This window comes from Natrix helvetica, assembly GCF_964273705.1.
Source record: "Natrix helvetica genome assembly, chromosome: 12".
Taxonomy (NCBI): Eukaryota; Metazoa; Chordata; class Lepidosauria; order Squamata; family Natricidae; genus Natrix; species Natrix helvetica.
Window position 1 is genome coordinate 16,438,045 of NC_138556.1, and position 60,948 is coordinate 16,498,992.

The 60,948-nt window shown below is 47.9% G+C and overlaps 4 protein-coding genes across 8 annotated transcripts in view; 1 reads left to right on the forward strand and 3 right to left on the reverse strand.

Moving 5' to 3' along the window:
* Window positions 1–6,821, forward strand: part of DUOXA2 (dual oxidase maturation factor 2) — a gene marked incomplete at both ends in the record, with an annotated part of 7,166 nt that extends 345 nt beyond the window's left edge. The window contains 5 exons of the mRNA XM_081964711.1: window positions 1,341–1,398; window positions 2,659–2,793; window positions 4,081–4,294; window positions 5,289–5,500; window positions 6,619–6,821. Coding sequence (XP_081820837.1) covers window positions 1,341–1,398; window positions 2,659–2,793; window positions 4,081–4,294; window positions 5,289–5,500; window positions 6,619–6,821 — 822 coding nt within the window. The remainder of the gene's footprint in view (window positions 1–1,340; window positions 1,399–2,658; window positions 2,794–4,080; window positions 4,295–5,288; window positions 5,501–6,618) is intronic.
* Window positions 6,822–7,344: 523 nt separating this feature from the next.
* NMB (neuromedin B) lies at window positions 7,345–13,828 on the reverse strand. 2 transcript variants are annotated; one of them, XM_081964891.1, is made up of 4 exons: window positions 13,595–13,828; window positions 11,505–11,722; window positions 9,516–9,596; window positions 7,345–7,478 (listed from the first exon to the last, which is right to left on the reverse strand). In XM_081964891.1, the coding sequence occupies exons 1-3, from the start codon at window positions 13,740–13,742 to the stop codon at window positions 9,555–9,557; spliced, it is 408 nt and encodes a 135-aa protein (XP_081821017.1). In that variant the 5' UTR covers window positions 13,743–13,828; the 3' UTR covers window positions 7,345–7,478; window positions 9,516–9,554. The 2 variants fall into 2 exon arrangements, with proteins under 2 accessions (XP_081821017.1, XP_081821018.1); XM_081964892.1 differs by lacking the exon at window positions 9,516–9,596.
* A 4,703-nt stretch (window positions 13,829–18,531) lies between these two features.
* Window positions 18,532–26,312, reverse strand: SEC11A (SEC11 homolog A, signal peptidase complex subunit). 2 transcript variants are annotated; one of them, XM_081964687.1, is made up of 6 exons: window positions 26,153–26,312; window positions 24,363–24,472; window positions 21,791–21,940; window positions 20,324–20,443; window positions 19,180–19,237; window positions 18,532–18,816 (listed from the first exon to the last, which is right to left on the reverse strand). In XM_081964687.1, exons 1-6 carry the CDS (start codon window positions 26,201–26,203, stop codon window positions 18,766–18,768), a joined length of 540 nt encoding a protein of 179 aa, XP_081820813.1. In that variant the 5' UTR covers window positions 26,204–26,312; the 3' UTR covers window positions 18,532–18,765. The 2 variants fall into 2 exon arrangements, with proteins under 2 accessions (XP_081820813.1, XP_081820814.1); XM_081964688.1 differs by lacking the exon at window positions 26,153–26,312 and adding an exon at window positions 25,249–25,497.
* Window positions 26,313–29,053: 2,741 nt separating this feature from the next.
* On the reverse strand, window positions 29,054–58,654 carry ZNF592 (zinc finger protein 592). 3 transcript variants are annotated; one of them, XM_081964610.1, is made up of 9 exons: window positions 58,515–58,654; window positions 47,636–50,004; window positions 40,443–40,621; window positions 38,782–38,958; window positions 37,736–37,895; window positions 36,436–36,705; window positions 34,833–34,945; window positions 32,777–32,894; window positions 29,054–31,318 (listed from the first exon to the last, which is right to left on the reverse strand). In XM_081964610.1, exons 2-9 carry the CDS (start codon window positions 49,994–49,996, stop codon window positions 30,806–30,808), a joined length of 3,891 nt encoding a protein of 1,296 aa, XP_081820736.1. In that variant the 5' UTR covers window positions 49,997–50,004; window positions 58,515–58,654; the 3' UTR covers window positions 29,054–30,805. The 3 variants fall into 3 exon arrangements, with proteins under 3 accessions (XP_081820736.1, XP_081820738.1, XP_081820737.1); XM_081964612.1 differs by lacking the exon at window positions 58,515–58,654 and adding an exon at window positions 56,438–56,563; XM_081964611.1 differs by lacking the exon at window positions 58,515–58,654 and adding an exon at window positions 55,640–55,831.
* Window positions 58,655–60,948: the final 2,294 nt, after the last annotated feature.

Genomic DNA, 60,948 nt, shown 5'->3' on the forward strand with positions numbered 1-60,948 from the left:
GATTAAACGGAGCATTGTCAATGTGTGTGTTTGAGTGGGTGGGATTGCACCCCATTGCAAATGTGGGTTTTTATTTGCAAATGTCCGGGTGTGTGTGTTGCAGAGAGGAACTTTGAGGGGGACAGACAGTTTCTAAATTCGATAAATAAATTAAATAAAACAAGTGCTAACTCTGGGAAACTTGACTGGCCAGGAGGAATTTGCTTTCCTTAGAATAATCTGTAACATAATTTAAAAGGGGTGTGTGTGTGTGTGTGTGTGTGTGTGTGAATGGATGTGTTTCTCCAGCAAGAATTTGTATTTTATTTTTTTAGAGAGCCATTTTTTTTTTGGCTCAGTGGCTAAGACGCTGAGCTTGTCGATCAGAAAGGTCGGCGGTTCGAATCCCTAGCGCCGCATAACGGAGTGAGCTCCCGTTACTTGTCCCAGCTTCTGCTCAAACTAGCAATTTGAAAGCACATAAAAATGCAAGTAGAAAAATAGGAGCCACCTTTGGTGGGAAGGGAACAGCATTCCGTGCGGCTTTGGCATTGAGTCATGCCGGCCACAGGACCACGGAGACGTCTTCGGACAGCGCTGGCTCTTCGGCTTTGAAACGGAGATGAGCACCGCCCCCTAGAGTCAGGAATGACTAGCACATATGTGCGAGGGGAACCTTTAACTTTGTATTTATTTCTTCTTGTGGGGTAGATTCCTCTTAAAAAGCCAGTTCATTGCTTGCTTTCACATCAAATGTAGAAATCTTCCAAGTTTTTCCTGCCCCCATGAAGTGGTTTTTAAGGCAGCAGATTAAAAACCACAAACAGTTATAATTGGCAGGATTGGGGTGGGAAAAATACAGAGGAAACTCTATGAAAAGAGAGTTAAATAGGGATTAGGGCTCTAGATGGGGCAAGGGAAAGCTTTTGCAAACAAAAATGATGCCTTAGCGTGAAGCATCCAAAGTAGGACTTCCCCCCCGCCGCTTTTAGAGAATTGGAGGGCTGGGGGGGGGGGAATGGGGGGGGGGGGGAAAAGCTGTTGTTACATGTTGATAGAGAAACCAGGATCTGTTCCAGTCAACTCCTAAATGGAATCCTGGGAAATCAAACATAGATTGAGATTGCCTTTGATGTGCCCCGGCATTTCAAAAACGGGATTTCTTGAATTTTTATCCCACTTATCATTGGAGTGCTCAGAAATGTGTATGCTCTCCTCTCACGCTGCCCCGCCTCCCAAAACGACAGCCCTGTGAGGTAGGTTGGGACTGGGAGAGAGTGACTGGCCTCAACTCCCCCATGAGCGAGTAGGTTTTGTGCTTTGCGAGCCGTTTGACTGATCCCTCTTCTCTTGGTCAACAGAGGCTGTTTTGGCTTCTTCGGGTCATCTCAAGCCTCTTCATTGGCGGAGTCATTGTCGGTAAGTCCTGGTTTCCTTCTTTTTTAAAACCTCTGTCTGAATTCTGATCTTAATTTGGTCACCGTGCTACAAAAAAGACGTTGAGGCCAGTGGTGAAATTCAATTTTTCTTACTACCGGTTCTGTGGGCGTGGCTTGGTGGGCGTGGCGTGGCTTGGTGGGCGTGGCAGGGGAAGGATACTGCCAAATCCCCATTCCCTCCGCACTCCAGGGGAAAGATACTGCCAGATCTCTATTTCCTCTCCACTCTGAGGCCAACTAGAAGTGGCATTTGCCGGTTCTCCAAACTCCTCAAATTTTCTGCTACCGGTTCTCCAGAACCTGTCAGAAACTGCTGAATTTCACCCCTGGTTGAGACCCCCTAGAAAGAGTGCCGAGAAGAGCAACAAAGATGATTAGGGGAGCAGAGGCTAAAACATACGAAGAACGGTTGCAGGAACTGGGTATGTCAAGTTTAATGGAAACAAGGAATAGGTTTGATATGGTAGCAGCCTTCCAGTACTTGAGGGGCTGCCCTAAAGAAGGGTGGGGGTCAAGCTGTTCTCCAAAGCACCTGAGGGCAGGACAAGAAGCAATGGGTGCAAACTCATCAAGGAGAGAAGCAACTTAGAGCTAAGGAGGAATTTCCTGCCAGTTAGAAAAATGAATCAGTAGAAGGACTTGTTACTAGAAATTGTTTAAGAGTTGTGGACTTCCAGAATTCCCCAGCCAGCATGATGTAGAGTAGATCCTGATGTAGGGTCTCCTGCTTGAGCGGGGGGGGGGGGGGGGTTGGACTAGAAGACCCCTTCCAACCTTGTTATTCTGTTCTATTCCCCAAAGCACCTTTGTGTGCAGGACAAGAATTAATAAATGGAAACTAACCAAGGAGAGAAGCAACCTAGAACTAAGGAGAAATTTCCTGACAGTGAGAACAATTAATCAGTGGAACAGAAGTTGCCTCCAGAAGTTGTGAATGCTCCAACACTGGAAGCTTTTAAGAAGATGTTGGATAACCATTTGTCTGAAGTAGTGTAGGGTATCTTGCTTAACCAGGGGGTTGGACTAGAAGGCCTCCAAGATCCCTTCCAACTCTGTCATTCTGGATTCTGGATTACTCTTCTGGGTGCCCTTTCCCCTGGTGCTCAGTAGCCCCAAGCGTTTGCTTCCTACAGCAGAATTCTCAGGAGGTGAGAAGATGGACTAAGGATGGGCCTCAAAACCCTGCCCTCCTCAGCTACTCCCTTCCTGAGATTCATGGAGAGGTTTCTGTCTTTTGCAGCTGTCCACTTCTCCTCGGACTGGGAGAGTGGGACCGTGGCAGCCAACACCACCTACAAATCCTTCAGCTCCGCCATGGTCTACGCAGACGTCGGGCTGCACGTTGGCTTGTCGGGAGTCAACATCACCCTGGTTGGTGAGTTGGCAGGGCTGCCAAGAGAAGGAGCTGAGTAGACCAGCCAGGGTTAGAGGTGGGGAGGGGGAGTTGGATGCCGTGATGATGGCCAGGGGCAATCACCTCGGGAGACAGGAGGGAGAGCCACAGGTGGGGCAACCAGGGGGGGAAAAGCCCACAGAAGGAGGGAGAGGGCACGGGAGGGGTGCCTGAAGAGACCCTCTCTAGTTTTCTGGAGAGGAAAGAGGAAAGGGGGGGAGGGGGGAGGATTACTTGCAGACTTGCAAAAGCGATGGTAGCCCTTGTAGTGCTTCTAGTCCAGATAATCTGGCAGGGAGGACAGATGCCCGACTCTGCTCATTGCAAGGGCAAGCAAGAACGGGGGGGGGGGGGAGGGTTGGGGTTGGGGTGATGCTTTTCTTGTGGGAAATCTGTGGGATGCTGAAGTCGAAGAAAGGAGAAGAGCTAAAGCATGCAGTGGTTACAGAGAGGGAAGAAGAGGCTGAACTTCCTTCCTTCCTCCCTCCCACCTCTGTCCCTTCTTTCTTTCTTTGCTTCTTTCTCTCCTTCTTTTTTTACCTTCCCTCCCTCCTCTCTCCTTTCTTTCTTTCCTTCCTTCCTTCTTTCTTTTTCCTCCCTCCATCCTTCCCTCCCCCTCCCTTCTCTCTCCTTTCTTTCTTTTTCTTTCTTTCTTTCTTTCTTTCTTTCTTTCTTTCTTTCCTTCCTTCCTTCCTTCCTTCCTTCTTTTTCCTTCCCTCCCTCCTCTCTCCCCTTTCTTTCTTTCCTTCTTTTTTCTTCCTTCCTTCCTTCCCTCCCTCTCTCCCTCCCTCCTCCCTCCTTTCCTTTTTCTTTCCCTCCTTCCTTTCCCTCTCTTTTGTCCATCCTTCCTTCCTTCCTTCCTTCCTTCCTTCCTTCCTTCCTTCCTTCCTTCCTTCCTTCCTTCCCTCTTTCTCTTCTTTCCAAAGGCCTGATTCACTTGCTTAGCAGGGCCTTCAGAGATTTTGTCCAAGAGCTCCTGAAATTGAGTAGAAGGGGATGGAGTGGAAGCTGTCAGAGGCCCATCCTCTTCCTGGTCCCAGGGAGGTCAGGATCTGCAAGCTCTCCAGTGCTGGAGGACGCCGCCCTGGTGGGAGATTAGAGAAATAACAGCTTGGGCAATGATGGGAGCCTGAGAACCGTAGCCCAGGGATGGAGATAAGCCACCCTGAAGCTCCGATGGGAAGAAAGCCCACCCGTGGGGCCTCTGGGGTCTTCCCAGTTCTCAGTCCTCTTCCTCTTTAGTGGCTCACCAACGTTGCCTTTTTGCAGGAAAACCCGTGGAGCAGCTCAACGAAACCATCAATTACAACGAAGAATTCTCCTGGCGGTTCGGGGCCGACTACGACAAAGAGTTCGAACAGGGGCTGCAACGGGGGTTGCCCAGCCCCATCCTGTACGTGGCGGAGAAGTTCACCGACCACAGCCCCTGTGGCATGAGCAATGTCTACCGCATAGCGGGCCACTATGCGTCTGCGACCCTCTGGTAAGGGGACTTGGGGTCTCTCAAAGGTGGATTCATCCAGGCAGATGGGCTTTGGGCTCAGGGCTAATGTGGGGGCAGCGGGGGAGGGCAAAACAGAGCTCCCCAAGGAAACAATCAACTCGCTGGCGTTTTCAACACACCTTGATGATGCTGGGGGGATTTGAAAACCAGTGGACCGGGAATCAGGTGGGCAAATACCGTATTTTTTGGAGTATAAGATGCATCTTCCCTCCCCCCAAAAAGAGGGTGAAAATTTGGGTGCGTTTTATACACTGAATGTAGCCCCACCCACCCAGCGGCCCCAACCCTTTGGCCTCTTGCCTCCCAGAAATTTACCTCTTTGCAGCAAACGGGGGCTTGCAGAAGCTGCAATAGGATTTAATAATCCCTGCAGCCTGAAACAGCTGACGATCGGGAGAAATTGAAAGTGAAACTTGCTGTTTGCTCCAGGAGGCAAATTGCTGGGAGGCAGAGGCAGATTTTTTTTTCTTGTGCTAATCAGGCTGTTTGCTGCAAGGAGATAAGTCAACAACTATAAATGCCTATAGAAGGTTCAAATTATTAGGCTTATTTTTTGAAGACTGCTTTATTATTGTTCTAGACAACTTTAACAAAATGAAGAAGCTTTTTAAAATAAACGCTTGATCTGAAGAGGCCCAGTGCTATTGTATCTTCTTTTAAATAGCAGATAACAACTATACTTCCAGAAAGCACATCAATTTTAACAGCATCTGTACAAGTATAGTCTGACAGTGTATAATATCTGAAGTGTTTGCTGTTTGTTGCAAGGAGGCAAATTGCTGGGAGGCAGAGACAGATTTCCCACCCATTGTTTTCCTCCCCAAAAGCTAGCTGCGACTTATATTTCGGAGCGTCTTATACTCCAAAAAATATGATAATTCTACGCAAGCCTATTTCCATCAGAAGTCCACCTGAACCCCAGACCTCCTCTCCCCGCTAACTCTCCTTGTGTCTTCCTCTTTTGCAACTGCAGGGTGGCCTTTTGTGCGTGGCTCATCTCCAACATGCTCTTCTCCATGCCGGTCCCAGTTTATGGCGGCTTCATGCTTCTTGTCACGGGAGCCTTCCTCATCTTCGCCCTCCTGTCCTTCTCCACGGGGAGGGACGCCTGGTGTGCCATCCAGTTCGGCTTGGCATCCCTGAAGCTGGCCTACGGGGCATCGTTCTGGCTCACTCTGGCCACAGGTGAGTGTCCCAAAGGGGTTTGCGAAGACATTTCAATCCTGGCCATGCCTCTCCATGCAATTATGTCGTCCATGGAACTCACACAGCCATATGCGGTTTCTTGAGGTTGGCCTTGTGAATTAGGCTGAGTAGACCATCGGGGACGCAGTGGCTCAGTGGCTAAGACGCTGAGCTTGTCAATCAGAAAGGTCGGGAGGTTGGCAGGTCGAATCCCTAGTGCCGCCTAACGGAGTGAGCTCCTGTGACTTGTCCCAGCTTCTGCCAACCTAGCAGTTCGAAAGCACGTAACAAATGCAAGTAGAAAAATAGGGACCACCTTTGGTGGGAAGGTAACAGCATTCCATGCACCATGAGCATGGAGACATCTTCAGACAGCGCTGCCTCTTCGGCTTTGAAATGGAGATGAGCACCGCCCCCTAGAGTCTGGAACGACTAGCACATATGTGCAAGGGGATCCTTTACCTTTAGACAATCTGTCTTCTTTGGGACAGTCTCCTTTGGGTGGGGGGCTTATCTACCTGGAGCAGGGGTCTCTCTACAGGCTGTGGCCAAGAATGTCAAAGGGCCAGCCAAGAGGGTGTGATCCAAGCACTGCTAATTTTTTACGTCCATCACAACAGGCTGGGTACGCACAACTCCCAAAGCAAGCCAACCTCATAACTCTTAAGCAAGGTTTAATTTAACCAGAGTCAGCAAGTGATGCAAATAGACTGGTTAATCTTTTACCCTGGACTGTATCGAGTGTCGGCAAAAGCACATGTATTTATTTATTTAGTTTATCACTCATGTACAAGATAACAGGAATAAGAAAGAACGTGAATAAGAACACAGGAAATGGGAGCAAATAAATGGGGCCAATAGGACAGGGACGGGAGGCACGCTGGTGCGCTTATGCACGCCCCCTTTACGGACCTCTTAGGAATGGGGTGAGGTCAACAGTAGACAGTTTAAGGTTAAAGTTTTGTGAGTTTGAGGATGTAACAATGGAGTCAGGGAGAGCATTCCAGGCATTGACCACTCTGTTGCTGGACTCATATTTTCTGCAGAGGAGGGAAGCAAAGCTGAGTGATGTTTTTGGGGTGCCCCTGTTTAATGTTGCCGGTCTCCCTCTCTTCCAGGGCTCTTCTGCTTCCTCGTTGGCCTAGTGGTGATCGCCCTGCACTTTATCCAGCCCAACCTTCTGAAAGCATTCTTTGACTTGGCTGAGGATGAAGAGGACGACGAAGTCCTGCTGGGCGAGGTGTATGTCAACCGCTACTTCCACCAGACCCAGACACTTCCTTCTCAGCCCGATTTCAAACTGACCATCAAGAATAGCTAAAGCCAACATTGACCTGGGACTTGCTTGGAAAGGGGGTCGTTCCAAAGGGACATGGACCCTGCGATGTCCTGGCCAGGCCACCGAGAAGTAACACTGCACTCTTGCGAACTGACGCCAACCATGGCCTCTTGGCGCCATCGTAAGCTTTGCTAGGTCAACCTCATGAAACGCATCGGTTGGGTCTGAAGAACAATCATGAAACCCTCAAAGGATCTGGCGCCGATGCCAACCACCCCAGGAAAGGAGTGGTGCCAGTAAGACAGACGGTCCTAACGTTGGCAGGAGGGGGGCACGCTCAGCAGATCCCATTGGGATGGGGGTGGTACCCTGTTTGGTAGGGTTCCCCTTGGCTGCCCCTCAGGGCCTCTCCTATCATTAGACAGAGGGAGGCAAATGCTTTGAGCGGCACATAACGAAAGAGGAAAGAAAATATGGATGTCATGTATGGCGTGACATCCATACAACAAGGCTCCCCAAACACAGGACACAGGGAGGCCAGAGTCACCCAGAAAGTGAGCAGACATGTTTAATGGAAGGTAGCTATTTCATCTTTACAAAGTTGTCACCAGCCAAAGGTTCTTGGTCAATCGGCTTCATGTTGGTTGAAGGCACCAGAGATGTAGAAAAGAAAGAGACTGTGACTTGATCTCATCATGCCTAACAAAACAAAACAAAACCCCAGTCACACTTGTACATCTGCAGATCCCCCTAGTCTAGGTTTTAGGTTTTGTCTCTTCAGTATCTGGCTTAGCAGATGGCATGGAGGCAACATGTATGTTGGAGGGAAGTCCTCTCCCTCTTCCTTAGGGGCTCAGCACTCCAGCCACAAATAGATCTGAAGTTCGGGGCTGGGTTAAATATTCATCGCGAAGCATTAGCAACCTGTACCTTTGGAGCAGTGGTGAGATTCAAAATTTTTTTACTACTGGTTCTGTAGGTGCGGCTTGTTGGGCGTGGCATGGCTTGTTGGGCATGGCTTAGTGGGCGTGGCAGGGTAAGGATACTGCAAAATCTCCATTCCCTCTTCACTCCAGGGAAAAGTTACTGCAAAATCTCCATTCCCTCTTCACTCCAGAGGAAGGATACTGCAAAATCTCCATTCCCTCCTCACTCCAGGGGAAGGATACTGCAAAATCTCCATTCCCTCCTCACTCCAGGGGAAGGATACTGCAAAATCTCCATTCCCTCCCCACTCCAGGGGAAGGATACTGCAAAATCCCCATTCCCTCCCCACTCCAGGGGAAGGATACTGCAAAATCTCCATCCCCTCCCCACTCCTGGAGGAAGGATACTGAAAAATCCCCATTCCCTCCCCACTCCAGGGGAAGGATACTGCAAAATCCCCATTCCCTCCCCACTCCAGGGGAAGGATACTGCAAAATCTCCATTCCCTCCTCACTCCAGGGGAAGGATACTGCAAAATCTCCATCCCCTCCCCACTCCTGGAGGAAGGATACTGAAAAATCCCCATTCCCTCCCCACTCCAGGGGAAGGATACTGCAAAATCTCCATTCCCTCCTCACTCCAGGGGAAGGATACTGCAAAATCTCCATTCCCTCCTCACTCCAGGGGAAGGATACTGCAAAATCTCCATTCCCTCCTCACTCCAGGGGAAGGATACTGCAAAATCTCCATCCCCTCCCCACTCCAGGGGAAGGAGACTGCAAAATCTCTATTCCCTCCCAATCAGTTGGGACTTGGAAGGCAGAGAATAGATGGGGGTGGGGCCAGTCAGAGGTGGTATTTGCTGGTTCTCCGAACTACTCAAAATTTCCACTACCTGTTCTCCAGAACGGGTCAGAACCTGCTGAATACCCCCTCTGCTTTGAAGGCATATCATGCTTGACCAGGGTCCCTGTTTCATTCTGTTAAAAGTCCTTAGAGGCGCCTCCAACAGAATGGCCTTGCTCCCAGTCAGAGGTGGACTTCTCAAGCTACTTATGGGGTAACTACATACCACCCTGGCTGTTGTAGCTAATCTTGTGTATTTCTGTGCTCAGCAAAGCTCTCCTAGGGAGCCCTTAGGAAGCAGTCATGGTGCCTTAGCCAATTTCTTCAGTGACCTGATTGTAGCACTTGTTGCATTTTGCCAACAGCATTGTACTGTAGATGTATTATTTATTAATAAAATTCTGGAAATGATCAATGTCTTTGAAGGCTTGTGGATTTAAGGAACGAAGGCTGCTATCTTTACTGACTTATCTTTGACTCATCTCTTGGTTAGAGATAAGGGTTAGAGCCAGGATTGCTTGGTGGGTTGCATTTACCAAAAGGAGCAAAGAATCTGGCGTCTCAGCTAACAGAGGAACGAGGAGAACTGGTTCTTAGTCACCTCTTCTTTTAGTTTCTGCAGCAAACCACAAATCTTGTTTCTTTGACCTCACACCAAAGACTTGGAAAAGCTAACAAGTACAGCATGGCCCATCTTTTGAATTCTTCAGCATCTCTCTGAAGTGATGCTGGAGTGTTGATGCTTATTAGAGGAAGCTCCTGCACAGTGTCTACCTTGGTTTCCATTGTGTAAAGATGGGCCTTTACGCACAATGCCTCTCCCCCTCTTCCCCTCCCCTTCACAGCAACCATTGCACATGGAGACAGTAGGCGTTTTCCGTATTTTCCACATAGAACACCCCCCCCCCGTTTTAAATTTTTTTTAACATCCGACTGAAAAAAGGTCTCCAGGAACACTTCTACCTTCCTTCCCCAGTTCACGTCTTCCTGGGTTCTTTGCCATTAAACGTATTTCGAAAGCAACTTCATTAATGTTGTCATTTCCTGCAATGGCAAACGAGAATAAAAAGGTAAAGATTCCCCTCGCACATATGTGCTAGTCGTTCTTGACTCTAGGGGGCGGTGCTCATCTCCGTTTCAAAGCTGAAGAGCCAATGCTGTTCGAAGACATCTCCGTGGTTATGTGGCCGGCATGACTGAACACTGAAGGTGCACAAAATGCTGTTCCCTTCCCACCAAAGGTGGTTCCTGTTTTTTTCTACTTGCATTTTTTACGTGCTTTCAAACTGCTAGGTTGGCAGAAGCTGGGACAAGTCACGGGAGCTCACTTTTTTATGCGGCGCTAGGGATTCGAACCGGCAACCTTTCTGATCAACAAGCTCAGCGTCTTAGCCACTGAGCCACCGCGTCCCCCAAATGAGAATAGAAGGGAGCAAATTAGTGACATAGGTAGCACATTAGCTACCTCTGCCCCTCTCTATCCTGCTGGAGGAAAGGAAGTGGGCTTTCCAATTTGGCTGTTTGTGGCCTCCCTCCAAATCAGGATCCCTTCAGGTCAAAGAAATAAGGGGCATGGTGGCTCAGTGGCTAAGACACTGAGCTTGTCAATCAGAAAGGTTGGCAGTTTGTCAGTTCGAATCCCTAGCGTCGCGTAACAGAGTGAGCTCCTGTGACTTGTCCCAGCTTCTGCCAACCTAGCGGTTTGAAAGCACATAAAAAATGCAAGTAGAAAAATAGAAACCACCTTTGGTGGGAAAGTAACAGGGTTTCGTGTGCCTTCGGTGTTTCGTCATGCCGGCCACATGACCACAGAGGCATCTTCGGACAGCGCTGGGCTCTTCGGCTTAGAAATATCAGGTCACAGAAATCCCGGGAGGGTTTTATACAGCACACAGACCCCGCCTCCATTGTTTATCCTGTAGGACAATAGTGGTAAACAAAGAAAGAAATCCCTAATAGTGGATCAATGTGAGATAAAGCAGTAGGTGATTTACCATCTTAAGAGCATGAAGATCAGTGATGGGATTCAAAATTTTACTACCAGTTCCCTGGGCGTGGCGTGGCTTGGTGGGCTTGGCAGGGGAAGGATACTGCGAAATCCCCTTTCCCTCCCGATCAGCTGGGACTCGGGAGGCAGAGAATAGATGGGGGGCGGGGCCAGTCAGAGGTGGTATTTACCGGTTCTCCGAACTACTCAAAATTTATGCTACTGGTTCTCCAGAACTGGTCAGAACCTGGTGAATATCACCTCTGATGAAGATGCGTGATCTAGGACTAAAATATAAGAGGAAGACATGGGTTATGTTTTGCTCTGCACCAAGCTCTTGGTTCAACTCCCATCTTTCGAAAGAATGAGTAAAATGGTGGGCTGGAAATAATGAAATGTCTCATTCAGTATTTCATTCAGGATCATGGTGAGTAGAAACTCCACCTTATTTGGGGGGGAATGAGCAACCCTCAACCTCTTCCAAATTTCCTGCAAAGCTCCCCGCGTGTTCCTTTTCAGCCAGTTCCACTAGGAACAAGCTCCAGCATGAAGCTTAAGGAAAACAAAAGATACACTTAAGAGATTTGGATTGGTCTCATATCTGGGCAATTCTTTGCTTATGAAGAGTTGAGGGAGGGGAAGAAGGCAGGGGGTAGGAGGAAGAGGAGAAGGAGAAGAAGAAGAAAAAAAGGGAAAGGAAGAAGAGGAGGAGGAGGCAGAGGAGGAGGAGGAGGAGAAGAAAAGGAAGAAGAGAAGGAGGAGGAGAAGAACAAAAAGAAGAAAAGGAAAAAGAAAAAGAGGAGGAGGAGGAGGAGAAGAAGAAAAGGAAAAGGAGGAGGAGGAGAAGAAGAGGAGGAGGAAGAAGAAATAAAAATATAAATATAAAAAACAGTCTAGGTGTTGTAGCAATAAGGACACAACTAGAGGTAGCTGGTCAAGGACCAGGTCTCCAGCAGGAATCTCACCTGCTCTTGGGGATCCTGCTTGCCTTGGTTCTCCTCCAGAAGCTTCTGCTGCAAAAGGATTTCGAGAAGTTCTCTGGTCAGTAGGTCCTTCATACTGTCTATGATGCTTGTGACTGCTGGACTGAAGGCTCTGGGGCTCTGGTTGACCTCTGCCCTTTCCAAGGACGATGAGCGGAGAGGGATGGGGCTCAGGGGACTCTTCTTCCCCATGAAATGCCCTGGAATCACACACACACACAACCACACAAAATTTTAAATTAAATAAATCAAAAGGCTGGTTCACCAGGTTAACCTCTTGTTGCTGTTATGAATACCCTTTTATTTGTGTTGGCATTTTGGAGTCAATCAATATAGTTGTTCTACAGCTAAAGAGAATTTCTCCTTCCTTCTTTCCTTCCTTCCTTCCTTCCTAAGCTAAAGAGAATTTCTCCTCCATTTTTCTTTCTTCCCTTCCTTCTTCCCTTCCTTCCTTCCTTTCAAAGCTAAAGAGAATTTCTTCTCTATCTTTCCTTCTATCCTTCCTTTGGAAGCTAAAGAGAATTTCTACTCCTTCCTTCCTTCCCTCCCTCCCTTCCTTCTATCCTTCCTTCCTTCATTCCTAAGCTAAAGCGAATTTCTACTCCTTCCTTCCTTCCCTCCCTCTCTTCCTTCCTTCCTTTCAAAGCTAAAGAGAATTTCTCCTCCATCTTTCTTTCCTTCCCTCCTTCCGAAGCTAAAGATAATTTCTCCTCCATCTTTCCTTCCTTCCTTCCTTCCTTCCTTCCCTCCCTCCCTCCCTCCCTCCCTCCGTCACTGTTTTGCTCTTTCCTTCTCTTTAATCCTTTCCTTCTCTACCTCCGTCCACCCAAAGAGGATCGCTGCTTAGATCATTATGAATCAGAGATCTGAAGAAACACCATTTAACTACTACACGAAAGGACTGAAAGTATCGCTTTCATCACTCAGCCACTTTCAAATCTGGAGCTACTAAGGAAGAAACCGTCTATTCACTCCCTATTGGCATTGATTTGAAAGGAGGTTGCATATTCACGAATAAAATGAGGAGCGTGTCCGTGTTACAAAGAACAGAGATTGCCCCCCCCCACACACACACGGGGCTCACAGTTGCTCATGAAAAATACGCTCTGCTTTCCTACCTTAAAGGAAGCCGGTTGGCCAATTCTGAGGACTCCCTGGGGGTCTCTGGGGTCTGAAGGGGGACCTATCCTTCCACTCAGGCTGGAGTCGAAGCAATGCCAAATTTTAGCCGCTCCTCTACCCACCCAATATTTCTCCGCCACAAATCATAGGCAATCCATTAATTTGGGGTGTCCCCCCCTTATTTCAAAGAATCAGGCTCGTTTGCGGAGCTGTCCCCCCTTCCGGGTGCTGAATTTCCTCCCCCGCACGTTGTAGCAGCTTCTAACCACGCCGCCCTACACGCCAAAGGTGTAGTAAGTAAACCAAGCGGGCATTAAACGGAGCGCCGTTTCCCGTCGCTTTTAAGAAAGCTCCGAAATAAGAGTTAAAAAAAGCACCTTGGCCACCCAGCGAGACGCTCCAGCCTCAAGGGAGGCTGAGACGGAGCTCAACCAATTTCGTTTGAGTGACAAGGACAATGGAGGCTGTACTAGAACTTCGTGCGAGCTTCCCCTTTGGCCGCCCCCTCCCCCAGCCCTCCGAGTTAGGCGGGGATCCGAAAGGTCCGTTAGGAAGTCCTCGTCCTCCTGCTTCTCCGGGGGTATTCTCTGTGATTTAGGGGTGCCCCGTTGATCTCCAGAAGCCCCCCCCACTACCTCCCACCCTCGCGACTGGAACCACAATTGTTCAGTGCGTTGGAGGGCGGGGGGGGGCTGTTGGGGCTGCCCCTCTCGCCTCACAATCAGGGGGTGTGTGAGTTCGATCCGAGGTAGAGGCAGGTGTAGGTTCTCCTGCTTGGGGAGGGGGTTGGACTAGATGACCTGCAAGGTCCCTTTCGACTCTGTTCGTCTGTTAATGCCCCCTCCCACCCCTCGCGTCAAGCAAAGAGCTGCGCTGTTCTTGGAAGGTGCCCAGGATGCTGATGGAGCTTTCAGGGCGCCCCTCGGGAGGACGGGCGGAGGACCCCCTACCTGTGGCCCAGAGGTTCTCCCTGAGCCGGATGGGCCCATTCCTCTTCTCGGCGGGCGAGGGCGAGGCGGAGAGGGCGGAGAAGAGGATCAGGAAAGCCACGCCGCCCACCCGCAGGCTGCGGCTCTTGCCTTGTCCGCCTCGGGCCATGGCTCGACGGAGGAGGGACGCCCTGCTGGGTCTCGTTTTGCCGCCGGGGTGGGAGTCGCCTCTCTGCCCTGCTTTTCCCAGCCCGTCTCGGGTCGTCGCCGTCCCGTCCCCGCTTTAAGTAGCTGGGCAGCAGAGGCGGGGACTGGAGCGCTGGCCCCGCCACGTCGTTGAGTGGACGGCTGAGACCGTCTGCAACGGTCGATGGAGCTTCAAAAGGAGCCTGGGAGGGAGGGAGGAAAGAGGGAGAAGGGAAGGAAGGAAGGAGAGAGAAGGGAAGGAAAGGAGGAAGGAAGAAGGGAGGAGGGAGAGAGAAAGGAAGGGAACTAAGAAGGAAGGAGAGAAAAGGGAAGGAAGGAAGGAGAAAGGAATGGAAGAAGGGAGGAAGGAGAGAAAAAGGAAGGGAAGGGAGGGAGGGAGGGAGGAAAGAGAGAGAAAGGAAGGAGGGAAGAAGGAGAGAAAAAGGGAAGGAAAGGAGAGAAAAGGGGAGGAGAGAGAAAGGCAGGGAAGGTGAGAGAATAAGGAAGGAGGGAAGGAGATAGGAAGGAATGGAAGGGAGGAAGGAGAGAGAAAGGAAGGAGGGAAGGAGGGAGGAAGGAAGCAGAAAGAAAGGAAGGAAGGGAAGAGATGGAGGGAGGGAGGAAGAGAAAGAAAGGAAAGGAAGGGATGGAGGGAGGGAGGAAAGAGAGAGAAAAGAAGGAGGGAAGAAGAAATGAGAGAAAAGGGAAGGAGAGAGAAAGGCAGGGAAGGAAAGGAAGGAAGGAGAAAGGAAGAGGAGGAGGGAAGAAAATAGGAAGGAAGGAGAAAAGGAAGGGAAGAAGAGAGGAAGGAGAGAAAAAGGAAGGGAAGGAGGGAGGGAGGAAAGAGAGAGAAAGGAAGGAGGGAGGGAGGAAGGAAGGAAGGAGAGAGAAAGCCTGCTTTCTAACTGCTAGGTGGGCAGAAGCTGGGACAAGTCACAGGAGCTCACTCCTTTACAGTGCTAGGGATTCGAACCACCAAACTGCCAACCTTTCTGATGGACAAGCTCAGCGTCACTGAGCCACCACGTCGCTCATTCCAGACAATTTAAATTCCATGTTAAAGAGTTCAGACAGAGGCGACGCCCCGGGGCAAACTATTGTCTTTAAAGAACGAGCTGCGACTTCGCTCTGAATTGAAAAAGCTGCCAAACTGCACCGAGATCTAAGGACGCAAGAGGGCATCATGGATCCTTCAAATTCGGGATTAGGCTGTGCGTGGGTTTACAGGGGGCAGGAGAGGATTAAATGCCTCTTTTGTGGGTGTGGGTGGGTTTGTGGAGAGGTTTAACCCTCGGAAGCGGCTTAGGTAGCATCAAAGAGCACTCCCCCCCCTCCCGAGGATTAGAGAGAGGAGGTGAAGGAAGCGGGATGAAGGGACCCCAGTTTTGGCAGCCAAAGCAAAACCCACACCTGGATTGCGGCCCGTCATCCGTGGAAACATTTGGGAGGCTGAAGGATGCAGAAATGCAGACAGTCCTTCGTTCAGAACCGTTCATTTGACAGTGATGTCCGTCCATTGCGTTCAAAGAGGACATCTCACAGGTGTCCACATGGGCACGGAATATTCTGCCACATGTCGGGCAGAGGTGTGTGGGCACCGTTGTTGCAGCATTGCCAGCTCTGGCTTTGCGGAGGGCTCGCTTCTCTCCTGCTACGGTTGTCCATCTGTCCTCAGAGGTCCGGCAGCCTCGGTGGATCAGCGGGTGCCATGTCGGTCGGTCGCTCGGTCTTGTGCCAGGGTTTCCCAGGAGGTGGCGTCGATATCCAGGGACTTGATAATACCCAGGGGCAGTTCGTTTAGTGACCGTTCAAGGTTACGACGGCACTGGAAAAAGTGACTTTCAGTACGGCCGTTTTTTTACACTTACTACCTTTGGAGCAGCCCTGTGATCACGAGATGCTTGGCAACTGGCATGTATTTGTGGCTGTTGCAGTGTCCCGGGGGATCACATGATCCCCTTTTGTGACTTCTGACAAGCCAGGTCAAGGGGGGGGGGGGAAACCAGATTCACTTAACAACTAGGTTCCTGGCCCATCAGCTGCGGTGATTCACTTAACAGCTGTGGCAAGAAAGGTCTTAAAATGGGGCAAAACCAGGAGTGAAATCCAGCAGATTCTGACAGGTTCTGGAGAGCGGAAATTTTGAGTAGTTTGGAGAACCGGCAAATGCCACCTCTGGCTGGCCCCAGAGTGCGGAGGGAATGGAGATTTTGCAGTATCCTTCCCCTGGAGTGGGGAGAGAGATTTCGCAGTATCCTTCCCTGGAGTGAGGTGGGAATGGGGATTTTGCAGTATCCTTCTCCTGGAGTGGGGAGAGAGATTTCGCAGTATCCTTCCCTGGAGTGAGGTGGGAATGGGGATTTTGCAGTATCCTTCTCCTGGAGTGGGGAGAGAGATTTCGCAGTATCCTTCCCTGGAGTGCGGAGGGAATGGAGATTTTGCAGTATCCTTCTCCTGGAGTGGGGAGAGAGATTTCACAGTATCCTTCCCTGGAGTGAGGTGGGAATGGGGATTTCACAGTATCCTTCCCTGGAGTGGGGAGAGAGATTTCGCAATATCCTTCCCTGGAGTGGGGAGGGAATGGAAATTTTGCAGTATCCTTCCCTGGAGTGGGGAGGGAGTGGAGATTTTGCAGTATCCTTTCCCTGCCACGCCCACCAAGCCACACCATGCCCACAGAACCGGTCGTAAAAAGAAATTTGAATTTCACCACTGGGCAAAACTCACTCAACAAATGTCTCACTGAACAACATGTTAGGCTCAGTTGTGGTCGTAAGTGCAGAACCACCTGTACATCTCCCCAGAAGACTTTGTGGTGGGTAGAAAACGTCCCTTTTGCTCTTTTTTACATCTTAGAAGTGAAATGGGTGTGGAGAGATGTGCGGGGGGGGGGGGAAACAGGACACATGTGTTTTAATGCTTTTTAAAAAAATCCATTAGTATTCAGCCATTTTTGAGGGGCAACACCTCGCTTCACAGCAATTAGCTCTGCCTTCTGCATAAAAAACGAGAGCTGCGTTTCCATTTAATGCTGCAAAGGTGTTGATTGGCAACATTTGCATTCGAACCAAGAAAAAAAAAAAACAGACACAAAAGAAACTCAGCAGCTCTGGAATTTAGAAGAGGGAAAAAAACACAACCGATCAATGTTAACGTAGGCCACAACTCAGCCATTGTCCTCTAACCAGCTGACCCCAAGAGGATGTTGGAAGAATAAAATCCAGATAGTCCAGAGAGCACATTTCTTGATGGGTCTTCAGGTCAGCTATGAGGAGTGGTGGGGCCAGGTATAGACTAGCAGAGTTGGAAGGGACCTTGAAGGTCTTCTAGTCCAACCCCCTGCTCAGGCAGGAAACCCTACACCACACAATAGGAAGGATGAGAAGGATAATAGTAATACAGTAAATAGTTTGACAGTGTTGTGGGAATTAGTGGTTTAGCAGTGTGATGGCATTTGGGGGGAAAAGTTATAATATACGGTAGAATACAATACAATAGCAGAGTTGGAAGGGACCTTGGAGGTCTTCTAGTCCAACCCCCTGCCTAGACAGGAAACCTTATACCATTTCAGACAAATGGTTATCCAACATCTTCTTAAAGACTTCCAGTGTTGGAGCATTCACAATTTCTGGAGTTGTTCCATTAATTAAATGTTCTGTCAGGAAATTTCTCCTCAGTTCTAAGTTGCTTCTCTCCTTGATTAGTTTCCACCCATTGCTTCTTGTTCTACCCTCAGGTGCCTTGGAGAATAGTTTGACTCCCTCTTCTTTGTGGCAACCCCTGGGATATTGGAACACTGCTATCATGTCTCCCCTAGTCCTTCTTTCTCTTAAGCTAAACATACCCAGTTCCTGCAACCGTTCTTCATATGTTTTAGCCTCCAGTCCCCTAATCCTCTTGGTTGCTCTTCTCTGCAGTCTTTCTAGAGTCTCCACATCTTTTTTTACATCGTGGCGACCAAAACTGAATGCAGTATTCCAAGTGTGGCCTTACCAAGGCATTATAAAGTGGTATTAACCCTTCATGTGATCTTGATTCTATCCTTCTGTTAATGCAGCCTGGAACTGTGTTGGCTTTTTTGGCAGCTGCTGCCCACGGCTGGCTCCTATTTAAATGGTCGTCTACTAGGACTCCAAGATCCCTCTCACAGTTACTACTACTGAGCAAGGTATCGCCTATACTGTACCTGTGCATTTCGTTTTCCTTGCCTAACTGTAGAACCTTACTTGGGTATCTTACCGGTGATGGTGGATATTTATTCAACCAATCCCAAATAGGAAGATTTCCCTGGTTAGGTGGCTGTTAAGTCGATTAACCAGGGGTTCCACCAACCACTAACTTCCCTCCCTGACCCACTTATGCTTCTTGTTCTGAACGGCCCTTTTGAGTCAGCAGCCAATTGAAGGAAAGTGTCGACAGCTTCCTTAATGGCAGTCACAATTGGATAAAATTAAACCGCCCACGGGGATGTGCTTTACTGCAGCTTTGCTAAAAGCGGAGGTGGTTGAAGGGGGGGGGGGGGGGAAACCCAGCATCAGATTTTGCATAATCACCAGAGCTAAAACGCAGCGAGAACAGTTATGATGCTCGGATCCTGAACCATCTCTCATCCCAAAGGGGATTGACTCTGCCCCATACCTGCTGGCAGAAGGGACATGCTGTGTGTCCCCATCCCCCTCCCCCTTTAAGAATTCCATCTTGTTGTGGCCCGCCGGCGGTCAGCGAAGAAAAAAGAAGAAAAAGAAAAAAGAAGAAAAAAGAAAGGTTTTGGCTTACGTTTTTTTTTTTTTTTTGGTTTTAATATAAAAATTCACCGAGGTACAAAAATGCTAAAGTGTGACAAATTCTTTCAAAATACTGAGATCAAACCTGCCCATGACACAGCAGTCGTAGAAAACAAAACAAAAAGAACCACGCCCAAATCCGGATTAAGCAGCAGCGAAATGGACACACTTCACATCCCAGCCCACTCGGAGGGGATGGTCCTCACCTCCACCGGGGATGGACTACTCTCGATGGACGAGGACGAACAAGCCCAGGAGGAAAAGGCACGTGTACTGGTGGGGAGAAAAAGAGCAAGACAGAAACATTTGGAGCGATTTCCCAAATGGTTTCAAATACAATGCAGGAATTTTTAAAGGTAAAGGTTCCCCTCGCACATATGTGCTAGTCGTTCCTGACTCTAGGGGGCGTTGCTCATTTCCATTTCAAAGCTGAAGAGCCAGCGCTGTCTGAAGACGTCTCCGTGGTCATGTGGCCAGCATGACTCAATGCCGAAGGAGCACGGAACGCTGTTCCCTTCCCACCAAAGGTGGTCCCTCTTTTTCTACTTGCATTTTTTACGTGCTTTCGAACTGCTAGGTTGGCAGCAGCTGGGACCCGAGGCAATGGGTTGCTTCAAGACAGCAAAACGAACCTACCTTGAATTTAGGGTAATCGTTCATTAGGATGGTTACTATTCCAATGTATGGCACAAACCTAAAACAGAAACAAGAAGTCACCCACTTTAGACACCCTACTGGCTGAAATAATAAAAGTCTCTGGAGATTCTCCGTCATCCAGGTCATGGTTGTCCCAAAGATGCTTGTTTGTTTGTTTGTTTATTGTTTGTTCAGAAGGCAACTGGACTTTTCTTGTTTTTTTAATTTTGAAGACGTTTTGCTTCTCATCCATCCAAGAAGCTGAAGAAGCTTCTTGGATGAGAAGCGAAACGTCTTCGAAAGAAAAAAAAAAGAACTCCAGTTGCCTTCTGGAAAAGCATCTTTGGGATATACTGGCTAAAACTTCCTGGGCGTATTGATATAGGGGAACAAAGAAGCAATGTCTCCATTAATAAATTGGAACTTTGAGGAATATTTTGCCTTGGATTCTTGATTTAATTTTGGGTGATATTTGGAACGCTGACATGATGTGGGATTTTTGATAGGCAGTGGGATATCTCCCTCTTCCTCACATGCAGGTTTTAAAAAAGGCCTTCATGAAACTCAGAAACAAAACATTATAGAGAAGCAGGGGAGCCCCAAATCAGAAAACCTAATTTATCCACCACCCAGATGTAAAAGGAAGAGAGTGTCCATGAAGACAAGACAGGTGAAGTCAGAGTTCCAAGAATAACATCTTTCGAATCTTGGAAATGGGCAGAAACAAACAGAGATAGGTCTATGACTATTCTTAGTCATCTAGATCATGATTACCCCAATTGTGCTTTTCAAAAGGCAACTGGACATCCTTGGGGGTTTTTCCCTTGAAAACCAATTTCCAGTCACGCTTAACGACCACATGACTCCGAAGAATATGTAAATCCGCCCATTCCCACCATTCAGTCAGAACTGAAGAAGCTTCTTGGATGAGAAGTGAAATGTTTTTCAAGGGAGGAAAACCCCAAGAAAGTTTTGCAAAAGTTGCCTTTAAAAAACACAACACACACACAACCACACATTTGGGAAAACAGGAAGGTAGTAACCAACCGCGGGGGGACAGGGCTGAATTCTGCGAGGGAGAGCTTATGCCAGGAAGGAATGCCCGTTTTACAATGCCCCACCAGCTGGCTGGCGCCTGACTCACCCTCTTGCCCTTCCAACCACATCTTTCTTCTCCAACCAATGTTGTCCTTGTTTGTACAAGCCTCGATCATCGACAGCATTATTGTCGCCTTTGGTCAAAAACTTGATGTCGCCGTTTTGTCTGCCAGAGGAAGGAAGACCACAATTAACGAGGGGGCAAAAGAGAACGCGACCACATCATGAGGAGGAACGAAGATGCCAAGTGAATGCGTTACCTTACATCGGTGGGCAAGCTCAAGCTTTTAAACTGGCTTCTTCCCCTGAGTATTGTTTGGGGGGGGGTTGCGAGAATGGGTTACCCCTCTTTTTCCTCCCACAGTTAAGCCTGTTTTAGGCTCCTAGGCCCAGATACCGACCCTCAAAACGATGCTATAGGGCACTGCACAGCAGAACAATTAGACACAAGGACAGTTTTTTCCTCCAATGCCATCACTCTGCTAAACAAAGAATTCCCTCAACACTGTCAAACTATTCACTGAGGCTGCATTGCTATTACTATTAGTCTTCTCATCGTTCCTATCACCCACCTCCTTCCACTTATGACTGCAGGACTGTAACTTTGTGGCTTGTATCCTTAGGATTTATATTGATTGTTTCCTAGTATGATTTGATTGCTTATTTGTATCCTGTGACTATCATTAAATGTTGCACCTTATAATTCGTGACGAATGTACCTTTTACGTACACTGAGAGCATATGCACCAAAGACAAATTCCTTGTGTGTCCAATCACACTTGGCCAATAAAGAATTGTTTCTTTCTTATCTTCTATCATCTATCTATCTATCTATCTATCTATCTATCTATCTATCTATCTATCTATCTATCTATCTATCTATCTATCATCTATCTATCTATCTATCTATCTATCTATCTATCTATCTATCTATCATCTATCTATCATCTATCTATCTATCTATCTATCTATCTATCTATCATCTATCTATCTATCTATCTATCTATCTATCTATCTATCTATCATCTATCATCTATAAATCTATCTATCTTCTATCTATCATCGGCCCCCCATTCAATTCTGGAGACAACCAGAAGTCTGGTTCCCCCCCCCCCCACCATAGAGTCTCCTCCTAGCGCGACATCCTTTTTCCTCTGCTGACTGGAAGTCTGGTTCCCCCCCACCATAGAGTCTCCTCCTAGCGCAGCACCTTTTTCTTCTACCTATCAATTGTGGAGCTGATCGGAAAACCCGCCCCTTGCCATAGAGTATCCTCCTGGCGCGCTGTGCTTCCCCCCCCCCTTCTCAACCAGAACCTTTTCTCAAAATTGTGGCGCCAACCGGCGACAGGGAGCCACACAGCAGAGGGATGAAAGATCCACATGCGGCTCCGGAGCTGTGGGTTGCTAACCCCTGCTCCACGCCACCGTAAAGACTGGGACAGGGACGGCGCTTGTGAAAGGACACAGCAATAGACGCCGGCGACTATCAACATCCAAAGGCCGCGACGTACTTTTCGTGGATTTTCAGGACCCGATGCACGATTGGGATTTCCCTTCCTTCTATCCTAAAGACCACGATCTCCCCCACTCTGATTGGCTCTTCAATGCGGTTGGTCAAGAACAGGAGATCTCCTCTGTGAAAGGCGGGCTCCATGCTCCCACTGGAAGATAAAAGCATCGAGAGCAGGAGAGAGGGGAAAAGAGAGAGGTTATAACTATGACGTACAACGTTATGCATTTAAGAGAGACTATAAATGTACGATTAAGAGAATATTGGTTATAATCAGGGTGTATAAAACTAGATATACTTAAAAAAGGGACTGGATACAGCCAGTTCAGTGCCCATGCAAAACTGGAAATGTGATGTATTATCAAGAAAAATGTACAATAATGCTTAAGGCATCTACTTTAAACTTCTGATTTCCCTTTCCGATGCCCCAAATTTATCGGCCCCTGCGTTAAAGAGATGCTTTCCCTGATTTCAGCCGTGTTGAGCTCTTACCAGGAGGCATAATGGGATTTCCCCCCCCCCCAAGAAATGGGAAGCCCAAGCCTCAAACAATTGGGACCACAGAGTGCTCAAGACGGGAAGGAGGGGGGCACTGAGGCTCTCTCTGGCGACAGGGAGGAAGAAGCAATATCGAAAAGGCTCAGATCACAAAAATAAAACTCTTTGGAACAACAGCAGTTAGTGACATATTAGAGAATGACAAAGAGAAACATGTAGGAACACAGGATTAACAATATAGAGTAAGATTTGGTTTACTGTTTTCTTTTATAATTTTGTTTGTACAATGTTATATATGTGAGTATCGTGCTGGGAGCTCTACCAACAGTATGAAAGCTGCCAAAAAAAAGTTGTATACCTATTTACCCTCCCCTATATATTTGAAAACCAATAAAATTTTGTTTAAAAAAAAAAGAGTGCTTTAGGGAGAGCTCTTGCATGGAGACGCCGAGAGACTTCAAGTCCTAAACTATGCAGGTGGACTTTAGGAGTTGGAAGACACACTAAGTAAGTTACACCGTGGCTCCGTTTACTAGAGGAGTTAAGACGAGAAGGCTGCCCTTCTGGTTTTCCGGCACAGATGCGTGTAGCCCACTCTGTAACCGTAGGTGCCAAGTTGTTGCACACGGATTGCGTCTTGCTGCCTTCCCCGCCAGCTGCCTTCCCCAACAGATGGAAGCGTTTTGCTTGCTCATTTTGTACTCGGCAAGAGCTCCTGCTCGTTTCAAAGAAAGACTTTCTTTGCTCTTCTTCCCCATCTGTTTTCTCTCTGATATCATGTCAACTCAGTTGCAAGGTAGAGGAGGACCTTATCTTTTCATTTCAGTAAAAAATAAAAGGGGGGGGGGAGTGTGGAGCTTTGTGCTGAATTCACATAGGTTTTTTTGGAGGATATAAACGGGAAGGTATTTGTATCACTGTCCCTACAAGGCAAGCAGCTGCTTCGAAGGCAGCTGCCTACAGATGTTCTGGCTCAGAATTACATGGGAAACAATCAACTTTGCATTGATTATTCAAACTGTAACACAGGTAGTCCTCGACTTACAATCTTTCCCCCCCCCCCCAAGTTTTTTATTTTTTTAATACAACTTTACACATATTATAGAAACACAGTGTTGACCGGATCTTCCCTTTTACATCCTCTCCTTTACATAATCCATTTTACATCATAGCTTGATTTTCACTTTCAGCCAAATTATTTTCTTTCCTTATTCTCCATTTTTTAAAATAGTCATTTTTTCTTAATACATAAACAGCACCTTCAATTGCCCCCTTCAAAAATTGCACCAAATTTTCATTTCGTATTTGTCTATCGGTCTGTTTTTACTATAAACAGTATATATCCTCTAGTTACGTTTGGACATAGAGAGCATTTTTTCCTACAATTAACAAATGTACTATATTTTCTTTCTTTCTTAATTAGTGGCATAACAATACCAGTCATACTATTATTCCCTTTAATCCACTAATACTTACTTACAATCTTTGGTTTAATGACCATCCAAAGCTGCAGCAGCACCGAAAAAAGCAAATTGTGACTGGTCCTCATACAATTGTGACGACATCCCCCCAGTCACATGATCAAAAGTCAGATGTGTGGCAAGGATTTGCAACTGTGGCAGCATCCTAAAGTCACTTGATTGCCATCTGCAATCTTCCCAGCCAGCTTTTGGACAAGGAAAGGGAACGACTGCATTTTCCTTTAATAATTCCCCGGTGGTTTTAATTCACAGTGATGGTTGAAAAGGCCGTAAAATCAGGTGAAATTCTCTGGCAACCAGCATGCTTAGCAACGGAGGTTCTGGCCTCCATTGGAGTCATAAGCCAAGGATGATTTACATTTGAAAACAGATTCTCCCAGAGAAGGATGGAAGTGTAACTCAAGTAGCATCCATAAACCAAGTCACAAGACAGGCTATAAAGCTGTAAACTTTGCCCTGGGGTTAGCTGGGTTAGCAGAAGCCACGTTCCCCTCCCTCCCCACAAGCTATGATGACGTCCTCTTCCTTCCTAATCTCACACACAGCAGGATTGGTTGAGCCCGAGATTACCAGAAATCGTGTTTGTTTTTTTACCTCAGGACAACTACGATGGGACTCTCGCTGCCCGTTGCCACCATCAACCCTTTCCAGATCATCAGCGCAGAGGAAACGATCATCCCAAAGTTGAGAACCTGGTAGTACAGCTGGGAAAGGGGTGAGGGGGAGAAGGATTATGATGGGGATTCAAGACAGTTCTTTGCAAAACGCAAAGACCTCCCCCCCCCCCCCCCCCATGAAACATATGAGGAACGGTTGCAAGAAATGAAGATGTCTAGTTTAATGAAAAGAAGGACCAGGGGAGACATGATAGCAGTGTTCTGATATCTCAGGGGCTGCCACAAAGAAGAGGGACTCAAGCTATTCTCTAAAGCGCCTGAAGGCAGGAGAAGAAACAATGGCTGGAAACTAATCAAGGAGAGAAGCAACCTAGAACTAAGGAGAAATTTTCTGACTGTGAGAACAATTAATCAGTGGAACAACTTGCCTCTAGAAGTTGTGAATGCTCCAACACTGGAAGTCTTTAAGAAGATGTTGGATAGCCATTTGTCTGAAGTGGTGTAGGGTTTCCTGCCTAAGCAGGGGGTTGGACTAGAAGACCTCCAAGGTCTCTTCCAACTCCGTTATTCTATTTTATTCCTAATGGCCCTCTTCTTTGAGTGTATCTTCAAAGTCAATGCTTTCAAATGAGAAGCCATCATTTAGAAGTCTTGTTACAGTCAAAAGTACCCATTAGGGACTTTATTTTAGTAGATTTCTTAAGTATAGCTAGAAAGCAGGTGAGTTCTAGTCCCGCCGTAGGCATGAAAGCCAGCTGGGTGACTTTGAGCCAGCCCTCTCTCTCAGCCCAACCCACCTCACAGGGTTGTTTTTTTAATGAGGAAAAGAGATGGCCCAAGCATTAGAAAAGTATGTTCACTACCTTGAATCCGTTATTTGTCTCCTTCCCATCCAGGATTCACCAGTGTGCGTGTTCTTTCTGCTGCGCAAGTCAAGCTCCTTGGTAGCCCTCACAGACACATTAACCGTAATATATTGTTCCTTTTTTATATATAACTCAAGGGGGGGAACATACTGAACGCTTGTGCTTCACCCTCAAATTGCAAGACGAGAAGCAACGGATGGAAACTAATCAAATAGAGAAGCAACATAGGGGAGGCTGGGATCCGTAGTCCAGCCCTCCTGGAAGGAGGCTGGGATCTGTAGTCCAGCCCTATCGGAAGGAGGCTGGGGAGGATGGGATCTGTAGTCCAGCCCTCCTCGAAGGAGGCTGGGAAAGATGGGATCTGTACTCCACCCCTCCTGGAAGGAGGCTGTGATCTTACTCCAGCCCTCCCGGAAGGAGGCTGTGATCTGTAGTCCAGCCCTCCCGGAAGGAGGCTGGAGAGGATGGGCTCTGTAGTTTAGCCCTCCTGGAAGGAGGCTGGGAAGGATGGGATCTGTAGTTTAGGCCTCCTGGAAGGAGGCTGGGAAGGATGGGATCTGTAGTTTAGCCCTCCCGGAAGGAGGCTGGAGAGGATGGGCTCTGTAGTTTAGCCCTCCCGGAAGGAGGCTGGGAAGGATGGGATCTGTAGTTTAGGCCTCCTGGAAGGAGGCTGGACTGTTCTTGCAGCAGAAGGGGAGGGGGAGCAGTCCGGCTTGGTCACGTGACGTACCCAGCATGCACCCCGGTTTTACACACTCAACGGGCGGGGGTGGGGTCGAGTAGCCCCCTCCCCGCGTGGGGACCGCCCACGGCACTCGCCCAGCCGCCCCCCGCAGCGGAGAGCCAGCTTTCTTCGCCGACCGCCGCGCCCTTACCCCCTCCCCCCGGCGCCCCCGCGGACCTGCCGCTTATTCATCCGCCGAACATCGTCCAGAAAGTCCAGCGACAGCATCCCTGCGGTCGAAGTGGCTGCAGCCGGGAGACCCGACCGTCTCACACTTCCGCTTCCGGCCGCCGACACCAATCTCCGGCCAAAGCTGGCGGGGGAGGGGGGAAAGAGAGAACGTAGATCTTGAGGCCCGCCTAGACCGGCCCTTGAGGCCTGCGGGAGGGGGATACGTCACTTCCGGTTCTGCACGAGGAGTAAGAGCGTGAGCGGGGGAGGAAAGAGCGGCTTTTTTTTTTTTTGCTAAGGAGGGCTTGATGCGAAGTCCTCCCAGCTATTTCTGTTTTTTGTTTTGCCTTTTATCTGAAAATCGGATTTCAGATGAAAGGGGGAAGCAAATCTTTTTCTATTGCATATGTCTAGGGCGGACCTGGCGTGCCTTGTTGCAATGCAATAAGATTCCCCTGCAAATGCTTAATGAATCCAGTGCAAGTGTCTTTTGAGTTCAGTGAAAACTGAAAATCTCCTTTTGAACAATAGATGGAATCTTGGTGACTTTAGGAGAGGGGTTTCCAAACTTGGGAACTTTAAGACTTGTGGACTTCAACTCCCAGAATTCCTCAGCCAGAAGTTGAAGTCCACAAGTCTTAAAAGTTCCCAAGTTGCTGCTTTAGGAAGAGCCTTTTTTTAGTTAGAATTGTTAGTTAGAATTGAAAAGTAGGCTGCCACTGCCTGCTATTTTTCTTCCCCAACCTCTCCAGGGGTGTGTTGAGAAAAAAACTTTGGGAACACTACCTTTTGGTGATTGGCCCAAAAGAAGTCCAAATGAAGTACTAGGAGAGACATGATAGCAGTCTTCTGATATCTTAGGGGCTGCCCCAAAGAAGAGGGAGTCAAGCTATTCTCCAAAGCTCCCAAGGGCAGGACAATGGAAACTAATCAAGGAGAGAAGCAACTTAGAACCAAGGAGACACTTCCTGAGAGTTAGAACAATTAATCAATGGAACAACTTGCCTCTAGAAGTTGTGAATGCTCCAACACTGGAAGTTTTTAAGATGTTGGATAACCATTTGTCTGAAGTGGTGTAGGGTTTCCTGCCTAAGCAGGGGGTTAGACTAGAAGACCTCCAAGGTGCCTTCCAACTCTGTTATTCTATTCTACTCTATTAGAATCATGGACTAAAATTCCCAGAATTTCCCATCCAGCCATGCTATGTACCTATGTCTAGAGCAGGTGAAAATTTGATTGGCAAACAATTTTGCGGTATTTGGAGCTGAGGAACAGTGCACTGTAATTATTAGAAGGGTTCCTTTTTAAAATGTTTTCTTTCACTTAATGCTTTTGATTGAAAGAATTGAGTCCCTCTCCTCCCTCCAGATCCAGGCCTGATCTTGTGCAGTAGGCTTTTCCTTCCAGCGGCAGAATCTTATCTAACTGCAACCAGGTGCTAACCTTGAGATTTTTGTGCAGAGGTCTTTTAGCAATTAGTCACTTAAGTGTGGATCTGGTTTTTGTGCCTGACACAACCTGTTATTAAAAGAGGGCCAGTCCTGTGCTTATTGTCCCAATCTTCATGCTTCAGCAATATTTAATACCCTTATGCAAATGTAATCAGTTGATGGATCGCCAAATAATATTCTCTTGAAGGAAAAATGAAATATACTAGGAAATATTGAAAAGGCAGAGTGTTATATTTCTCTAGATGAGGTGGAGAAACATGGTTTTTTTAAGGCAGGAAGCAGACTCACTCTTAATACCCACCACCCTCCTCAATAGCCCCCAGCAGATGTCTGCACTTAAGAGATAGCTAGGTCTATTCAAAGGCAAACACCCTCACCCAAGATTCAACAAAGGTAGGATTAGCCATCTACCCATCTCATCACATGGTACCTAGGAAGATTGCATCACCCAGCAAGGCACAACCAAGCCTGGGACAAACAGCCTACAAAGTTAGCTAAGACCCTGCCCCCTGACTTTGCTTGTAAGGTCGTCACAAAGACTCCGGGCACATGGCAACAACCTTCATGAGTTGATTGCCAAGCATGTGAATTTGGCTCACTGACCGTGGGGAATGCCGCAACACCATCAGTGTGAAAAAGGGTTGTGCGTCACCTTTCTCAGTGCCGCGGTAACTTTGAACGGTCACCAAATGAAGAGTTGTAAGCCGAAAACTACCTGTATTCTGCATTGCAGCCTCTAAGCCAGGGGTGTCAAACTCAGTTTCATTGAGGGCCGCGTCAAGGTGGTGTTTGACCTCAGGGTGGCCATGCAAGCTTGATGTCGCTCGTGTCAGGGGCGCCTGTGGCGGCCTAAGCGCTTTGCTAGAGAGAACGGGCTCCCAAGCTACGTTTTCGGCTGCAGCGGCCTCCTGCAATTCTTTGCCAGTGAAATGGAGCTTGGGGTGACCACGCATGGTCCTCATGAGCTCCGTTTTCGGCTGAAACTGCCTCCTGCAACACCTTTGCCAGCGAAAACAGAGCTCGGGAGGGCTGCGTGAGGGCCGGTCCTTTGCTGTTTCCCGAGCGGCCCTGTGACCCAGATCTAAGTATCCGGCATCCCGGATCCGGCCCGCGGGCCTTGAGTTTGACACCCCTACTTTAAGCACTGAAATCAAGTTAGTCTACAGTACGTGAGGCTCCGTTATGGATGTCCAGCATGGGGTCTGAAGAGTCAACGTGGATTTTGGGAGAGAGCTGCAAGGTCAGAGAAGGGAGTTTGGAAGCCACTCCATTATTAGATGGTTTTATTTGAAATACTTTGAAGTAAACATTATAGCAAGGCACATATGCCACTGCAGATTAAATAGATATGTGATGGCCTGGGAGGAATGTCCTCCCTGCCCCCCCGCTGCTATTGTTAAACTATAGCTAGGCTAACTTGTAAAACATTCCCTAGACTAAAATGTACACGGTATCAAAAAATACAAAGGGTTCTTATCAAAACACGTCCGGACGAGAAAGTGAGCAATTCAAATGGCCGTAATATGATAAATAGGGTCAAATTTTTTTTTCTCCTTTTTTAAATTATTTATAGTAAACAATGAGCAAGGGGTATCCGACTTTGAAACATAACAACCGTTATTAAAACGAAACAAACGAAAAAGTAAATATTATACGAAGCGTGAGGAAAAGCACGCGGGGTGGGTGGGGGGTAGTGGGGCGGAAGCCACAGATGGGGGAATGAGTCAAGGTTAAAGGGAGGAAAGCAATCTCCAATCGATACGGGGGGGGGGGAACCGAGAAACACCCCACTTCCCCCCAAAAAAACCTGGAAAGGGTGTGCTTTGGAAGAGCAGGTGTATTTGAGGAAGGGTCAGGCTGAGGCTGCGCTCCACCCCCTCCTCATGGAATAAACTTCATCATAAACCCAAATTCTTGCGATTTGTGAACTGACAAGTAGAGGGGATTCTCAAGGGCAGGGGTGAGCAACTACGATGACGTTAGGCCCTGTGGACTTCAACTCCCAGAATTCCTGAGTCCGCTTCTGCGAGTTGAAGTCCACAGGTCCAAGTGCTCACCCCTGATCAAGAGACTTCCGGCTTCCTTTATCCTGCAATTTTTTTTGCAGGAAGTGAAAAAAACCCCCCAAACTCCGGAGCTCCTATTAGAAGGAAAATAAACCAAGCCAATCTGCCCCTCTCCCGGCCCTCGGTAGCTTTCAACCAGGACTGGGAGAAGCTCCGATCGTTGACAGCCAATTGACGCTGCTCCCCAATCTGAGGAAGGGGTGTGTGTGTGTGTGTGCTAACCATGGAAGAGATTGCCAAAGGATGCAGAAGTGGAAGCCTCAGTTTTGTTTTTTGTTTTGCATTCCGATTCTTTCTTACGACGGATGTCAATCTTTATACCTGCACAGGTTTTTAAAAATACCTGTGCCTCCAACTTTTACGAGAGGTGAGAGAGAAAAGGGGGGTCTTATAAATCCACAGCCAGGTGTGATCAATACTTCGAGGCGTGTGTGTGTGTGTGTGTATGTGTTGGATACGCAACTGATTTTCCTTTGCAACAAAGATGAAGCCGGGCACCCACACCCTTGTAACGAAATGAAAAAAAGAAACACCTGTAAACTGCATAGTGTTGGAAAATGTGTCTTCTAGGAATGAAGGCAGGTTTCATTCGCAGAGTGTCTGAAAGGTAATTTTTCAGGCTGGGGAGGGGGGGGCATTTTTGTTTTGAAAGGGGGAAAAGCAACATGTGTGAGTGGCGGTATGGCAGGAAACCTCCTGGCTTCCTGGGGCTAAGGGAGTGAGGGTGGGGGTGGAAGGTGGAGAAAGGACTGTATTTGTAATGACAAATCTGAGCGAATAGCCCGAAAGTCTCGGGCAGCAGGTGAATGCTTCGTTTTTGCCGGGGGAAACGTGCCATGGTTATCCTACATGCCAGTCTTTCTCAATCTTGGCCCCTTTAAGAGATGTGGACTTCCAACTCCCAGAATTCCCCAGCTGGGGAATTCTGGGAGTTGAAGTCCACACCTCTTAAAGGGGCCAAGATTGAGAAAGACTGTTCTAATTTCTCTCTCTCTCTCTCGTTTCCCCTTCCACTACTCATTTAGTGCCAGGGAGTTGGTGGCTTTGTCAATTTCCCTTCCCGAACTGAACCTTATGCCCAATCAAATGAACAACCTCCCTCCCTCCTCCAAGCAAGGTTTCTGGGGCAGCTGAGAGGACTCTTAAATAGAGGGAGACTTTGTGGGTTTGTTCTGGGAACTGCTTTTTTCTTTGCTGCAGGGCGCGGGGTCGCGCTCCGAGTCTCTGCTCTTGGAAGGGTCTCCTTTTGCCCTGCTGTGGCTGGTCTCGCTGTTGGCTTCACCCAGTCCATTCTCTCTCGTTTCCATTTCTGGAATCTTTTTTGCACTCTCTTGTTCTGGCTCTTCTTCTTCCTCCTCCTCCTCTTCTTCTTCTTCTTCCAGATCTTTGACTTTATGAACGATAAAGAGGTGCCTGTTTAGAGACAGGTGCGACGTGTAACACAAGCCGCAGAGCAGGCACTGGTAAGTGGAACTGTCTGACTTGTGTCGAGGTATGTGTTCCAGAAATTCAGTCTCGGTGGCTGTCGCAAAGCCACACTTTGCACATTTCCAACGGGCTGCCTTCAGTTTCTTTGCTGGTGGATCGTCTGATCCGGATGCAGCCGCTTCCATCGGACTCGGGCCATCGGCGGTTACTCTCTTTGGAGATTTCGTCTGCAAAACAAAGCCGCACGGTTATCGCACCCATCAGTCCACCATCCAAACGATGCCCGCTAAGAGCAATAAGAACATTTGCTCTTCCTCCTCCTCCTCCTCGCACCCCGTTACCAAGCTGTACAGGGCACCCTAAGCCACGGGTGTCAAACCCAAGGCCCGTGGGCCAGATCCGGCCTGCGGGATGCTTAGATCTGGCCCATGGGGCTGCCCTGGAAATAGTGACGGACTGGCCCGCGATGCCTCTGCCAGCGAAAACGGGCTCCCGAGCTCAGTTTTCGGCTGGGACAACCTCCTGCCGCCCTCTGCCAGTGAAAACAAAGCCTGGGAGGGCTGCACGCTGTTTCCGCTGGCAGATGGCTGCAGGAGGTTGTCCCAGCCAAAAACGGAGTTCGGGAACCCATTTTCACTGGCAGAGCACTCAGGCCACCACAAGATGGCCACACCCACCCAGGCCACACCCACCCCGGCCCCCAAGGTCAAACACAACCCTGATGCGGCCCTCAGTGAAATTGAGTTTGACACCACTGTCCTAAACTATAAGAGCAGAATTACAGGTTCCCAAGTGACCTTAACTCTGCTCGGTCAATGGATGTGTTTAGCCTCTAATGTATTCATCCACAGGTGAGACAGGTGGCAGGAAGGAGACAAGATAAAGAGCGTGATTTGCTCTACGACTTCGTCATTGGTGCAGAAGGCCCTCTCTCTTTTGATTGACCCCTATTTGTACTTCTGTTGAATGGAAAACAACTTTCAACCGTTTCCTCAATTTTGAAGATAGCAACCAAAATAGGGAAACATTTTGGGTGGGAAGAAACTTAAGAATATAATTAACTGAATGATTGTCTCCAGCGCTTTGCTGGGAAGATAACCAGAGTCAAATGCAAACAGAATGCCTTAAGGATTAATTTTCTGCAGGCTGTGTGTCTTCAGATCACTGGTTACCACTTGTCAATCTCCGGGGTTTTCCTAGGATTTTCATTTAATTAAAAGATCGATCTAACGCAGGTCCCTTTTGAAATAAAGCTGCATCTTTTATGCCCGTGATGTCAAACCACAAGGGGTTTCAGACAGCCCTACGTGAGATATAAAATAGACTTTAAGTTACTTTGGGTCTGCCTGGAACCCAATATCTTGGAATGTAGTACTAGGGGATTTTTTTTAAAGCTTAAGAGTTAAATTACACCCCAATGATTGCAGAAACGGGTACATTTTCATTACAGTACAAGAAGTAACTTCTGATAGGGCTGGCACTGTCTTCAGAACCCACAAGGGAAAGGATTTTATTTAAAAATAAAATAAATAAAATAAAAATATTTAAAGGCCTGCGGTCTTCCTGAAAAGAGAACCAGAGGGCCTCTCCCGGAAAGCCACTTCCAAACAAGAGGGCAAACTCAAAACAGGAACAAAACAGGAACGACCCCACCTCCATATTTTAACTAAAGCATCTCAGATTACTTTTGTCAAGTCTTTGGATATCTGGGAAAGATCCGGATTTTTGATGCCATGCATGAGGCTCATGTGATTCTCCAACATCGATGGCTGTGGAAATGTCTGGATTTCGTCTGTGCAATACCTGCAAAATACACAACAGCAACAACAAAAGGTGCCATCAATGCAACTGGCGTTCTCAGTCTCACCCTCTGCGACCACATCTTGTTTTTTCACTCTGCAGCCCGCCCGCCCGCCCCAATTTTAGTTTAGTTTGCTTCACCTTATTGTCATTGCACATCGTACAACAAAATTAAATGCCATCTTCAGGGTGCGTTCTAACTATAAAAATTAAAAACACAAACACACATCCTTCACATGCTATACAACTGAATTGAAAGCCCGACATTGCATTCATATTGCACTATACCGTAGAATTCAATAGACCGTATTTTTCAGAGTATAAGACGCACCTTTTTCCCCCTCAAAAAAGAGGGTGAAAATCCCGGTGCATCTTATACACTGAATATAGCATTTTTTGCCTCTCTAAACCCCGCCTCCCTCACAAAAATGGCCATGCATAGCCTTTAGGAGGCTTCCAGAGGGCAGAAATGAAGAAAAACAGGCCGTTTTTTGCTCAATTTTGCCCCTTCTCAGCCTCCAGGAGCACTCAATAAGCCTCCTAAAGGTTATGTATGCCCCTTTTTTGCTTACCCCCCCTCCAGAGCACTCTACAAGCCTACTAAAGGCTATTCCTGCCCTATTTTTTTGGGGGGGGGAGGGTCTGTTTTCACAAAAAAAACGGCTGTTTTGGGGAGGTCTGCAGACTGCAAAAACTTTTTTTTTTAAATTTGCCTGTTCGAAATCTTGGTGCGTCTTATACTCCGTTGCGTCTTATACTCTGAAAAATACGGTAGTTACTGCCCTGGGAGAGAAGCTTTTTTTCAGCCTCTTTGTCCTTGTTTTTATTATCCTGTACCGCCTGCCAGATGGTAATAGTTCAAAAAAAAAGGGGGTGCCCAGGATGAGATGGATTTTTAAAGAATGTTTTGAACTTTCTTAAGGCAGCGGGAGCTATAAATATGTGGACGGTGAATTTGCAACTATTCTGAACCGTCTGAATATGTCCTTGAAGGACCTCTGTGCAACTTTCTCAATGGGATGAATTTGTGAGCCAAGTTTCGCTTGTGAGAAAAGTCTCTTGAGCACAAATGTTGCGATTTCACAACAAAACCTTCCAGGAACAAGACCTGTTTTTCTAAGACCTACCTACAAGAGACACAGGTTTCTACCACTAAGTACCTGGAAAGCTAGCGATGAATTCCAGGGATATCAAAAGTGACCTTGGATCACAGCTTTGGAGCTGATAAGGAGGGCTTCTTTTCCAGAGGGGAAATCAAAGGTTTGCCTTGGGAGGGTTAATGTTTTGTCTGGGGTCTTGGTGGGAACCACAATTTTACATTTTTTAACAATATGTGGCAGGAGTGCAGGAGGCTCCCCTACCCCCAGAGGCGGCCTTTAAAATCCCAAGAGTAGATATGAACCGAGACACGCTCTGTTCATATGCACCAGTTAAAGCAACACTTAGAATTCTCCATCTGTAAAGGTAAAGGTTCCCCTCGCACGTATGTGCTAGTTGTTCCCGACTCTAGGGGGTGGTGCTCATCTCTGTTTGAAAGCAGAAGAGACAGCGCTGTCCGAAGATGTCTCCGTGGCAATGTGGCCGGCATGACTAAACGCCGAAGAGGAACGCTGTTACCTCTTGCAATTTTGGGAGTAAGGCCACAGGTGGACAATGAATGTCCCAGAGGACATAAAAGAGGAGTGAAAGGGGAGTGGAGTTTGCAAGAGACAATTAGTTGGCTTAATTGGTTTGTGACTCTCCGAGACTCCTTGCCAGGTTTTGCAGCTATCGGCCTGGCAGCTCTCCAAGCCAGATAAGGTCTGTGACTGTAAATCCTCCCTGGAAAGACTTTGCTGGATGTGACGGAGCAGAATTCACAGCCAATTAATAAAAGGGGGTTTTGTCGGGACCAGGAGTTTGCTTCCTGCTCTCGGGAAGCCTCGGCCAGAACAGACTCACCAGCAATGGTAGAGTTTCTTTGCTGTGTCGTGATTATTGCGAACGTGTCTGTGCAGGCTGTTGGAGGCCCCGAATGACCTCTCGCACTGCCGGCAAGGAAACCTCTTCATGTTCTGCAATGGGATCGGAAGAGTCAGTTTAGAAATAGAAAAACACAAGTTGGAAGGGAACTTAGAGGTCTTCTAGTCCAACCCCCTCCTCAGGCAGGAAACCCTACACCACTTCAGACCAATGGTTGTCTTCTTTAAAAACCTCCAGTGTTGCAGCATTTAAAACTTCTGGAGGGAAGTTGTTCCACTGATTAATTGTTCTAATTTCTCTTAGTTCTAGGTTGCTTCTCTCCTTGATTAGTTTCTACCCATTGCTTCTTGTTCTACCCTCAGGTGCCTTGGAGAATAGCTTGACTCCCTCTTCTTTGGGGCAACCCTGGAGATATCGGAAGACAGCTATCATGTCTTCCCTAGTCCTTGTTTTCATTAAACTAGACATACTCAGTTCCTGCAACCATTCTTCATATATTTTAGCCTCCAGTCCCCTAATCGGCTTACCAAAGCATTATAAAGTGGTATTAATACTTTACGTGGTCCTGATTCTATCCCTCTGTTTATGCAAAGGGATAGAAACTTCTTCAGCTCTGATTGGATGGTGGGGAATGGAAGGATCGATACTCTGGCCACTTGCATTCTTTTAGAGAATCCTTGAGGCCACTTGGAGGCTTGTCTGTGTCCCCCTTCCATTCCCCACCAGCCAGTCAGAGCTGAAGAAGCGTCTTGGATGAGAAGTGAAATCTCTTTCAAAGAAAAGCAAGAAAGTCCAGTTGCTTCTTGAGGGGAAAAAAGCACCTTGGGGGCAACGATGACTTGAGAATCTCAAAAGACATTCAGTATGAGTACCGAAAAGAAAAACAAGACTTAATGGTGTATTCTATCATACCATATGAAATAAATAAAATAACCAGGACAAAGGGGAATAAATAAAAACAACACTTAATGCTGTTGTCAGGTCTACAGCCATGTTCCCTTTGGATCTTTGGCCTGCCACATTTCTATCCTACTATGCTGTTTCTATAGAGGGGAATTAGGAGGGGGGATAGTACGGAGTAGAATGTTATGTAGTAGCCAAAATAACATTCCTTTCTAGAAAGCCAAGGTCATCCTTTGTCTTGGCACCTCTGCACCTGACCGGAACTGGATGGGTGGAAGCTGCCAGCATGGCAGTGGGAGATTGGACCATGGGATGGACTTGTGGGCGTGGGGGCAAGATCATGAACTTTAACTTGGGTGGGGAAAACTGAGAAGCTTCAGATTCGGGTTTCCCCAGGTGGCTCTCTTAATAAATTGGAACTTTGAGCAGTACTTTGCCTTGGACTCTGATTTAATTTTGGATGCTATCTGGAATGCTGACAGCTGTATTTGTTAAAACAACATAAATATAACATGAAATAACAGGATAAAATAACCAGAGGAAAAGGGGAAGAACACAAGCAGGCATCTTTTCCTCATTCCCATTTCCACGGCATGGCCAGGAAGTGAGAAGACGCAACCGTATTACAACGAAGGGGGAGAAAGTCCAGGCGCTCCCACGTTCCCGGCAGGTGGTTTACCTTTCCGTGGCTTTTCCTCATGTGGGACACATAAGTTTCACGATCGGGAAGCCACTGCGAGCACACCTGGCAAGTCCAACTGCCCGTTTTGGACTTTGGCTTGGATTCCGGGCTGACGCCTTTCGCGGGCAAAGAGCTCGGCTGCGAAGTACCGTTGACGATGGCCAGTTCCTTGGAGGTGGGAAGGGCGGGACTGCTCGTGGCGGTCGTCTCAACCTTCGGCCGAGCGCTGGTGAAATCCTCGGGATTTTCCGGGACTCCGTGGATGCTCTAGTGAAAAGCCAAGGAGTCGAGCTCAGCTAGCAAGTAGATCCACACGGAAAGGAAAGGCCAGAGCGTGGAATGACCCAGCCAGCAACAAATGGCTGAGGAGGTCAGTAGCTTCTCTATGTCTAGATCTACCATCTAGACCAGGTTACCAACTAGAGGCTGTGACTTGTCAGCCTCCAGCCCCTCCGCCAGCCAACTCAGTGGAGGAGGATTTGATTTGATTTTATTAGATTTATAAGCCGCTCCCTCTCCCCAAAGGGACTCGGGGCGGCGTACAATCAAAGTCAAAACGTATTACATGTTACATATTACATGGAGGAGGTATAAAAACTCACAACAACACCAATATTACATTTCATAAAATCAACACAATAATAATAATATTAAAATAACATTAAAAACTACCCTAAAATTTAAAATAACTGCCAGGAGAATTAGAGGATAAAGCTATAATTGAGCCAGGCCGGCTAGTTGGAACAGGTGGGTCTTGAGTTTCTTGCGGAAGGAGCGGAGATCAGTGGTGGTCCTGATATCGGGGAGGAGAGGTTTGGGAGTCAGGGTCAGGGTCAAGGCAACCTGAGAGCTCTGAGGAGAAAGAGGGAATGGAGCTGGCACAGAGAGAGAGAGAGAGAGAGCCTGGTGAGACTCGAACTGCCAAGCTGCAGGCAGCTAGCAGTCAGCAGAAGTAGCCTGCAGTACTGCATTCTAACTCCTGCGCCCCCACAGCTGTTAATAAACAAATAAATAAGTAAGGTGATTTTAAGGAGGCTGCCCTGGTTATACTAAGCTGTAATGCATCTGACCTGGACTAGCAGGTTATGTCAACCCAGCCACTGTGCTCTGGAACTTATAGGCTTAGCTTGTTCTTTAAATCCAGTCCATTGTGGTTAAATTACAGTTGAGCAACCTAAATCTTAAAAGAGACAAATAGGAGAGGCTGCCGATGAGGAAATGTGCATCAGATGTGGGAAAATAAAAGGCAGCCCAAGAGTTTCAAGGGAGGGGCCTGAAAAGTGGGAACGCTACCAACCTTGACGTGCTGCATTAACTGCAGCTTCTGCATATACACCAGTTGGCAGTGGGGGCACTTGAACACGCCCACCATCAGCCGGTTGGCGTTTTGCTGGAAGTGCTCTTGCAGAAGTCTCTTCTTGTTGAAGACGGTCTCACAGGAACATTTGTAGATCACCCTGGAATGGTCGGGGGTGGAGAAAGAAGAAACCTTCGTGAACGAATGAATTAGGAAAAGCAAATGCTGTAGGCCGATCCTTCAGAGTCCATTGGAGTTGGGCAACCAATGCATTTAAACCATCATCATCATCAATAAATAAATAAATAACCCATTTAGACTGGATTTGGCACTTTTATCTATCTGCTGAGTCCTTCCTGGGATAAGCAGATGTGATTGGGTAACCAAGAAAGCAAACAGCCCCAACAGTCACAGGCGCGCTGGGTGCAATTCTAAAACCCCTGGACACCACTGGCATTGACAAATTCACCATCGGTCAATTGCAAGAGGCAGCTTTCCTCAGAACAGCTTATACCCTGAGAGGATGCCTTTAACACCATCAAACAACATCTGCCTATCCCAGGTCCTTGGACTCAACAGGTGCCAAACCTAGTCTAAACATCTGGCTGACTGCAAGACAAACCACAATAATAATTTGTGTTAAATAGAGTGCCAATAGTCATAGGCGCTTCGGATCCAATCACAAAACTTACACTGTCAGCTTTGGAAGCCACATTAATGCTGACATATATATTGCCCCCAGCAATCTGGGTTCTCGTTTTATCGACCTCGGAAGGAAGGGAGGCTGAGCCAACCTTGAGTCAGTCAGAATCGAACTCCTGGCAGTAGGCAGAATTAGTCTGCAATACTGCATTCTAACCACCGGGAAGGAAAGAAGGGAGGCTGAGCCAACCTTGAGCCATTCAGAATCGAACTCCTGGCAGCGGGAAGAGTTAGTCTGTAACACTGCATTCTAACCATTGCGCCACCACGGCTCAGGTGCTAAAGAAACTCCAGAAGTGCATAATGGTGTAAAAACAAGCCCAGGACCCGAGCGCACCACTCACTGAGATGTCTTGTGAGGCTCTGCGGGATGCTGGCTGTTAATGTGTGCGGTGGTGCTGTCTGCAGACTTGAAGGCCATGGGGCAGAACGAACACTTGTGGAAGACTTCGCAGTGCTTCTCGTGAATGTGGACTTTCAGCATAGCCTGGGACATGAAAACCACCCCGCAGTGGCTGCACCTGGGGAGAAGGAGAGGACACAGTCAGCTTGAAGGCACAACATCTGCCGCCATCGTTTCTAGAGATAAGTCAAGAAATGGGAACCAGACCAGGTTTGCTTTGCTGAAATCATCCGCGAAGTACCCGTGAATGTTTACGGGTTGTAGGAAAGCAACATAGGTGGCTTGCTGCCGATAATGGCTAGAGATCAGAGGTCGAGATATGGCCAGTTGGAGTAAGAGGGAATGAAAAAAAAATGAGATCCACCCCACCATATCAATTCTCTGAAGCCGACAGCAGCCAAACTGAAAATATGCACCTGAGTTGAAAGCCTTGCTCCTTTCTTCTCTCCTGGCCATTCCTGCACCAGAAGAGAAGAACCTAAATTTCCCAGAAACGAGTAACTGTGAGACATTGTTCGCTCACTGCAACCTCGGGGTTCCTGAGAAAGCCAGCTGATGAAAAAAATATAAATGTACATCCCTTTTGACAGGTGTTAAAGGCTGGCGAAATCACCTGTCGATATACTACTCTGAAGTTTCTTCTACTTGTGGTCAGCTAAAAATAATCATTAAAGATGGTCAGTGTCTACTACTAAAAAATAAGAATGGATCCTTAAGCGAGACTCCTGCAATCTGCCCCAAAAGCTCAGTCATTGGGAGATTTTATTTTATTTTATTTAAAAGCCAACTTCCTTGCATCTTGGCTCTAGAATGCGTTATGTCCTTAAAAGTCCCAGGTGTTCTAACCTAGGCTTCCTGAGAAAGCATAAATCACAGACCCCCAAACCCTCTTTTATTTATACGGCTGTGAATGTTGGTCATTCACAGCCCGCAAGGCTTCACCAACAGTCTGTGAAGATTCCGACAGATGTCTGCTCGAGTTGCCACAGTCTTTTTAGGAGAATGTTGATAAACACCCACCTTTATCTCCCTTAAAATGCTGCCAGAGACCTAACTGCCAAATGCAGAGCAAGGCCGAACTTAGCACAGAGTCAAACAGAACTTTTCAAAGCTTGAACCGAACAGATGAATTAATTGCTTCCTGCAAAGGCTCACCTCCCGTTCGCTCCTCTTTTATGTCTTATGGGAGGGGCCAATCATCTCCAAGCCTTACTCCCAAGTCGACCCTGTTTTGCCTTCTGGCAGCTCTGCGCATGCGCACACTGGGAACAGGCTCCCGTTGCTCCTCTGCCTTGCTGATGTCAGACTACAGAAGCTCGGGAGGCAGCACATAATTACCAGACGGCCTTGGCCCCCTCTCTGCCTCTGATGCAGAGCCCTCGTCCGAGCCTTCCCCAGACTCCAGGATTAGCTCATGTTCCTCCCCAACCTCCTCACTGTCTAAATCTGCGGGCAGCTCCACAGGCCGCCGGCAGACCACAACATCAGTGGGGAGGAAGAGCTGAGGTCCTTCTCCCTGGTTTTCTCTGTTTAAATGCATAAAACAGCACCTTGCTTTTTCCCCCCCACCCGGGGTTCTTCCTCCTCGGACTTAGCACTGACCTGTAACCGACTTTGCGGGAGTAATGCAGGCAGTTCTCTTTGACGTGGGTTTGGAAGTAGGCTGACCGGCAAATGGCCCCGCACTCAGGGCAGCAATAGGGAGATTTATGGGTGTGGATTCTTTGATGAGCACAATAACTGCATTTGTTCGGCAACAGCATCTGACACACTTGGCATGTCTAGGAGAGAGGAAATAGAGAGGCACCTTGATTGACGGATTCGCACACCCGGCTGGGGGAATTCTGGGAGTTGAAGTCCACATAGCTTAAAGTGGGCAGGATTGGGAAACGGTCCTAGAGGGAGACTCCAGGTCTTATTCAGCTACTAGTAGCTGGATACTCGTGCTTCGCTACGAAACTATGGGATCGGGCTTGATAAATTAATGAGTAGTTAAAGCTTGAACATTAATGAGTAGTTACGATCGGCCTTTCCTCTCCCCTTCTCTCCCTCAGGCTTGCCCCACAGAAGCCTCTCCTATCCCCCTTCTCTCCCTCAGGGCTGGCCCCATTGATCCTCTCCTATCCCCTTCTCTCCCTCAGGCGTGCCCTAGAGGCCTCTCCTATTTAATCCCCTTCTCTCCCTTTCAGCTGGGGAGGGGGAAATAGAATGTCTTACTCCTTAGCATCAGAGCATTTTTCAGGTGGGGAGGGGGAGTAGAAAGTCTAAACTCCCAGCCCGCAGGTCGGATGATGTGGCAGTTGGAACAGAGTTCTTTTCAGGTAGGGAGGGGGAGTAGAACGTCTAACTTCTTAGCATCACAACGTGTTAATAATAATAATAATAATAATAATAATAATAATAATAATAATAATAATAATAATAATAATAATAATAATAATAAAATAAGTATTGATGATCTGATGGTCATTTAAAAAAAATCATTTCTTAGCAAGCACCTAGAAGCCAAGAGGAACCTACGGGCCAAATTTCAAGTTTGCAGGCTTTATGGTTCTGGAGTTTTCGTGATGATGCATGAATGGCATTTCACTTATACAGATATAGATTCCTATAGGATGCTAGCTCCAAGATATGAGAATATTTCTAAGTGAGGGACCCTTGGTGGTCTTTGAGCTTGGCTGTTTTCTTGCAGGCGTTTCATTACTGGACTAGGTAACATCATCAGGGCTAGACGGTGGGTAATGAAACGTCTGTAAGAAAACAACCAAAGCTCAGAGATCACCAAGGACCCCTCAGGATGGTAGCTATCCACCATCAAACCCTTGCTGGCTGGCAAAGTTGTAGTCGTCAGACTTCTACACGAAGGCGGGAGACAGCATGGATTTGATTTAAATCACCTCAATTTAAATCACGATTTAAATCACTAGTAAAAAGGCTTGATTTAAATCAACTCGATTTAAATCGTAATTTTTAAAGAGCAGCTGTCATCTATCTCTGCTGTGAAATTGTGTGAACGTATCAACACAGCGCATCTCAGCTTGCAGAGCTTGGATTCACTGAATGAGTTTATCCCCCCAAAATGTAAATATTGCAGAATATACAGCCTCGTGCTACATAACCAAGCTCCATTTCATGCTGGATAAACTAAATTGTGAATGTATCTTAAACAGAAAACTATTTTAGTTTTTATGCCAGAAGCATTTATTAAAATAAATTTGATTTTTTTTTTAAAAAAATCCGATTTAAATTTTTAAAAATCCGATTTAAATTTTAAAAATCCATTTTAAAAAAATATTTAAAAAATCATCGACTTTTATCCACGCTGTCAGGAAATGCTTGAAAAAGCTTCCCTGTTTGACGAAAAGAAAATCAAGTTCAAAAGATACATGGCCGAAATCCAACACGGCCTGTTAAAATCCTCTGCTGCAGATAAGACTTGAAAACCAAACTTTTGACTGACAGTTCTTTTTGGTCCCCAAACTGCACGCATGTGTGCCCAGCTCAGAGAGACAGATGAGAACTCCCAATTTATTAGGGGAAGTTTTCCCTTTTCTTTGAACAAATGCTAAAAACCTCCTGTATATTTATTTATGCCCCTGGAGAGAGCAAACACGCTTTTTCCCTGCCACTCTGTATGCCTGGAATAAGATTTTTTTTTTTTAAAAAAAAAAGCCTATCGGTTTAATCAGGTATTTAATTTTAACCTTGACAGAGGAAGGGGGAAGGCATTTCAATGATAGCCCAAATACAAAGCGATCCCGCTAAGGGCAGAATAATGAGCCCGAGAATTATCTGCTGAAATTATCCTTTCATTGACATGGTTGTAAATTGGTATTTCAATTGACTGCCTGACTAAACAAGCTTATATAAGGGTGTCATTATATAATATCTATTTAACCTGCGGAACATTAATAATATTTTTTTGGGGGGGGAGAAGGGAAAAATCAACCTAACACCCCCCCCCCCCAATCGCCCCGATCCCCAGTTCTGCAATACTCCCCAAAACATATCTAGCACCGTTTTTTTTTTTTTTTTTTTTTGTGCTACCGTATGACTGGTAGGTTGTTGTTTTTTAAATCTCAGAACATTTAATTCTTTCTTGTACTTTGCTGCAATCATTTTAGGATGATTATTGACGTGTTTCAGATCCTTTGCCCACCAAAGAGGGCTGATAAAGGCAGGATCAAACCCTCCCACCAAATAAAAGCTGCGTGGAACATTTCCCTAGACAAAACAGCAACAGGCTAAAAACTGGCTTGGTTAAAAACAAAAACCTAGCAAAAGACGCAGCCCAGCGCAAGAAACATCCCTTAAAGCCAGTTCGAAATGCGCGGCTTGTTTAGGTTCCATCTCTGCTGTTTCTCCTTTGCGATGCTTCTACAGCAGGTTGTTCAAATGTATGGCTTTATTTTGTCCCTTTTGTGTTTTATTTTTTCATTGTAAATTTTATTGCTCCCTGACAGATCCTATTACAAAGGCAACGCATACACTGTTTTGTGGCATGGATTAAACCAAGCCTTGCATCCTCTCCCCATCCCCTCCCAGCCTTTTCTAAGTTTCAGAATAAATACAGCTTTCCAAATTGCACGAAGGAGGCTAATAAGCATTGCTACTCCAAGTTGTTTTAACCCGCCGGAAATCTTCAGATTGGCAAGGCCTGTTCCCTGCATGGTCTCGGGGTAGTAGCTACGTTTCTGGGGTTCTTGTATTTTTGCCAAAATGCCAAGGATGCAAGCCTCCTTATTACATACACAAACAACTCAGCCTGTTCCACTGAGTGGCACCACCGTCTACCCATCACAGTACAGGCAGTCCTTGAACTTACGGCCCCAATTGAGCCCCGGATTTCTGCTGCTAAGGGAGACGTCTGTTAAGTGAGTTTCGCCCCGTTTTACGAGCTTCCTTGCCGCAGCTGTTAAGTGAATCACAAAAGGGGATCACGTAACACCGGGACACTGCAGCTGTCTTAAAAGTGAGTCAGAATCAAGCCTCCGAATGTTAAGTCACATGACCATGGGGAAGCCGCGGCAGTCGTTAAGTGTGGAAACCAGAGTCCCGAGTCGCTGTTTTCAGTGCCGTACGTAACTTGGGACGGTTGTAAGTCACAGACTACGGTGTAAAGCCAAAATTGGGTTTTGCACCAATGGAAGAGTCACCCATGAATGCTCCAGCTCCCCAATCCTTCGCCAGATGTGGCATGAAAAGTCATCTGGGAATGAAGCAGAGGCCGAGAGACGAGGAAAAGAAACGAAACACAATGTGGGAGTGAAAGAGCTTTTCAAGGCTGCAGCTTGTAAGAATCTGGGGCTGGAGCTTCCCAGATGTAGATGCTTCAAGGGAGGGAGGGAGGAAGACAAAAGACAGATGTTCAACCACTCCTGAGGATATCTTGTCTTGTTTCAACACAGCCAGCCTGCATTTTCCCCATAAAGTTGCAATAAATGTCAGGCCTGGGGGAACGAACAGTCTATTCCTAATCGTTCCCTGAACCGTTTAAATGAAGATCTAGGACAGGGATGGCGAACCTTTTTGCCATCGCGTGCCAAAAGTGGGGGGAGTCGTACGCACGCCCTCCCACCCCCCGCGCATATGCGAGTGATGGCACGGTGGACCTGCTTTCCGCCCTCCCCATCCTCCAGAGGCTTTCTAGGAGCCTGGGGAGGGCGAAAACGGCTTCCCCACCCCCCACCCTCGGGAGGGAGAAAAACTGCCCCAACGCGCAAACAGGAAGTCAGTCCCCGAACTTCCGGTTTGCGCGTTGGGTTGTTTTTCGCCCTCCGGAAGCTTTAGGGGAGTCTCCGGAAGGCGGAAAACGGTCGAAAATGGAGGCCGAAATCAGCTGGCCAGAGCGCGCAAACGCGCTTGGAGCTGACAGGACAACACATTGGGTGCCCTCAGAAATGGCTCTGCGTGCTCCCTGTGGCACCCGTGCCATAGTTTCGCCATCACGGATCTATGAAGACCCCTTAAATCTTAAAATAAATAAATAAATAAATACATTCGTGGACAAATATATCGATTGAAATTAATGCCCAGGTGTCCCAACGGAATACCCCGGAAACGTTTTTAAGCAGCTTCACTCCATGAGGAGTGCTCCCCCTCTCGGTGTCTTACAGCTAGCCCTCGACTTACGACCGTAATGGAGTGCCCCCTCACCCCCCCCAATTTCTCTTGCCGAGTGAGATGTTTGTTAAGTAAGCTTTGCTCTCATGTTACGACTTTTCTTCCCCACGGTCGTTAAGCGAAATCTCTGCGTAGGTCAAGGGAGAAATCCGGTTGTTAAGCGGATCTGCCTTCCCCGTTGATTCGCCTCGTCTGAAGTTCGCAAAAGGGGATCACGTGACCCCGCAAAAGACACGGCGGCCGTCATAAATATGAACCGGTTGCCAAGCCTCTCCATTTTGTTCACCCGATCAAGAATGCTGGAAGGCGTGATCACTGGATGTTGGGAAGGTCGTAACAGTGAGAACCGGCCCCAAGTCACTTTTTTTCAGTGCCGCCGTAACTTTGAACGGTCACTAAATGGACCGTTGTAAGTCGAGGACTACCCGTAGAGCTGCAACGGAAAACTTCAGCCTTGGGAATCTCCCCTCCTTACTTATATGCAGAATTTGGATTGTTCGCTAACTCCCACTTGGCTGCAACGCTCTCGTTTAAAAGCCTTGCTGTCGTTTTCATCTCATTTGTACAAATTTCTGCATTCAATACGGGTTCTCGCCTCTTCCCGCAAACGTTCTCGAAGCCGATTAGCAAGACCACAATTCTAACCCTGAAACTGTCTTCCAAGAAGCCTCCGCAGACAGGAAAAACAACAACGACGAGGAGCTGCACGCCAGCCCCACACATTTGCTAATGGCCGCGTTCGACGAGAGAGGTTAACTTTCAAGCTACACAAACGGAGGAGTGCTCAGCACGGAACAGGAAGTCGGTCACAAACCATCGGAGCCGTCACCTGCAGGTTCAGATGCAAAGGAAGCAACAAAGGCAAAAGGGGCCAACTCACAACACACCATACAACCGACAACTGGGAGGTGGGAGGGAGCTGCTGATTTATGGCGGCTGTAGTTCTTGGGGCCTTAGCGTGGGGAGCTGCGTGGTTTTTCATAGCATCTGACCCTTTCCATTGTGGATTAACGCTATGATCTGTGGATTGTGCTAAACCAGGGGTGTCCAAACTTGGCAATTTTAAGACTTGTGCACTTCAACTCCCAGAATTCCCCGGCTGGGGAATTCTGGGAGTTGAAGTCCACAAATCTTAAAGTTGCTAAGTTTGGACACCCCTGCGCTAAACAATCCTTCGTCCTTTTTTCCCCTCTCCCAAATATAAATCTAAGAGGGCAGCCCCCAAAAGTTAAAAAGCTGGCTTTTCCAGCAAGCCGGCCTGGCCTGAACAAAATAAAATAAACGATTGATTGAATTGTTAATTTTAATCTAATTTTTAAAATGTTATTGTTAATGTTAATTGGGTTTGTTTTTTGGATACTCTTATCTAATTTCCTTTTTAACTTTTGTAATATGTGGGGGTTTTTTTAATGTTGTACGCCGCCCTGAGTCCTTTGGGAGAAGGGCGGCATATAAATCCAATAAATAAACATAAACAAACAAACAAATGAACCCGGAAAAGCTTCCACGGGAAACGCAACGGTGTAGGAGGGGCTGATGTTTTCTAGAACAAAATGGAATTACGTCCTGAACAGCTGCAGTAAAATAGCATCAAAACCAGATTCAGATCCCTCTGTAGGTTCACTAGATCACACGTGGAAATTCATTGACTTTATTGAAAAGTGCACGGGTTGTTTTTTTTTTTAACCCTCCCTGGTTCACTGTAGATAGCCCTCGACTTACAACCATTTGTTTAGTGACGGCTGAAAGTTACAACGGCGCTGAAAATAGGTGACTCGTGATCACTGTTCACACTTAAGACCATGGCAGCATTCTGCCCTGGTCACGCGATCAAAATTCGGAGGGTTAGCAAATTTAGGACAATTGCAGTGTACCAGGGAAGGAAGGAAGGAAGGATCAGCCTTGAGTCAATCAGAATCAAACTCCTGGCAGTGGGCAGAATTCGTCTGTAATACTCACTACAACAGATTCCCAAACTTCGCAACTCCCCAGGGTCGTGGGATAATTTGTGCGACCTTCTAGTGCAGGGGTCCCCAAAAGTTGGCAGACTTGTGGACTACAACTCCCAGAATTAGTTTGGGGACCCCTGCACGAGAAGGCAGAAATTATCCCACAATGCCGGGGAGTTGCCAAGTTTGGGAATCTGTTCTAGTATTACAGACTAATTCTGCCCACTGCCAGGAGTTTGATTCTGATTGACTCAAGGCTGATCCTTCCTTCCTTCCTTCCTTCCTTCCTTCCTTCCTTCCTTCCTTCCTTCCTTCCTCCCAACTTAGCAATAGCACTTAGACTTATACACCATTTCATAATGCTTAACCATGCTCTCTGGGCAGTTTACAACGTCGGCCTCTTGCCCGCAACAATCTGAGTCCCCATTTCATTGACCTCGAGAAGGATGGAAGGCTGAGTCAACCTAGATCCTCAACCCGCCGAACGGCTGGCGGTTGGCAGCCGAATGCAATACTGCATTCTACCCACTGCGCCACCGCGGCTGTTGCCGGCAAATGAGGCAAGAAAGATCCTAAAATGTCTCACTCAGCAAACCGAAATCTCAGCCTCAGTTGCGGTCGTAAGTCAAGGACTACCTGTATGTGCTGGAGGTCCATTCCCAGCGATAAGAAACCAAAAGGGTGGGTGGGAGGAATTAACTCAGCGCCCCGAACGTGACTTACCAGGCCCTCATTATCGTCCGATGTCCTCTGATAATGCGCTGCTAGGGCAATATAGTCCAAGGCTTGCTTATTACATTCAAAACACTTTAATCCATAGCGAATGAGTCTCAAAGGGTCTGTGTACAGAGGCAGGGCCGGCTGGGTAGCGCTCGTGCTGCCCGCCCCGCTTCCCGGGGCCGTGCAGGGCTTCTGGGGCAGAGAGGACAACCGTGCAGTGGGTGGGCTCGACGAGGCCGACGAACTGGTGGGGGACGGCGAGAACATTTGGTCTATGTTGATGGGTTTCATGAAGAGCTGTGAACACTGCATGATGAAGCCTTTGCTCTTGTGGTCTCGCGCGTGCTTGAGCAGGCTGCACTTGTTGAAGAACAGCAGCGTGGCTGAACACTGAGTGCACATGACTTCGATGTGCACGCTCCTCCGGCTGTAATGTTGCGTCAGGCTTTTTTCTAAGGCAAACGAATCGCCACATTCCAGGCAGCCGTAGCCGGCAGCAGGGACGTGTATACTGCTCTCGAGGGGAGGGCTGAGGTTGGGCGTGTAGATTGGCACTGGGTTGGCACCGTGCAACACTTTGTTGAACGCCTCGACCACGAGCGGGGCGGTCTTCTTGACCTGCTGCATCAGCGGCACGGTCACCTGGGTCGGTTGGGGCTGCCCGCGCCGCTGCACGGAGGACCTGGCCGCCACCGAAGCGGCAACGCTGTGGGGCACCAGGTTGAGATTGGCCAGGTGCACAGCCTTGGGGAGGAGACTAGCGGGGTTGCAGGGCTGGGCTGCGGTGCCCGGCTGCTGCTTTTTGCTCAACGGCTGTCCCGCAAGGCCTACTTTCGTCGTCCCGCTGTTGGCCAAGTGCGACGCACTGGGGATGCCGCTTAAGGGAATGTCTGAAATCAAAGGATTGATTTGGGGGCTGGCTAAATTTGGTTCCGGGGTGGTTGATTTTGCAAAATCCTTGCCCGGCTCGGCTTCCAGGGAAGAGGCCGCTTCTGGAGAAGGGAAGGATTCGACCAGCGAGTCGTCTGCAAGCGAATCATGAGGTGATTTACCCGGGTCGTCTGCTTCGGGCAAGATTCTTGTGACCATCCTTTTAATTTCACCTGAAGAGGTTTTGATGGTCTTGATCCGCACTTTGGGAATGGCCGGAGGGGAGCCGGTGGCCACCGAAGGAGAACCTTTGCCACTGCTGTCACTACACACGCTCCGGGGAGAATCGGGCTGCTTGTTGACCTTTCTCACTATTTCCAGCGGGCTTCTGGGGCTCTTGGGCGATTTGGGCATTTTAGGGCTCCCCTTCATGCCATCCTTAAAGGAGGCGGCAGGCTCTCTGGTCACATTCACCTGATCCTCTTTGGAGATACCCGCCACCTTTTTGGCCTGGAGGGCTACCAGGGCAGCGACGCAAGAGGACAGCTTGGAGTGAGTGGGCTTGAGACGCTGGCGAGGTGGGACGGAGGAAGAGAAGTTCATTTCGGGCATAGAAACTTTGCCTTCCCCCAGGTTATTGCCATGGAAGTTGCCAAGAGGAAGCCCTTCGCCAAAGGAACCGTGGGTGTCCGCGAGATCTTTGCCAGCCCCGTCACATTTCTCCGGGCTCTTCTCACGGTCTCTCTTGGTGGCGACGTCGGATCGGTTCTCCTGAAGGCTGTGGATGTCGATCTTCGGTTCTCTTTTACAATATTGATCAAACATGCTCAGCTCTGGTTCGGGCAGTTTCTTACTTAAGAGATCTAGCAGCGATGGGCCAGTGGAGATAAACCTACTGAATTCCGGCTCCGGCAGGGTCCTACTTAGCAAATCTAAGACGGACGATCCTGACGGAATATACATGGGATGAGGTGGGAAATAAGGAGTTTGGGCAAGTTTAGGTTTGTCTACAATACTGTTTTCTTTCAGGACGTCGTCAGGCTCCGGGCTGGAGATAGGACTGAACTGACTAAAAGTCGGTAAAGGTTCCGATTTGGCTGGTTCCATCTTCTCCGGGTAATTCCTCAAGCCGTCCCCGTTGACGAAGGCCGAATCAAATTTCCTATAGGCGTGAGTCTCCGGGGGCAGATCCGAGCCACGGAATCCATTGTGCAACAGGCCCGGTGCGAGGTGGTTGCCATCCTTTTCCGCCTCGAACGACTCCTGGCGACAAGTGTTTTTCACAATGACGCTCACGACGGGAACGTCGGAGGCCGAAGGGGCGGCATGGGACAACGCGGTGTTTTCGTCTATGCCGATGCCTGTCTGCTTGAGGTGGTGGTCACTCTCCTCGCCGGCGGTCTGGATGGCTTCCTTGGCGTCAAGGCTGGTTGGGTCAGGAATGTCGAAAGCAGCCAGCAGGTCGTCGAAGTCAGGAGTTTTCATGTCCCCCATGATGAAAACTACAAATTAAAAAAAATAAAAGACTGTTAGAAGCGACACTGGGAATGTACATTTCCTACAAAGAGAGATAATCCTTGACTTATAACAGTTCCTAAAGTTCAAAGTTACAACGGCACTAAAAAAAGTGACTTATGACCCTTTTTCACAACTTACGACCGCTGTAGCATCCTTGCAGTTGTGTGATCAAAATTTGGACCCCTTGGCAACTGGCTCATATTTACGATGGTTGCAGTATCCCGGGATCATGTGATCTCCTTTTGAGATCTTTGTTCTGACCTAGGCTTCCCCAAAAAGTACGAAGCAGATTCCTGATCCCCACAAAACCCCTTTTATTAAACAAATGTTAATTCCTCTCATTCACATTCAGCCAAGGCCTGGTAAACAGTCTTTCAAAGGAGTATTTATGACTACAGACCTTATCTATCTTGGAAAGCTGCCATGTAAATATTTTCCAAATGAGGTTCGGCGCAAGGAAAGACTGGGTTTCAACCTCTATAACTCCCTGCTGGCAGGGCAATTAGCATCCAAGTCCTGGTTTAGGCAAATTGCTCCCCCACTTCAGATTGTTTTCAGGGAAACTAACAGCCTCTTCTGTCTTGTAACTGGAGAATGAAGATGATAAAGTACCAACTGTTGCCTACTCCCCGTATCCTGCAGGGCTATAATGTAGTTTATTTGTTGTCGGTTTAGCATGCACATTAAAATCTGCTTCATTAGAGGCAGCCTACTAAAGCTTGAACTTTGCCACAATAAAAAAACTGCTTTATTCGGCAGTGTTTTTTCAAGCTAGACAGCTTTTAAGACGGGTGGCCTTCAACTCCCCAGAATTCCTCCATCAGCATGAGGCATTCGAAGAAGGGTGTCCAGCTGTGGCAACTTTAAGACCTGTGGACTTCTGGGAGTTGAAGTCCACAAGTCTTAATTGCCCAAGTAGGACAGCCTTGCATTAGAGGACGCCATGCTTGTTCCCGTAGCCTCTTGCCTATTTAAACCTCTTTTCTGCACCATCAAGGAAAAAAAGAAGTGCCCTAAATTTATTTTCTATACTGAAAATGGCCTAGCAGGAGATGGGTCAAAATGACAATTCGCCACGGCCAACTCGCTGCAGGACAAGAATTACGCTTATATCAAAGATCCGGTGGAGTAGAAGCATTAAAGAAAGGATGCAAAAGGAAGGACAGAATGAAATGTGAATGGCAAAAATTTAAAAAAAAAGTTTTTATTCATTTTAAATAATTAACTAGAATTGTCCCATGGCGAGAAGACTCCTGCAAGTCCCTTGGACTGCAAGGCGATCCAACCGGTCAGTCCTAGAAGAGATCAACCCAGATAGATAGATAGATAGATAGATAGATAGATAGATAGATAGATAGATAGATAGACAGACAGACAGACAGACAGACAGACAGACAGACAGACGAGAGAAACAGAGTTTGAGATAGTAGGTAGGTAGATGATAGATAGGTAGATGATAGATAGATAGATAGATAGATAGATAGATAGATAGATAGATAGATAGATAGATAGATATACTGATTAAACTGGTCAGTCCTAGAGGAGATCAACCCTAACTGCTCTTTAGAAGACCTGATCCTGAAGAGGAAACTCAAATACTTTGTTTGTAAAGAGGTTTGGAGTTTGTAACAAAAGAAAAATATATATATTTTAAAAAAGGTCACTTACCCATAATGGAAAGAGGGAACTGAAGGTAGTTCTTGACTTATGACCATAATTGACTCAACATTTCTGTTGCTAAGAGCAACAGCTGTTTTTGTACTTCCGCTCCCCTTCCCATTATAAGCGGCACCTCCCAGTTTAATCCCCATTCCCCATTTTCCTATCATTATCCCACATGGCTCTTTACGGCTGCTGTCCTTGTTGGCTACTGGTGCCATCGGCAACTTTCCCATTGCAAGTTTGACCCAAAGCGAAAGAGTGAAGAAATCGAAGTGTGCGTTGCGTATACTGACTTTTGGCAGTTGGGCCCAAGCCAACAGGGGAAGCCCTGCCAAAATATGCATCAGAGCAAATTCCCTCCAGGCTGCCAGAGGGCTGGGCAAACAATGGGAGACGTTTCATCTTCCCCCCCCCCCCCCCCGAGGTTGCATGCGCAGGGGAAAAAACAAAATAAAAACAAGCCGAAACTCTTCGGCCCCTGAATGCAACAGTACAAAGGTTCTCGGAGAAGCCAGTCAGCCTCTGCGACCTTCCGTCCGGAGCGGTCAGCGCTGAGCGCACAGGAACAAGGAAGTCTTCCATTTTCTTGTTGAGAAGGCATGAATCGCTGGAACGGCACGCTTACGAGTTTCGCTTCGTGTCGGAGCCATCGCTCAACAATCGAGCTGGATTTTAAAAATTAAAAAAGAAAACAGGAAGGGAGGGAGGGAGGGAGGGAATGAGTCCCCAGCGCTCTGCCTAATGGAGGGAGAAAGAGAGAGCTTTAAAAACTTTCGCTTGTTTTGAAATGTTCATGATCGCCACTGACCCAGCCGGATGCTATTCCCCTGGGGGGCCCCAGGAAGACCTTTCCCCCCATGCTAATGGGTGGGAAGGCAAGACTTCAACCTGCAGCACCCTGCAGAATGCCGGTGTTTTAAAGCCCGTGTCCTTCTGCGTCTCGCGTTTCATTTATTGTAGAACAAAACAAAACAAAATCCCTCGATTGCTAATCTTGTCCTTAATATCAGAGGCAATGCAGCTTTTGTGCGAATGTCAGAAAGGCCGAGGAGGGAGTCAGCAGCCCGCCTCCCCCCTTTCCCACCAGACTCCGGTCGCTGCAGTTGGGAAAAAACATCACCTGAATCTTAACAAATGAACAAAGCCAGCCGCGTGGCTTTTGGGCCTCCCCCCCCCCTCTCTCAGTCCAACCCACCTCACAAGGTTGTTGCGGTGGTGGGGAAAAGTGGAGGAGGGAGGTGTGTTGGGTATGTTCACTGCCTTGAGTTATTTGCCAAAATAGTAAAGTCAGGATACAAATAAATAAATAAGATTCCAAGTCCAAACTTAACCATTTTGATTTCATGGATCCCAATGGCGATTAGGGTATTTCTCAACAGGCACATCTGCAACTGGGCTCTAGCCCACTCCTGTACTGTATATACACTGTGTGTGTGTGTGTGTGTGTGTGTGTGTGTGTGTGTAGATAGAAAGATAGAAATATAGATAAATATATAGATATAGAAAGATTAGATAGATGGATGGATGGATAGGAAGACAGAGAGAGAGAGATTAGATAGATAGATATAGATATAAATCTAAATATATAGATATAGAAAGAGTAGATGGATGGATAGGAAGGCAGACAGACAGAGATAGTAAAATAGAAAGATAGATAGGTATAGAAAGATTAGATAGATAGGTAGGTAGGTAGGTAGGTAGGTAGGTAGGTAGGTAGGTAGGTAGATAGATAGATAGATAGATATAGATATAAATATATAGCTATAGAAAGATTAGATAGATGGATGGATGGATAGGAAGATAGACAGACAGACAGACAGATAGATGACAGACAGACAGAATAAACCTGTACTGTATACTGCACTGTATGTTTCCTAAATTCTGAAATTGAGGAGGGGGGGGGAAATAAATCCGTCTAAAGTGTCAGAGTGGCTACTCAGTGAGTCTCACCCTTTCACTAACCCGTAACTGTGATGTGGTCTGTTTGGTTTTAGCTTCGCATGTGGTGCCAACCCAGATATACAGAACCGAAGAGTTGGACGGGACCTTGGGGGCGGGGCGTGTCTTCTAGTCCAGGGGTCAGCAAACTTCGGCTCTGGAGCTGCATGTGGCTCTTTCCTCCCTCTGCTGCAGCTCCCTCACGAGTTGGCGCTACAATTTTGAGAGGAGCTTCCGGTGGGGAGGGGAGAGAAGCACAGTGCGCCAGGAGAAAACTCTATGGCAAGGGGAGGGTTTTCCAGTTGTCTCCACAATTGATAGGGCTTTCGGTTATGACAGGTAGAGGAAAAAGGACGCCGCGCTAGGAGGAGACTCTATGGTAGGGGAACTGAACTTCCGGTCAGCTCCAGAATTGAACAGGGGGCTTCCAGTTAGGACCTTTGTAGCTCCCAGTGTTTTCTTTTCTGTGGGAAACGGGTCCAAATGGATCTGTGAGTGATTAAGTTTGCTGACCCTTGTTCTAGTCTAACCCCTTGATCAAGCAGGAGGCTCTATATACCATTTTGGACAAATAGTTGCCTGGCCTCTTCTTACAAACCTCCAGTGATGGGGCACTCATAACCTCCGGAGTTGTGGGCACAACTTTGCCCATACAGACTCACTAACCGTAGTGGTTATCTTCGGCTTAAACTATGTTGAAAACAAACCACAGCTTAATGTGATGCAGAAACTAGATCAGCAAGGGTAGTTTTCTGAATAGTCAAACAGATAACGCTCCATATCCTGCCTGTAGGTGCTTCTATTGAAGCGGAGGCTTTCAAGAACCCAACCAAAGAATCCCAGCTCATTCTTACGATATCTGTTCTGCCACGAGAGCTTTCTCATCCCTTTGTAGTGACTCTAGTTTCCCACCTACCAAGTGCTAAGCAGCCTCATGAAATCAGTGCAAAATTGAACGGAGTTTATGGATTGTCCAAAACAACCAACCAAACTCTAAAGGTTCCACTCGCACATATGCACTAGTCATTCCCGACTCTAGGGGACGGCGCTCATCTCCGTTTCAAAACCAAAGAGCCAGCGCTGTCCGAAGACGTCTCCGTGGTCCTGTGGCCGGCATGACAAAACACCGAAGGCGCACGGAACGCTGTTAAGTTCCCACCAAAGGTGGCCCCTATTTTTCTACTTGCATTTTTAAACGTGCTTTTGAACTGCTACTTTGGCAGAAGCTGGGACAAGTCACGGGAGCTCACTCCGTTACGCGGTGCTGGGGATTCGAACTGCCGACCTTTGTGATCGACAAGCTCAGTGTCTTAGCCACGGAACCACCACCGTGCCCCTCTAACCAACCCCTATGGCCCAACAAGAAGAGACACCAATCCTTTCCCCCTACAACAAAACCCCACAAAAAAAATGAATGGAACATCTTCATTGATGCATTCAGGTCAGATAAGCTGGTTTTAAAAGTGGGCTTGTGAAACTCTAATCAGGTGTGAAATTGTCTGTTTTTAGAGAATACTCATCTTCAGGTGAAGCAACAACAGAGATTGGATACTGTCAAATATCAGAGGGAAGGAAAACACCGAATAGCAAATGATGCGGAAACAACACAGTTTTGTGTTTGTTTTTTAAATACTGGTCATCATCATATTCTAACTGGGTTCGCATAAAGCTTAAGATTTTACACGCGCAATTTGGCGAGCAGGCCATCATGGGCTGCGCATTGCACACTAATCCATAATGGGTAATTTCAACATCAACCTAACCCCCCCCAAACAAACAAACAAACAAACAACATTATAGCTTCACTATTTGTGTGAACCCAGGCATTCTCATGGTTTGCCAATTCGCCCCCACGACAACAGACATGGCTGAAAAACACAACAAATCTTTTCCAAGAAAAGTAGGCTGAAAACATGAAAAACAAGGCTGCCTAGTGAAGGACTGTTTTGGGGTAGATAATATTTTATCAACACACATTTAAAAGGTTCAAGGATAAAACCATCAGCGGGAGAAACATGCCTTGTTCAGAAGCGTTTCGGATCTCTTTCTAAAGCTGAATTCATCGGCAGCCAAGAGTATCCAAGAAAAGATATTTCCTTGAACTTTTTGCCTATCCTTCCTTATTGCTGGATTCAGATCTGTTTTGGTTCACCGTGCTTTTTTTGAGCCAACCCATTGTGCTTCTGAACTGTGGTTCACTGCTTGCCGTGATATACGATTCAAATCATGATAGGTTGTTCCATAAACCATCGCTTCCTGGTGATATGTAAACAGGGCATTTTAGACAAAAGTCTGCTGCACATGAGGACTCGGATTTCACGTGACAATCACATGAAATCTGTGATAATGCCGCCTTGCTGAAGTTGCACACATCTGGATTTGGTCCACCGATGAAGGGGTAAACTGCTTGGAAACTCAACAAGCACTTCCTCTGATGACCCACAAAGAACAGTGATTATACTTGGGAGCAAGGGACCATAAACATTTAAAATAATTAATCAATGGAACAACTTGCCTTGATAACTTGTCTGAAGTGATGTAGGGTTTCCTGCTTGAGCAGGGGGTTGGACTGGAAGACCTCCAAGGTCCCTTCCAACTCATGTTATTCAATTAACAGGTATAGAACGCTACTTTATTATTTATTAGAGTTTACTCCCTCTTTTATTACTTTGTAAGTAACTCAAGGAGGCAAACATACCTAATGCTCCTGCCTCCTCCTATTTCCCCCCCCCCAACAACAATCCTGTGAGGTAGGCTGGGTTGAGAACGGCACTGGGCCAAAGTCACCCTGCCAATTTTTTTATGCCTAGAACTCACCGTCTCCTGGTTTCTAGACCTTAACCAGTACAATCAACTCACGAATCCCCAAACGTAGTTCAGCTGCAGACAATCTTAGCCTCATATACATCCTCACATAGCGCACGTACTGGGATAATATAATGCAGCTAACGAACATGGATTAGTAATAGTCCTCTACTGTGTGTGCAAATACATTGAACTAAGAAGATAGTGGTTCATTTCAACAGCTGGAAGGAAAATAAAGGAAAACCATGGAGGGGGGAGGGGAGGAGGCTCTTCCAAGTTGTTTTCTACTAGTTAATGTAAAAAGCTTTGTAGCCTGCAAACCGAAGTCCATTATATAACAAGTTCTCTTTACGGGGGCAGGAAAAAAAAACCACACAGACCACAATATCATGGTCTCTTGTTCCTCTGCTAAGCGCACATAAACATTCGAGGCTCTAATCGGAAGGAGCATTCCAGTATATTTACTATCAGCAGGAAGAGAGAAACGTTTAATAAAAGATGAGTTGGGTCAAAAAGAAACAGGGGGACAAGAATATGGACACTCCCCTGGGGTTTCCCCTACAGAGATGGACGTCTGGATGGGGCATGGCTTTCCTTGGCCAAATCCACCTCGCCCGGAGCCCGCCGGGAGTTGGGTGGCCTAGAAAGGCCATCGGATCAGTGGGCACCACCAGCATACCACGGCGTGTGCCAAATGGGCCCATGCCCATCTGCAAACTGTTCCTGATCTTCTGCAGATAGCAGGCTGTTAAGGACGGGGAAGCGAAACGGTGCCCATCATCATCGAGCGTGAAACAAGGGAAGTGTGGCAGGAGAAGAGGCTGCGATGAACACACACACACACACACACGGGGGTGTGGGAGGGAGGGGGTCCCAGTTAGAAGTGCATTTCAGCATGGGGTGAGGGGCTGGACTGGGGGCCGCAACGCCCACAACTACGGGGGTTGCACACGGGGGTCCCGGTTACAAGTGCATTTAGCATGGGGGGGTGGGGGGTGGAAACACCCATGCCAAGGAATGTGATTACGATGATGGGTAGGAGGATCTAGTGAGGATGATGATGATGGGGGTCAGGAGGATGTAGTGAGGAGAAGGGGGTCAGGAGGATGTAGTGAGGAGAAGGGGGTCAGGAGGATCTAGTGAGTAGGCGGATGGGGTCAGGAGGATGTATTGAGGAGAAGGGGGTCAGGAGGATGTATTGAGGAGGATGGGGGGTCAGGAGGATCTATTGAGGATGGTTGATAGGGATCAGGAGGATGTAGTGAGGAGGAGAAGGGGGTCAGGAGGATCTATTGAGGAGGATGGGGGTTAGGAGGATCTATTGAGGATGGTTGATAGGGATCAGAAGGATGTAGTGAGGAGGATGGGGGTCAGGAGGATCTATTGAGGAGGAGAAGGGGGTCAGGAGGATCTATTGAGAAGGATGGGGGTTAGGAGTATCTATTGAGGATGGTTGATAGGGATCAGGACGACGTAGTGAGGATGTTGGGGATCAGGAGGATCTAGTGAGACGGAGGATGGGGGTCAGGAGGATCTATTGAGGATGGTTGATAGGGATCAGGAGGACGTAGTGAGGATGTTGGGGGTCAGGAGGATCTAGTGAGGAGGAGGAGCAGGAGGATGAGGATAGGAGCAGGAAGAAGGTGCATCGGGGAGCCTGGCAGCTGCCATCAAACTTGGAGCAGCTCCTGCAGCCCCAGCCTGGCACAAGGGCCAGCCTGGCTGCAGGACGGAGCCCCTCGTGGGGTCCCATAGACTGGAGAGGGGAGGGGGCGTTGGCAGAGGTTTACGGCGCCCAGGAAGCAGGGCCAGGCCTCCCGCAAGGACCCCCAGCCTGGCAGGGCAGCCGCCGCTTCCGCGCAGGGAGGGAGGGAGGAAGGGAGGCCGCCTCTGCCAGCCTGGCCCAGCCGCCGCCGCCCCCCGCCCCGGATGGGGTTCCTGCCAGGCGACCCCCGAGGCCGAGCGCTCCGCCGTGGGCTGGGCTGCCGAAGCGGCTTCCCCGCGGAGGGCCCCGAGGAGCGGCCGTGCAGAACCCCCGCCGCCTGCCCCTCCGGCCTCGGCCACAGCCGCCCGCCCCTCCCGCACTTACCGACCGGGCTGCTCCGCCGCGGGCTCCGCCGCCGCCCGGGCCCGCGCAGGCCTCACCCAGCAGCGCCGGGCAGCGACCGCCTCAACATGGCGGCGGCGGCGGCGGGCGCGGGAGGGGCGGGCGCGGGGGAGAGGCGGGGCCTCCCGGGCCAGGACAGGCCGCTCGCCTCCAGGAGGCCGCCGGGCCGCAGGTCCCTCGATCCCTCGCCATCCGTCGATCCCTCGATCCCTCGGCCGCTCCCTCACACGCTCACCGCGCCCCCCTCCCCCCAGGACTCCCCCGCCGGCCCCCTCCTCCCTGAGGGACAACAACACCCCCCTCCCGAGCGGCCTGCGGGGCTGCGGGACCAGGGGGGTGCCCCAGGGAGGATGGAGGAGGCCGAGGGAGAGGGGGCGCGCCGGGTCTGCCAGCCTCGGCTCCGTCCTGCCTTGGGAGGAGGAGGAGGGCATGGCGCGGTGGGGGTGGGGGCACGGCCTGGCATCGCAGCGATGGTATGTTATGGCAGGTGAGGCATGGCCCTGACTGGCATGATATGGCCAGTATGGTATGGTATGTTATTGCTGGTATGGCATAACCCTGACTGGCATGGCATGGCTGGTATGGTATGCTATGTTATGGTGAACATGGCATGGCCTTGACTGGCATGATAGGGCCGGTGTGGTATGTTATTGCTGGTATGGCATGGCCCTGACTGGCATGGCATGGCTGGTATGGTATGCTATGTTATGGTGAACATGGCATGGCCTTGACTGGCATGATAGGGCTGGTATGGTATTGCTGGTATGGCATGGCCCTGACTGGCCTGGCAGGTATGACATGGTACATTATTGCAGGGATGGCATGGCCCTAATTGGCATGGTACAGCATGGCCAGTATGGTATGCAATTGCAGGCATGGCATGGCCCTGACTGCTAGGGCATGGCAGGTACAGCATGCTATGTTATTGCAAACATGGCGGCATGGCCATGACTGGCAGAACATGGCAGGTCTGGCATGTTATATTGCCGGGCTGGGCTGGCATTAAGGGACCTGGCATGTTATTGCAAGCATGGCATGTTACTGTAGTCAAGGCATGGCATGCGTGGCGTAGACCCTGGCCTTGCACCCAGTAAAACATGGGTGTCCTGCAGAGCAGCTTCGTCCACCCTCCTTGCACCCAGCATGGTGGCTGAAGATCCTATCCATTCCTCCACCCTGAACCCAACTCAACTTGGTCCCAAATGGATAACCAAGAAGGTCTTGGGGAAATCTCCCGAGAGACCTGTGTGCTGCCAGCAAGCCCCTGATGCTGTGGGAAGTGCTAGGTTTTGTAGTCCAGCACCTTTGGGTCTTCGCTCCAGAAGGCGGAGAGCCACACAAGCTGCAGAACGTGTGAAGATGGGTGGTAGGAACGATGCCAGCTTTCCAACAGTCCTAGCAGTCACTGATGCTTTGTTGACCAGAAATATTGTAAAGTGGTGAGTGTCACGTTGAACCTGGTTTCACTTTAAAAAAAAAAAAGTGAGGACCACACTACCCTTTGGTCCCAATGGTTCTTCCTGATGCCACCATGGCATGCCTCTCTCTCATAGTCATTTTTGGAAGCCGGTGCCACCCCAGCTGCTCAATTATCTCTGGTTGTGAGAAGTGCTATAGTTTACTTTCATCATTACTGGGTTTTTATATTGGATTTTATTATTGTGACTTGTCTTGAGGTGTTTGATACCAGCTAGTCTATAAGATAAGCAGAGGCTAAATTATTTTGAGTAGTTCTAGTTCCTAATTTATTTGCATAAGCCAATTGTAGATAATATTTTAATTATCGGCTCCAAATTGTGCCAAGAAGCCTCCTGAAATTCCAGACAGGTGGAGGCTAGGCAGCTAGCATCTTGCAATTAAAATCTTAAGTGCTCTCGTGATTTCTTTTGGGGGATTCTGTTTTAGTAAGATCTTCAATTATGCCAAGAACTCATAGTAAACATCTTTTCTTTTGTCATAATACACCTCACTTTCTCCTCCTTTCTGTCTCTCTTTCTGTATAATACAGAAAGTTTATTGTAGACACTGATGCTTGATTCACTTATGAACTACAGTTACGGAAAGTTCTTTTTTGAAACGGATGTTATTTATTTAATTTAAGAAATTTTATATTGCCCCCTAGCTCTTTCTCAGTGACAGCTGGAAGCTTACTAGAATGTCTATTTAGAACGCCTATTTATTTTGATTTTTTTAAAAAACAGCTGGAAAGCTTACATTTATCTTTTATTACAGGTAGTCTTCCATTTATTCATTTAGTGACCGCTCAAAGTTACAACAGCACTGAAAAAAGTGACACGACCATTTTTCACACTTACAACTTTTGTAGCAGCCCCATGGTCATGGGATCAAAATTCAGATGTTGATTGGCTGGTTCATAATTATGACCGTTGCTGTGTCCAAAGGTCATGCGATCCCC

Bases quoted from the DNA above. Each gene is read 5' to 3' on its own strand.
- NMB (XM_081964891.1), bottom strand. From the start codon at position 13,742: ATGGCCCGAGGCGGACAAGGCAAGAGCCGCAGCCTGCGGGTGGGCGGC. The intron at 11,723-13,594 runs GTAGGGGGTCCT...GTGTGATTCCAG, and splicing joins GGAGAACCTCTGGGCCACAG to GGCATTTCATGGGGAAGAAG. The intron at 9,597-11,504 runs GTGAGATTCCTG...TTGCCATTGCAG, and splicing joins AGCAGGATCCCCAAGAGCAG to GAAATGACAACATTAATGAA.
- SEC11A (XM_081964687.1), bottom strand. From the start codon at position 26,203: ATGCTGTCGCTGGACTTTCTGGACGATGTTCGGCGGATGAATAAGCGG. The intron at 24,473-26,152 runs GTCCGCGGGGGC...CCCCTTTCCCAG, and splicing joins GGCGGATGAATAAGCGGCAG to CTGTACTACCAGGTTCTCAA. The intron at 18,817-19,179 runs GTAGGTTCGTTT...TCTCCCCACCAG, and splicing joins ACGATTACCCTAAATTCAAG to TACACGTGCCTTTTCCTCCT.
- ZNF592 (XM_081964610.1), bottom strand. From the start codon at position 49,996: ATGGGGGACATGAAAACTCCTGACTTCGACGACCTGCTGGCTGCTTTC. The intron at 38,959-40,442 runs GTCAGTGCTAAG...CCTTCTCCCCAG, and splicing joins TCCCGCAAAGTCGGTTACAG to GTGCAGCCACTGCGGGGTGG. The intron at 37,896-38,781 runs GTGAGTGGTGCG...CGACCATTCCAG, and splicing joins GAGCCTCACAAGACATCTCA to GGTGATCTACAAATGTTCCT.